Here is a 54732-nt window from a genome sequence, read left to right on the forward strand (position 1 = left end):
ACCTTTGAATAACAGGGGGGTTAGGGATGCACACTCCACATAGTAGAAAACCCACATATAACTTTTGACTCCACAGAAATTTAACTACTAATAGTCTACTGGTTTTTAAATGTTTGTTTATTTATTTATGTATTTATTTATTATATTTATTTATTTTTCAGAGACAGAGTGAGACAAAGTGAGAATGGGGGAGGGGCAGAGAGAGAGGGAGACACAGGATCCGAAGCAGGCTCCAGGCTCCAAGCTGTCAGCACAGAGCCCAATGCAGGGCTTGAACCCACAAACCATGAGATCATGACCTGAGCCGAAGTCGGACGCTCAAATGACTGAGCCACCGAGGGGCCCCTATTTATTTATTTTTAAATTTAATGTTTATTTATTTTTGAGAGAGAGAGAGGCAGAGCATGAGCAGGGAAGGGATAGAGAGAGAGGGAGACACAGAATCTGAAGCAGACTCCAGGCTCTGTACTGTCAGCACAGAGCCCTACACGGGGCTCAAACTTACAAATTGCAATGTCATGACCTGAGCTGAAGTTGGACGCTTAACTGACTGAGCCACCCAGGCCCCTAATATTTATTTATTTTTGAGAGAGAGAAAGAGACAGAATGTGCAGGGGGAGGGGCAGAGAGAGAGAGAGAGGGAGACACAGCATCCGAAGCAGGCTCCAGGCTCCAAGCTGTCAGCACAGAGCCTGATGCGGGGCTCCAACTCACGAACCGTGAGGTCATGACCTGAGCCGAAGTCGGATGCTCAACCAACTGAGCCACCCAGGTGCCCCTAGGGTTACCTGTTTAAATATTTGTTAGGGGTGTCGTAACAGAATATCACAGACTGGACAGCTTAAACAAGAGAAATTTATTTTCTCCCAGTTCTAGAGGCTGGAAGTCCATGATCAAGGTGTTGGCAGGGTTGGTTTGTTTGTTTTCTCTTGAGGCTTCTCTCCTTGACTTGCATCTGGCTGCTTCTCGCTGTAATCACATGGCCTTTTCTCTATGGCAGTACACCTGTGGTATCTCTCTGTGTACGTCTTAATCTCCTCTTCTTATAAGAACACCAGTCAGATTGGATTTGGAGTCACCCTAACCACCTCTTTTTAACTTCGTTGTTTTAAAGGCTCTATTTCCAAATAGTCAGACTCTAAGGTACTGGGGATTAGGGTTTTAACATATGAATTTGGGGGAGGGCACAATTCAGTCCCTACCAATGGATATGCATAAAGACAAACTGATAAAGCATGTGGCAAATGGAACATATTAACAACTGGGAAATGGGTGAAGAGCATACAAGCATTATCTGAACTTTTCCTGCAACCTTTTTCTGTGTCTAAAATTATTCCAGAATTAAAAAAAAGAAAAAGACCAGTAAGATTTCACACTCTCATGGTGCTTGGGGGTAAGGTAGACGTACAGTGAACAAGAAAAGAAGTAAGAAAAAAAAGTATGTGGTACCAAGAACACTCTAGACAGCAGATATGAACTGCTGTATGGGTCAGAGGACTCGCAGAACCTGTGCCCAGTCAGCTACAGTGAAGAGGCCCTTCCAGTCACCTGGATCTTACAGTGGTGGCTGTGAAGAGGGAAAGCAAACAGACATGCCCAGATGTCTGGACACCTAACCCTCTGAACAGATTTTGAAAATTCTCTTTTCCCCAACTGTGAACTCTCAAGAGTGAAACCATGAGAACATTATTATAATGTTTTTAATGTTTATTTATTTTTGAGAGAGGGAGAGAAAGCACGAGCAGGGAGGGGCAGAGAGAGAGGGAGACAGAGGATCCGAAACGGGCTCTGCACTGCCAGCACAGAGCCCAATGTGGGGTTGGAACTCACGAAAAGCGAGATCGTGACCTGAGCCGAAGTTGGACACTCAACCGAGTGAGCCACCAGGTGCCCCCATAATATTTTTAATATGTTCAACACAAGGATTTACTTCTATGCTCCCCCATATTGAAATATCATTTATTTAACAACAATACTTTACACTTTGATTTTTAGTCCAAATCCTGTGGGGTGCAGGTTTCTCAAGCCCTTCTGTAGTCAGGCTCACCTAGCCTTTCTGCTCTCCTCTTCCTTTGCTCTGCCCTCCACTCAGTGCTTCACTTCTACCTGGCGTTTGGCTGGCCTCCTCTCTCTGCTCCCAAGAACCAGTGCTGTTCATCCCTCAAGGCTGCACCCCCAGTTTGCCTGACTTAAAAGCTTTGCCTGTGTCTTTGTCTTCACTTTTTTTTGAGAGAGAGAGTGAGAGTGTGTGAGCAAGGGAGGGGCAGAAGGAGAGGGATAGAGAGATCTTTCTTTCTTTCTTTCTTTCTTTCTTTCTTTTTTTTTTTAGAGACAGCACAGGTGTTTGGGGGGTGGGCGGCAGGGGCAGAGGGAGAGAGAGGATCCCAAGCTGACTCTGCACTGACTCGGGGCTTGATCTCATGGCCCTGGGATCATGACCTAAGCCCAAATCGGATGCTCAACCCACATAGTCACCCTGGCACGTCTGGTCTTCACTTTGAGTGGCCCCAAATGTTTCACCGACACATAAGGAAGAATCGGGACCACACATAGGCAAAATCAAAACTTTTTTAAAGTTTATTTTATTTTGAGAGAGAGAGAGTGGGGGAGGAGCAGAGAGAGAGGGAGAGGAGAGAATCCCAAGCAGGTTCCACACTGTCAGCACAAGAGCCCAGTGCAGGGCTCAAACCCATGAACCATGAGATCATGACCTGAGGCTGAAACCAAGAGTCGGACGCTCAACTGACTGAACCACCCAGGTGCCCCAACAAATCTTTGCTCCAACACAACTTGGACTGGCAGTATGAACTGCCCTCTCCTCTGGACTGTCACAAAATGTAGGACTATCTTCTTTCAGCCCTCAGAATGACATCTTGAGATTATTTTGCACCTGTCTATCTCCTCCAATACAGTGTGGCCTTATTTATAAGAGAATTCATATCTCATGACTCATCTCATTCATGCAAGCACAAAGCATAGGAATGACCAAACATCTATTAATAATCATTCTAGTCATAGCTAACCTTTACTGAACACTGACTATGTGTCAGACACTGTTTTAAGCATTTTGTGTATATTATCCTATGTAATTCTCACATTTACCCCATGAAATAAGTGCTATTACTATCTCCATCATACAGATAGAGGAAATGAGGCACAGGAGGTTTAAGGAATGTGTCCAAGTTCACAGAGCTAGTAAGGGAAGGGGCAGGGGCTGAACAGGCTGGCTCCAGAGCCCCTGCTCTAATATCACCTACCATTTATTGAGCATTTATTTGTTCTGTGCCAGGAGAATCCCAACTTCATGGTTCGTGAGTTCAAGTCCCACATGGGGTGAACACGAGCTCCGCTTCAGGTGAACAAGAGCCCCATTTCTCTCTCTCTCTCTCTCTGCCCCTCACTCACTTGCACCCCCACCCCCCAAAAAAAGAATAGAGGTGAGGGGCGCCTGAGTGGCTCAGTTGGTTAAGCGTCTGACTTGATTTTGGCTCAGGTCATGTTTTCGCAGTTTGTGGGATCAAGCCCCGAGTCCGTGGTGTCGGCTTGAGATTTACTCTCTCCCTCTCTCTCTCTGCTCCTCCCCTTCTCACTCTCTCTCTTTCTCCCTCAAAATAAAGAAATAAACATTAAAAAAAAAAGAATACAGAGATGATGCTTTACCAAAGTGGTTAAAAATACATGATTCTGAGAGCAGCACCAATCAAGAATTGTTATGTAAAATGCTGTTGGTCTTCCAAACATCAGTACTTAGATGCCAGTCCATCATGTTCTTGCTTATTATTTCCTTATGATTAATTATAAATCAATTACCTCTTGTATTTTATCGTGAACATAATTCAACACATTTTTTATTTGTCCTGATTTTATTCCATTCAAGATTAAAGGTGGTAGTAATATTGAGGGGAGTGATTTGCTGCAGAGAACAACATAACTAACACTGTGTGCCAGGCTTTATGTTCTAAATGCTTTATGCTTAGGGGCGCCTGGGTGGCTCAGTTGGTTAAGCATCCGACTTCAGCTCAGGTCATGATCTCACAGTTTGTGAGTTCGAGCTCTGCATTGGGCTCTATGTTGACAGCTCAGAGCCTGGAGCCTGCTTCAGATTCTGTGTCTCCCTCTCTCTCTGCCCCTCCCCTGCTCACATTCTTTCTGTCTCTTTGTCTCAAAAATAAATACTAAAAAAGATAAATAAACTAAATGCTTTATGCTTAATAACTCGTTTAATCCTCATAATAACCCTATAAAGTAGTATGCTACAATATTCCCATTTTCTAGTCAAGAAACTGAGGCACAGAGAGGCTAGTAACTTTGCCAAAATCACATGGCTAGTAACTAGCAGACTATTTTTCAAATTCCTTTCCTTTCTTTTTTCAAGACACAAGAAAATTAGTTTTTGAAAATTAAGAGAATAGGAAAGAAGTCAGCAACCCAAACTTTGGTTTCTGAGACTAATAATAGCAGCATATACTAGGCACAGTTGTGTTTTACATGTATTATCCAATCCTCATACCTATCCTATTATTGCCCTTATTTTACAGATGAGAAAAGTAAGACACAAAGAGGTGAAATAACTTGGCCTAGGTGCACAGCTGGTCAGTGGCAGAGCAAAGTAAAATGCTGAAAAAAATGTAAGAGAAGAGGCATTATAAACTTTAGGGTCACTGGGATCTCTCCATGACAGAAAGCAACTTGACCTGAATTTTGTCACTATTGCTCACTCAAGAAAGAGTACGCTTTCAGAGAAAGCTACTACTCTTCGGTGAGTACTGCAAGCCATGCCTGGGTGACAGAAGTTTTCATCAGTACATCTGGTTCCTGCCCCGGTCCCTTCCCGAACATGTAGGCAGTTACAAGGCCTCTGTCCTGAATCACTGTGGTGGAACCTGAAGGCGAGAATCAGATTTCCCCATAGTCGCTGCTTTCATAGACTTTCCCTTTAGTCTTCATCTTACCGGAACCTTCAAGATCACTCGACAGGGTTGACCCCCTCTCTTATTCTTCAACACTCTTTTCTTGCTTTCATAGCATCGCCTCCTAGTTTCCCTTCTACTTCTCTGGCTTCTTCCTCTCAAAGTCCTTTGCCGGTTTCTTCTCCTCTATGTGGCCTTTAAATATCAGGTTCTATCCTGGCATTCTCTACTCTCCCCTCGGCTATTTTATTCTCAGCCATGGCTGTGACTATCTCTATGCTGCTAACCCCCAAGTTTATCTCCATCCTGGTCTCTTCTGTGAGCTCCACATCTGTGTCTATCCGTATCATCAACATTTCAGAGTTAATACATTCAAAATACAACTCCTCATCTACCCCCAAAGCTGATTTTCCTCCTAGTCTTTTCTATCTTAGTCATTGGGAAAAACCAGCTACCAGCTAGTTGTTTGTGCCAGAAACACAGGACTCAGCCTTGAGTCACACCCAGCTCTTCACTGAGACCTGTATATTCTTTCTCCAGGATAGGCCTCAGTTCCATCCACCTCTCTCCATCGCTCCAGTCTGGGTCAACTCCATCTCCTGCCCAGACAACAGCACTAGCCTCTTAAGTGATTCAGTATTTCACAGTGTAGCTGGCACCATCCTTCTCCTGAAAACCTCTCGATGGCTGGCCACCTTACTTCAAATAAGATCCAAGATTCTTGTGGCTGCCTTTAGCCCCCTTCACCTTTCTTCTTGCCTGCCACACTCTCATCACACTGGTTTCTTTCACAGCCTTGATCACAGCAAACTCTTACCTGCTTCAAAGCCTTTGTGAATGCTGCTGGCTCAGAGCAGATCCTCTTCTCTGGCTCTTCAGTTGGCCAACTCATCTTCTGGGGGCTCGGCTTCAATAGCATCTCCCAAGACTCTCCGGTCTCTCTTACATGTCTCTTATTAGACTCTCTGAATGCTCTTGATGCATTCTGTGCTTTTCTTCCTAATAGTAGTTATGTGATTATTTGATCAATATCTATCTTCTCCAACCAAATGTATGCTCCAGGAGGACCAGGACTATGTATTTTATTTATTTATTTTTAAATGTTTATTTATTTTTGGGGGGGAGGGGCAGAGGCGGGGACGGAAGATCCGAAGTGGGTTCCATGAACCCACAAACCACGAGATCATGACCTGAGCAGAAGTCAGATGCTTAACCGACTAAGCCATGTGGGCCCTGCCCATGTATTTTATTCACCAGTCTATGTGACTGACAGAGGTCTGGCCATAGACTTAAGATATTTTCAAAGTGCAAACTTTCACCCAGCTTCTTTGCTGAGTGTTTTCGGTGTCTGCTCAGTTGGGATTTCTCTGTCACAATCTGCCACCTGAGTCCTGAGATAATGGCCAGGGGCAGCTTAGCAACTTGACTGCCTGTCTTTTCCCACTCACTTGTGAGTGGGAAGCTGCTGCTGACTAGCATCACTGGGAAGGGCAGGAACTTTGCTGTGGGCCATGTAGGAAGAGGCCCCACGTGTGGGTGAGGTTGTCACTGCAAAGTTGGAGTTTTGCAAATGATGAGACAGGACACTTACACAGAATGAAAATGCAAGGTTGCAAATTCTGTTCGAGGGAGCTGGAAAGGGGAACTGCATGATGAATGGGGTTGGGGGGGGTTGGGAGAGGTTCAGAAAAGGCAATACTGGCTACTTTATAATTTACTGCTTATAGCTTCTGCTTTCAGCATCTGCTGTGAACAGATGGTGGGCTAGGATCTCTTTAGCCAACTGAGCCAAGGATGGAGTGAATCTCCCCTTGTCTTTGTAAACTATAGGCTGTGGGTGTCGGCTGGGGGGGTGGGGGGCGATTGCCCTGTAGCAACTGGCAATTAGCTCGAGATCTCCCTCCCCCAACTCAGAAATCTTATCTCTGATTCCTAAGTGAACTATATTGATATCCTGGTCTCATATTGACCTATGTGTGTTTTTGTTTTTTCCCAAATCCCTGAGACTCCTCGCTTCTCTCATCCCCAAATCTAGTTATCCTGAAAGGTTTTCTAATAAATAGGTAGCTTTTCATATCATCAGGGGTTAGGCCCAACTTAAAGAACAAACCATTAAGAGGGAGAAGAACTTTCATGGATTCCTTTCTCCCCATGCTGTTTAGAAATATTTTCAGGGTAATTACATTACTTAATAATATAAAAGTATAAATACAGAAGTATTTTTATATTTATAGCTTTTTACAGCTATCAAATCACACAGTTTTAAATTAAACACCAACAAAACTACTAAAGTTAATAAAATCAAAATACCATCATTACTTAATGTGACAGATTACACTTGGATGAAATGGAATCACCTGCAACATGAGTGTGGTCGTGCCAGGTACAGGGCGCTGGGCGTCCTGCACCACCATTTCCTGAGCTATGACTCTTTTCTCCCACAATTTCCCTTTCCCTTGGTTTCTTCATTCCGCCATGGCATCAGGGAGCTGTCACTTGGTGCTAATGTGTTGTTTTCATATCATTTGCTCCTGTTAATGTTTCATCAGCTCCTAACAACTTGGCACTTTGGTACCAGCAAGAGCAAGCACAAATGGACCCATGGTACTGAAATTGTATTGTTGGGGGATCATACAGATGATCTAGAATTGCACTGTCCCATATGGCAGCCACTACCCACCTGTGGCTGCTGAGCACTTGAAATATGGATAGTCTGAATCGCGCTGTGTGTAGATGTAAAATAAACTCATATCATATTTTGATGACTTAGAATGAAAAAGAGCAAAATATCTCATTCAAAATTTAAAAATTGATTCCATATCAAAATCACATTATTTGGGGTATATTGGGTTAAGTAAAATATATTGTCAAGATTAATTCCACCTGGGTTTTTTGTTTGTGTTTATTTTTGCTTTTTAAAAGATGTATACTAGAGGGGACCCTGGGTGGCTCAGTCAGTTGAGCATCCAACTCTTGATTTAGGCTCAGGTCATGATCTCACAGTTTCATGAGTTCGAGCCCCAAGTCAGGCTCTGTGCTGACATCGTGGAGACTACTTGAGATTCTCCCTCTTTCTGCCCCTCCCCCACTCACATTCTCTCAGTCTCTCTCAAAATAAATAAACTTTAAAAAATGTATATATATATATATATATATATATATATATATATATATATATACTAGAAAGTTTTAAATTGCACATGTGGCTTACATTGTATTTCTATGAGACTACATGGTCTAGAATAATTGTGTGTGTGTGTGTGTGTGTGTGTGTGTGTGTGTGTCTGAGAGAGAGAGAGAGAGAGAGAACATGTGTACAACTTTCTGAAAATACTGTATAAAAATTCTCATAGAAAACACATGGGTATCCAAAACACATAGACCTAGCAGTTAACCACTGCTCTAGCATTTAAAGGCTACATTCTTTCTCAGAAGCCAAGGATACAGAACCAGCATAGGACTTTCCTTGGCTTTCACTCCAGTATCCTAGTGATATATTTCTGTGGTTTTCCCACACGGTTTCCTTGTAAAAGTAGCTGGGGGAAGAATCCAGGCACTTCCATCCCTCCCAGAATATATGTACTGCCATATATGGTCATTTCACAGTCATTTGATCAAAAGTGTTCTCCACTGGGGAAACCCATGGTAGAGAAAGACAAAAAACAAAAACAAAAAACAGTGAGCATGTACTTTCTAGGCCAACTACTTCCCAAGCACACAAAAACTACTGAAATTCAAGGACTGCATCAGTTAAAGGATTGGCCTAAAATGATGTATAGCCAGATATCCAATTGCATTCATTTCGCAAATATTTTCTGAATATCTACATTGACACAAGGCCCCACGGTAGACACGATTAAAATAAAAAGATAAATAAATCAGGAATTTGCTGTCCAGAGGTGATAATGATACAGTCTGGGAGATTCTGAAAGGAAAACAGCATGAGTCTGGTCTCTGCTTGGGGCCTGGGGTTTTTATTAGCGATTGTGGTCTGGTGCAGTACGAGTATCCTCTTCGGCAACCAAGAACTGGTGAGAACAAGGACAGGATACAAGTGTCCTTCATAAGTCACTCATTTCCTGAAGCCAGGGGTCTTGGCATCAAGGTGTTTGGAGTCGTGGTCTTGGAGAACATTTATAGGGACACTGCCTGGTCCCTCCTTAGATGTTATCTGTTGTGATGGAAGACTCCAAACATATCATTATTTCTTTGTCTATTACAAGGCATATGTGGAGTGAGGTGGGGGTGCAGGTCCTAGCAAGAATAGAAGCTGGCAAAGAAGCAAAGGGAAAAAAGCCAGCTTTTTTTTTTTTATGGGGGTCCCTTCATTTTCCTGTCTCAATAAGCCATGTCAAAATTTCTTCCTTTTTAAATAGCAAAAGTTGCAGTGCATGGGTGGCTCAGTCAGTTGAGCATCCAACTTCAGCTCAGGTCATGATCTCATGGTTCATGAGTTCAAGCCCCTCATTGGGTTCTCTGCTATCAGGGCAGAGCCTGCTTCGGATCCTCTGTTTCTCGGCTCTCTGCCCTTCTCCCACTTGCAAGCACATGTGCGTTCTCTCTCTCAAAATTAAATAAACCTTAAATAAGTAACTAACTAAATAAATAGCAAAAGTGAATCCAGTATATGTTCTAAGAATAGTCTAAGTGAGCTCTATATCTGAACTCATTTAATCCTCACAGCCATATGAGGTTGTCCCCCATTTTATAGGTGAGAAGATTAAGGCAAAGGATTATGAAAATACTTAAGGTCGTATGATTATTAAGTAGCACTGGCAGGTTTCAAACACAGAAATCAGCTGCAAAATCTGAGCTTTTTAGTCACTATTCGGTCTTGCTTCACTTTATTATTTTTTTAAGATTTTATTTTTAAGTAATCTCTACCCCCAATGTGGGGCTCACAACCCCGAGATCAAGAGTCACATGCTGTTCCGACTGAGCCTGCCAGGCAGGCCTATCTTGTCTCACTTAAAAAAAAATAAATTAAAAAAATAATATTAGTATTTGCTTATTGGAAAAAAAACTGAATATACAGAAAAGTAGAAAAGAGCATAAACCCTCAAATTCCTACCCCCAACACGACAGTTGTTTAATATGTAAATACTACTTTTTTTTAAAGTTTATTCATTTTGAGAGAAAGAGAGAGTGGGAAGGGGCAGAGAGAGAGGGAGAGAGAGAATCCTAAGCAAGCTCTGCACTGTCAGTGTAGAGCCCATCACAGGGCTCGAACTCTCAAGCTGTAAGATCGTGACCTGAGCCAAAATAGAGTTGGACGCTTAACCAACTGAGTCACCCAGTCTCCCTATAAATACTACTTTTAATTTGAACCATAATTATGTATTGTAAGAAGGATATACATAAAGGGCTACAAAAGTTCAGAGGAGGGAAAGAGGACTTCTGGATGGATCTTGAAGAACAGGGTATGATGTAGATGTTGGGGCATTCCAGACAAAAAATTGCAAGAACAGGGGTGAGGATTCAAGTCAAGGAGGTCCAGGGCTTATTGGGGAAACAGCAAGGAATTGTTGGGGAACGGCGTTAATCTTGAACAATGAAGCTAGAAAACGAAATTAAGGACAAGTCCTAAAAAGTCTAGAATTCCTCCACCTTACATCTTATCAGTACAGGTAATACCGCACTGATTATCATTTATTCCTGTGTCAATCTCCCCAATGAAAGTAGGAATTCCAGTTTATATCCCCATTCATCTGATGAGTGCCTAGTTTCTGTGTGCTAGGCACTTATATATATATATATGAAAGAAAATAAATATATATATATATATATATTTTTTTTTTTAAGGAATCACTGTGATCAAATGAGAAGTCTGGTAGAATAGGCCAGATAGAACTAAATGACAAGTAAGATAAGGACTAAAAAATGTTCATGGACTTTAAAAACTAAGACACTGGAGAGCTTGATGAGAAGAATTTCTGCAGTTTCAAGCAGTGTGCAGAATCCAGGTGGGTGGGTGTTGAGGAACAAAGGGATGGTGATGTCCTGGAGAAGGTGAGCTACACTGTTATTGAAATGGAACCCCTTTTGGGTTGTTGTATTGTCCTTTGAGGGGCTGAGATAACTTTAAAGGAAGGTGAAAATAAATTTGTTTCAAATGACCAATGAGCACATGAAAATGTTCTCAACAGTAGCTGGCAGGGAAATGCAAATCAAAATCTACAATGAGATATCACTTCACACCCACTATTATGATGGCTATAATAAAAAAGACAATAGTAAATGTCTAGGAAATAGTAAAGGATATGGAAATATTAGAACCCTTAGACAGGTGCCAGTGTGAATGTAAAATGGTGCTGCCAATTCGGAAAACAGTTTGGGAATTCCTCAAAAAGTTAAACATATATTTAGTTAGCATACTATCCAGCCCCTCCTGGATATAATACCCAAGAGGAATGCACACATTTATCCATACAAGAACCAGTACAGGAATGTTGGTAGTAGCACTACTTATAATAGTCAAAAAGTAGAAACAACTCAAATGTCCATCAGCTGATGAATGGATAAACAAAATAGGTACACTCCTACAGTGGAATACTATTCAGCCATAAAAAGGAGTTAAGTACTGATATATAGGAATTAAGTACTACAATGTGGATGAACCTTGAAAATATTATGCTAAGTGAGAGAAGCCAGTCACAAGACCATATTTGTATAATTCCATTTATGTGAAATGTCCAGGTGCAAGACCATATAAAAAAATGTAGACCAGTTGTTGCCAGGGGTTGCCAGAAGGAAGAAAGAGAAATGATGGGTTTCTTTTTGGGGAAAAATGTTCTAGAATTAGAGGTGATGGTTGTGCAACTCTAAATAGAGGAAAAATACCACTAGAGTGTATATTTTTAAAGGGCCAATTTCATATTATGTGAATTATATTTCCATTTAAAAATAAAACTAAATTTTTAAAAATTGCAGCGCTTTTAGAGACTCCTTGCCATAAGGAGAAGATGGGACTGAACCCAACAGCAACAACGCAGACCAAGCACAAGGTGAGCCACTCCTCCAGGTCAAGGAGAGCTACCTGACCACGCCTTCAGGAGAAGGCAGTCCCGGCTCGGAGGCCGCTGATTGGCTGAGCTTTAGGAGTGGGCGGGGCGCAAAGGGGCGCGCCCAGTCCCTCTCGCAGGGGCGGGGCGAGCCGAAGCCTTCGCTCGCGAGATTTTGCTGGTTCCGCATTTCGGGTCGGCAAGGTGGGGGTGGCGAGCGTAGCAGCTAGCACCGGCAAGACCCCCGGCTCGGAGCAGCGGCTCTCGGTGTTTCCGCTGGCGGAGAGCTGAGGGCTGTCCGCTTCCTCGTGGTTCCCGCGCGGGTTACGAGTCCAGACCGCGGCGGGGGCCAACGGCCCCTCCCCTCCGAGGATAGAAGATGAGCTTCCTCTTGTGAGTGTGGCCGAGCCGAGGGCCCCAGGGCTGAAGGCCGAGGGCAAGGGCGAGGAAGGGGGCAAGGAGGTGCCTGAGGCTAGGGCCGGGCCCCGGGGTTGGGGTCGAAGTGACTGACGTTTGCTTTGCCACCCCTCCCCCCACTCCTGCGGGCCACGGGGGAGGCCCGGACGTGGGCCCAGGCAGATGGAGGTGAAGGTCGAGGCAAAGGAAGCGGAGAGGGTTGCGGAGTAGTGAGGCTCCGAGGCCGGCAGTGCCTCCAAACTTTTCCGCCCGAGCGCCCCTGAGGGCGGCGGGACGACCCAGGGGCGGAACCCCGAACCCTGTCTCTGGGCTTCCCATTCCTTTCAAGTCTGGAGCCGTCTAGTCTAATGATCCATTCTGACTTAGCGTTTTACTCCACCGTTTGTCAAGTTTTATTACCTTCAGTATTAAATTACCCCCGTGGAAAAACACTGCCCCCGGAAAACGGGTAGTGCTGCAGTTTGGGAAGCTTGAAGTTAAGCTGCGGCCTTGCATGCAGACTTCTGTCCAGTGCGAATTCAGCCACATTGTGAATTTGTGTAGATTTTATTTATTCATGTTTAAGTAATCTCTACACCCGGTGTGGGGCTCAAACTTACAACTCCGAGATCAAGAGTGGCATGCTCTCCTGATTGAGCCAGCCAGGCTGGCCCTGTGACTTTGTGTGATTAACTTTTCCTGGGTAGAATCATATTTTAGAGATAAGGCCTGGGGCCCAAATGAGTCTTAAATGGAAACTTTTGTAAATTATCTGACGATTTTTGAAAAATGCTTATTTTGAGAGAGAAGGAGAATCCCAAGCGGGCTCCGCACGGCTCCCTGCAGAGCCCTGCTCAGCTCCACCTTACCAACTCTGAGATATGACCTGAGCCAGAATGAGAGTCTGATGCTTAACCAAGTGAGCCACCCAGGCGCTCCTCTGATGATTCTTAAACATTTTTAGGTTTGGGAAGCATTGCTCCAACACATTATTTTCAGGTGGCTCTCTCTACCTGGTACATTACTTGAATGTGTGTTGTGTGATTGAGTAAACATCCATCGTCCACATGTTTGATATTTTCATTAAATTTATTATTCAGTTGTATAGTATTCTGTAACCAGAGTTTATCCAGTTTCTTACTGTGAGAATGTTTTGCTTTGGGAAGCAAATTACACTCAGAGACTGAGTTGGTCTTTGCCAGCAATTTATTTAACCTAGGTTTGCTGTAGGAATTTCATAAGCCAAGTGCATACAGGATAAGTTTCTTAATAAGCTAGTGAAATATTTCAAATCAGTGATAGATTATTTACACTATTGTTCCAGGCAAGGGGACATGAAAGAAATAAAGTCCAAATTTAGTTGAGGTGTATCTTTATACGAGTCAGTACTGAGGAGAGGAGTTGGGCTTACCCAACCAACCCAGAGCTGAGGTCCAGCTGCCAGCACGAAAGTAAAAGTTCCTTGTTGCCAGGGAACCATGGTGCTGGTGTTGACCGGCAGGTGGATTTTCCTTCTGGGGCTGGGCATTTGCGTGGCAGGGGCTAATTGTCCCAAGGTTTACAGAGAACTGTTCAGATCATCAGAGTGTCACCTTGCCCATACCCAACACTCTTGAGGACTCTTCACAAATTCTTGGTATTTGTAGTCAAAATGTCTCCTTGCCGTAGTTCCTTCTTAATAAGTTTTCATTGTTAAGCCCCAGCAGGGTCCCTGAGCAGCTGAACTACTGAGTTATGGGTGAGAACAGATGAGAGGATGATGTCTTGACACAATTTACTTTATTCTTATATGAAAACTTTTTTTTGTCTTTGTCATAAACAAGCGAATTAAAACAAACTTAAGTCATAAACAAATGGATTAAAACAAGTCATAAATGGATTTGAAATCTTATCAAACCAATACAGAGCAGAGAAGTTTGGATTCTGTCTAGTATTTTGCTGTTATAAAATAGCACTATGGAGAATATCTGTTCAAATTATTTTTTCCTACCTGTCGATTATTTTTTAGGAGTATGGTCTACACAGTATGATTACCATGTCTAAAAGTTTGTATGACTTAGATTATAATTGTAAATTTCCATATTACTGGAACAGTCTCTCCCTTCTCCCCCAAAGTCTTTCTCTTATGAGTTCATGTTAAATTAGTGGTTTGATTGTGGATGCTCAGTTGCTTAGTTACTTTTTGGATCTAAATGTGAGGCCCTTTTTTTCTTTTAAACTGTGTTTTGTTGACAGGCATTTGAGTTTCCACTTTTTGACTGTTACGAATAATGCAGCCATTATTCATCTGTAACTTTTATATACATCTCTAACTTTTGTGTACAGATTTTTGTATTGGATGTACACGTTCATTTCTCATTCTGTCTGAGTAGAATGAGAAGTTATATAGTAACTGTGTTTAACCTTTTGAGGAACTGCCAAACTTTTTCAAAACACTGCACCATTTTGCATTCCCACCAGCACTGCATGAGAGTTTCAATTTACCTACATCCTAAGTAGCACTTGTTAATTGTCTTTTTGATTATAGTCATCCTGAATGAATGTGAAATGTTCTCTCATGATTTTAATTTGCATTTTCCTAATGACTAATGATGGTCAGCATATTTTTGTATGCTATTGGCCATTTGTTTTTTTTTTTATTTTTTTAAAAATTTTTTTTTCAACGTTTATTTATTTTGGGACAGAGAGAGACAGAGCATGAACGGGGGAGGGGCAGAGAGAGAGGGAGACACAGAATCGGAAACAGGCTCCAGGCTCTGAGCCATCAGCCCAGAGCCCGATGCGGGGCTTGAACTCACGGACCGCGAGATCGTGACCTGGCTGAAGTCGGACGCTTAACCGACTGCGCCACCCAGGCGCCCTGCTATTGGCCATTTGTATATCTTCTTTGGAGTAATGTGTTTGAATCTTGTGATCATTTTTATTTATTTATTTATTTATTTATTTATTTATTTATTATTATTATTTTTAACATTTGTTTATTTTTGAGAGAGACAGAGACAGAATGTGAGTGGGTTAGGGGCAGAGAGAGAGGGAGACACAGAAGCAGAAATAGGCTCTGGGCTCTGAGCTGTCAGCACAGAGCCCGACGCGGGGCTCGAACTCATGAGCTGTGAGATCATGACCTGAGCTGATGTCGACGCTCAACTGACTGAGCCACCCAGGCACCCCTCTTGTGATCATTTTTAAATTGGGTTGTTTTTTTGTTTTTAAGTTGGAAGAATTCTTTATCCTGGATACAGGTCCTTTATCACCTCTATGAATTGCAAATACTTTCTCCCGTTTTGTGGATTGTTTACACTGTTTTGATGGTACCATTGGAAGCATAAAGGTATTAATTTAGATGAAGATCATAGTGAATCTTGAGATATCATTTCATGTTAGTTTTCTTTTTCTTAAGATTTTATTTTTAAGTAATCTCTACACCCAATGTGGGCCTCAAACTCAACCCTGATATTAAGAGTCGCATGCTCTTCCTCTGGTGCCCCCTTTCTAACGTTATCTATGCATTTACAGAATGGACTTCCACTGTACATTTTGTCTTTTAATATGTTAAACTAGGTCTTGAGATCTTTCCGTGTGAATACATGTAGCTCTATCTTATTCTTAACTACTGTATAGTATTCCATGTTATGGATGTATTGTGATTTATTTATTCCTCTACTAATAAGCTTTAGGATTGTTTCCACATTTTTCACTGTTAAAACCAATCTTGGGAAGCACATCCTTATCCATATCTAGGAGAAATACCTAGAAGTAGAAGGGATGGGTTGAAAGTACTTCCCGTGTCTGTAGATCTTGTTATATTGCCTTCCCAAAATATTATACACTTTACCCTTTCACCAAGTGTATTAAAATACTAATTTCTCTTTTACCCTAGCTGACACTTAATGTAATTATTTTAACTTTTGGCACTCAGATTAGGATCATAACACCCTCCCCATCCTGGCACTTTTCAGGGAGTATTTTTTATTTTCAGAACAATTTATATGCCTAAAATTATGCCATGCTGCTTTCAGTCCTAAAAATTGATAATACTTTTACTTTCAACCTAACAGCAGCAGCCGCTCTTCCAAAACGTTCAAACCAAAGAAGAATATCCCTGAGGGCTCTCATCAGTATGAACTCTTAAAACATGCAGAAGCAACTCTGGGAAGTGGGAATCTGAGACAAGCTGTTATGTTACCAGAGGGAGAGGACCTCAATGAATGGATTGCTGTTAACAGTAAGTTTTCAATAGCATTCAGCTTTGCTGATTTATAAGAACATTTTGCCAACATTTTTTTGTTAATGAATTTCCTTTTACAGGTATAACTGTTGTAGTATAATGCTGTACCTGTAAAGAAATCAGAAGTACAAATACATTAGAAACTGTGTTCTTTTCAGAGTACTTGGTTGTAGCCAGTGTGGTTGAGTAGACAGACTGGAGGAGAAACGTTGAGTGCTTTGGGTTAATTTCTGAGGATAGAATGGATGAATTGCTGAGTAAGGTCAAATAAAAGATTGGAATGCAAAATTCTATGACTTTGCAGGGAACGCATCCTCACAGTTGCACCCCCACTCCCAGCAGCTCTCATCTGCCTGCGTATACACAAAAGTCCGTTGCAGTTCATATGGGCAGTCACTTGATTGTTGTGACTTAGAAGTGGTCAGAAGGAAATTAAGAAATTGGGAGAAAACAGGAGGGACCCATGAGCTGAAAATCACTCTGAGTTCAAGAAAGCTAGCATTACATGGAAGGTTATATGTACTGAAGTTAGAGATTTGAATATTTGAGCCTGTCATTTCTTTTTTTTCTTTTTTCTTTTAATTTTAGAGAGTCCGTGCACGCGAGTCGGGGAGAGGGGTGGTGGGGGAGAGAAAGAGAATCTTAAGCAGGCTTCACCTCAGTGCAGAGCCCAATGCGGAGCTTGATCCCAGGACTCTGGGATTGTGACCTGAGCCCAAATCAAGATTGATACTCAACCAACTGAGCCACCCAGGTGCCCCAAGCCCGTCATTTCTGAGATCAGTGCTGGGTGATAAGGTTTAAATCTGTTAGGAAATTTAGATGTTACAGGAATTTTTAAACTTCTTAATGGAAAATTTCAAACATACAGAAGTAGAGAAACTAGTATAGTGAATTCCCAGGCATCCATTATCCACTTTCAACAACTGTCAATTCATGGCCAGTTCATGCTTCTGTATCTCACCCTGATTGTTTTTTTTCTTTCTATATTTTCATTCCTCCCTCTCCACCTTCCTCCCCTCCCCACCTCTCCCCACTTCTCTTTGTTCCTCATTTGCAGGCCGACCCACCTCTCCCTGATTGATTTGAAGTGAATCCCAAATATATTTCATTTATAAATATTCCCTATCTCTAAAAGACAAGAACACCCCCTTTTAAAGATAATGACAATACTGTCATTCCTTTGTTAGCAAATATCCAGTCAGTGTTCACATTTTCCCTGATTGTCTTATAAATGTTTCTCTTTTTTTTATTTTAATTTTTAAAAATGTTCTATTATTTATTTTTGAGAGAGAGAGAGAGAGAGACAGAGCATGAGTGAGGGAGGGACAGAGAGAGAGTGACACACAGAATCTGAAGCAGGCTCCAGGCTCCAAGCCGTCAGCACAGAGCCCGATGTGGGGTTCGAATTCACGAACTGTGAGATCATGATCTGAGCAGAAGTCGGACACTCAACCAACTGAGCCACCCAGGTGCCCCTAAATGTTTCTTTTTAAAAAAATTTATGGTTGTTTTAAATCAGGACTAATAAGGCCTGTGTGTAATGTTTCTTGAATCTCTTAATCCACAGGTTTCCCCTCATTGCAGTCTATTTTTCTTGCTATTTTGTTATTGTTGAAGAAACCAGTTCATTTGTTTACCACAGTATGAATTCTGTTGATTATACCCTCAGGGCATCCATTATGTTCTCTTCTTCCTTTTATTTCCTGTAAATGTTAGATCTAGAGCAACACTTTCCAGTATAATTTCTTGCAATGATGCATATGTTCTATATCTGTACTGTGGCCATTTAGCTCTAGAAATGTGGCTAGAGTGACTGGAACTAAATTTTAAATTTATTTTTAATTTAAGTAGCGTATGTGGCTAGCGGCACCCATGTTTGCACAGATTTGGAGCTTTGTTCAAATTCAAGTTTGATTTTGTTTGTTTGTAAGACTACTTCAGTGGTGGCATATACTCCCAACCGTGTGTATACTTCCATGGTGTCTAGCTATCTTTTTATGTGGAGTTAATTCAGCTAATGCTAATCACTCCTTTGACCAGCACTGTCTGATAGAAATATAATGTGCACTGCAAATGTAATTTAAAACTCTAGTAGCCATATTGAGAAAAAATTTTGTTTTCCTCACACATTAAAAAGCCATTATTCATATTACTAAGAGGAAAAAACAAGGTACAGAACTATGTACAGATATATTTTGTGTAACACAGGATAAAGGTACTTAGGAGGCAGGAGACAAAAAAAAAAAAATAATGTAGTGGTTATCTGTAAGAGGAAGTTGGAGTGACTGGGATTAAGATTTATCATTTATAAGGGTGCCTGGGTGGCTCAGTTGGTTAAGTGTCTGACTTTGGCTCAGGTCATGATTTCACAGTTTGTGAGTTTGAGCCCCGTGTCAGGCTCTGTGCTGACATCTCAGAGCCTGGCAACTGCTTTGGATTCTGTTGTCCCCTTCTCTCTGCCCCTCCCCACTCATGCTCTGTTTCTCGCTCTCTCTTTCTCTCTCTCTCTCTCAAAAATAAAACATTAAAAAAAAATCACTATATATTTTTATGTATCTTTTTATTTGTGAGCCATGTGAAGCATAATATATTCAAAAAAGACCCTCCCCTGTTCTTTTATTTTTAATCTTTTTAATGTTTATTTTTAATTAAAAAAATTTTTTTTAATGTTTATTTTTGAGGGAGGCGCCTAGGGTGGCTCAGTCGGTTAAGCGTCCGACTTCAGCTCAGATCATGATCTCATGGTTCGTGAGTTCGAGCCCCGCGTCAGGCTCTGTGCTGACAGCTCGGAGCCTGGAGCCTGCTTCCTATTCTGTCTCCCTCTCTCTCTGCTCCTCCCCTGCTCACATGCTGTCTCTCAAAAATAAATAAACATTAAAAAAATTTAAATGTTTATTTTTGAGAGAGAGCATGTGAACAGGGGATGGGCAGAAAGAGAGGGAGACACAGAATCCAAAGGAGGCTCCAGACTCTGAGCTGTCAGCACAGAGCCCGACGTGGGGCTCGAACTCAGGAGCTGTGAGATCATGACCTGAGCCAAAGTCGGGCATTTAACCACTCAACCTACTGAGCCACCCAGACACCCCTCTCCCCTGTTCTTTTAAACCTTAACTCAAATTATCATCTGTTATTTTGAAGGCATCTGTTGGCCTTCTTCAGCCTTCAGTTTTTGAGACTTTTTCTTTAGGTTAGCTGTTCTCAAAACTTTCAGTCTCGAGATCCCTTTATTCTCTAAAAAATTATCAAGAACCCCAAAGAGCTTTTAATTATGTAGGTTATATCTAGTGACACTTACTGTGTTAGAAATTAAAATTGAGACATTTAAAATACTTTTTAATTTTTTTATTAAAAATTTTTTTAACATTTATAATAAATAATAAATTATATATTATATCATTAATAATAAATTGAGAGACAAAGAGAGACAGAGCATGAGCATGGGAGGGGCAGAGAGAGGAGGAGACACAGAATCCAAAGCAGTCTTCAGGCTCCGAGCTGTCAGCACAGAGCCTGACACGGGGCTTGAACTCAGAAACCACGAGATCATGACCCGAGCTGAAGTCGGACACTTAACCGACTGAGCCACCCAGGCGCCCCATAAATACTTTTTAATTTTTTAAAAATAACTCACTGCATGTTGACCTAAATATATTTTTATGAAAAATGATTGTTTTCCAAATTGAGTTTTAGTGATGAGTATGGCATTGCTTTACATGTTTGGAAATCTCTTTTCATGTTTGGCTTAATAGGAGACAACCGAGTCGTCCTGTCCACTTCTGCATTCATTCTGTTGTGATGCCTCACATCAGGAGCCTCTGGACAACTCCACTGTGCCTTCTGAGAGGATGAGTGTGAAAAGAGCCATTGAAATGCTCTGACCTCACAGATGCCCCTTGAAACTAGGAGGGATCCCCGGACCACATTTTGAGAACAGCTGCTTTAGACCAATAAGCCAGCACACCATCTGGGCATACTGTTTGTTTTGAATGAATATTGAATGCCTATTACTTTCTTAGAAACATGACTCATTAAGAGGAAGGTTTATAAGTGAGGGAGTTTTGTATAAAAATCCTTTTGACAAAGTAGAACTTTTTTGTCTACTTGATTTTTAAGAAACTTGGAAAAGCCCTAGTTGGTTTTTAGGTAGGTACTCCTTTAGACAGGGAACTGAAACATTTTTTTCAAACTTTCCAAAGCTTATGTGGGTGTCTTTGCAGAGGAACACTTTACTCAGATAAGTTCATTACTTACCCCCTTCCTCCTCCATTGTCTTCCATACCTAGCTGAAGCTCCTGAAGGAAGTGCTCTCTGACTACCTCAGCCCTTCAAGATGTTGTCTTTCTCTGAACCCTTAACATGTTGTACTCTTTGTTTCAATTTTGTCCCTTCTCTTAGCTGGAGTCTCAGAGGCAAGGGATATTATCCCATGTCCTTTTTATGTCCTCAGCATGAGTTAGGCTTCAGGTTGTTTTTTTGTTTGTTTTGTTTTTTTAACTATTTACTTATTTTGGGGAGAGTGCAAGCGGGGGAGGGGTAGAGAAAAGGGGACAGAGGATCGGAAGCAAGCTTTATGCTGACAGGCTGACAGCAGCAAGCCCAGTTTGAGGCTCAAACTCACAAACCGTGAGATCATGATCTGAGCCGAAGTCAGATGCTCAACCGACTGAGCCACTCAGGTGTCCCTAGGCTTCAGGTTTTTTATAAGATTTTTCAAATGCTTATTAATATAGCTGCTACACCTTCTCCTTCACAGTATATTCCACAACAGTTTCTCCTAACACAAATGGTATTGTCTGGTCCAGATTGATAGCAAGCAATAGATTTTTTTTTTTTATTCCTTTGGATATAATCAAATTATATATTCTAATGATCCAATAGTCACCATTAAGTTAGAATTGCCGCTAATGTTTTATCTTCCTGCTCTTCTATGCTGGGTAAAAGCTTAGTATATTAAAGTGAGTATATATTAAAAGTTAATTTTAAAGTTAAGTAAACAACTTGAGAAGAAGCAACTTAGAAGAGAATTTGCAGTGCCTCTGGATTGTTGAATCTCCTGGGGATTTATTCAAGAACTTGAAGGCATTGTCCATTTTTCTTCAACTGAGAGGTCTGATATTTTACTGTGTTGGCACAGACATTTTAACACAATTTTCCTTTTATCTTTCCAGCTGTGGATTTCTTCAACCAGATCAACATGTTATATGGGACTATTACAGAATTCTGCACTGAAGCAAGCTGTCCAGTCATGTCTGCAGGTCCAAGGTACATATACTGCCTATTATATAGGTACTTGAAGTACTAAATAAAGCTAACTGCTAATTGATGCAAATCGAATTATAAAGCTTTTTTGTTTTTCTTATCTGTTTGCTTGTGTAAAAGTAGTTCAGTTTTATGAGTTCCCGAATACTTCCCTATAAGCTTTTTGTTATTAAATATTTTAGTATGTGGTATTTAGTATTTAATTGCATTATAGTAAGTAATGTTCAATTTTTTCTTGTGTGTAATTTATGTTAATTACTTGCAAATTGTGCTGCTTTAATCTGGCTCAAAGATGCTAGGTTTTAAAAGTCTGACTATAGAGGCACGTGGGTGGCTCAGTTGGTTAAGCATCCGACTCTTGATCTCGGCTCAGGGTTTGTGAGATCAAGCCCTGCCTTGGGCTGTGTACTGTCAGCTTGGAGTCTGCTTGGGATTGTCTCGCTCCTTCTCTGCCTCTCCCTAGCTTGTGAGTGGGTGTGTGCGTGTGCGCGCTCGCTCGCTCTCTCTCTCTCAAAATAAATAAATAAACTTTAAAAATAAAAAATAGAAAATTTGACTATAATAAATTTCAAGAAATATTAAGAAACATGGAACTCTTTATCACCCATAATGTTAAGTCAAGGTGTGGTGGGATTAATGTTTTAGTGTGTTTCTTTCCAGTCTTTTTGCCAATAATTGGCCATTTTATGTGAGGATAGATGGTATTGAGTGAGATATTTACCCCTTGGGAAAAAACTGTCCTTCCTGAATTTGCTACAGGTATAAAGGAAAAAAGTGTCCAATGAGTTTATGGTCCTATTTTTAATTACAGTATTTTGGAGGAATGTTTTTATTTTGTGTTAAGTTTTATTAATTAAACTTCTCTATGGCTTAAATGCCTCACACAGTGAAGTTTTGCAGAAGTCTTAATCATTCTAGCTCAGCAAAGGGAGAGAGGAAAAGATGCATGCCTCAGGATGTTTCTTTACTTACCCTCTCCAAGAAACAGTCTTACTGTCTTGACTCTGATGTTGATACTTTCATGGCCAACTGTTGTAGAATGGGGTGGATGCATCAGTCTCTTACCCAGTCCTCAGCACCCTCTGCCTGGAATGCGTAGTTCCTTTATCTTTCCTAGGGCTGTGTTAAAAAAAAAATCCATTCTGGCACTGTCAGCTGCCACATTATCCTCCTTTTCTCTTTCAATTATAGCTCATATTTCAGGATAATTCTGTAGGGAACTTTGAGTAATCTTCAGCAGAACTTGAGAGGTAATTTAATAAAGTTGTGTGTAACGTCTACTGAGAAATTGTGGGCCTACTTTGATTACAAGTTGTAGATTTGTTAATGTTTTTGAAAACTCATATCAATAAAATCTTTTTCTCCCCAGATATGAATATCATTGGGCAGATGGTACCAATATTAAAAAGCCAATCAAATGTTCTGCTCCAAAATACATTGACTATTTGATGACTTGGGTTCAGGATCAGCTTGATGATGAAACTCTTTTTCCTTCCAAGATTGGTAAGTTATAATGTTGAACTGTTTTTCTTTTTAACTGATAAATGTGTTGTGTTCTTTTTAATACTCTGTTGCTTAAAAAAAAAAAAAAAATTAATAAAGACTGCTAAATTCCTCTCCAAAAAGATTGTACATGCAAAATCCCTTCTGTTGTGTTTGTGTCTGCCTGTGTTTTTTCACTATTACTTGTTGGCCACTCAGTTTTTATTCTTTTCAATTTGGGTAAATTTGTCTTAATGTACTTAATGTATTTAAAAAAATACTGATTTGGATTATTGATCATTATTTTCTGTTTCTATCCTTTGTCCATTTCTTTGTGTGGTAAGGATATTAGCTCGTTGTATGTGTTATATGTATTTTTCCCCAGGTTGCCTTTTTCTTATTTTGTTCATGAGGTATTCTTGCTGTATGTAACTTTCTTATTTTGTCCTGCTGATCTTTTCCTTTATGATGTATGGATTTTAGTACAATGATTAGAAAGGGTTTCCCTATTTCAAGATTATAAAAATATTTGTCCACTTTTTCATTTAGTACTTTTGTGGTTTTGTTTTTATGTTTAAATCTTTGTTCTTGCCAGAAATTTTTTTCTCAAGGCTCCCTCCATTTTTTTCCAGTTATAAATGCTAATCAGTTTGTCCAACACCATTTATCAAATACACGTGTCGTTTCTCCCCAGATTATTTATGTGTACACCAGATTGCCATATAATTTGGAGTCTTTCATTCTCTTTATCTGTTCCTACAGGGATTCCACACTGTTTTAATAACCATGGCCATATATCTTTGAGCATCTTGTAGGGCTAGTCTCTCTTCCTTCCTCTCCTTTTTCAGAATATTCACCGCTATTCTGGGATATTTGTTCTTCCAAAGAACTTAGAATATTTTTGCAAGGTAAAATAAAAATATTCATGAGATTTTGATTATTATTTCATTCAAGTTGTAGATTAATATAGGCAGTCTTATTCTCTTGACAATACTGAGTCTTTCTACCCAAGAACAAGATATATTTCTTCATTTCTTCATGTCTTTTATTTCTTCCTCTTATGCAGTTCTATAGTTTACTTTGTTAATTTTTCAAGTGTCTTAAGTTTATCCCTAGACATTTTGTGTTTTTTTCATTGATACCTGCCTTCCACATGGTTATTGTTTAATATATATGAAAGCTATTGATTTTCATATACATTTTTATATAAGTTGACCATCAGATTCTGATTATTTTAGTTGTTTTGGTTGGTTTTCTTGAGTTTTTGAAGTATGCAATCACATTAAGATAATATTAATTTTGCCTCTTCCTTTCTGATATGGGTGTTTCTTGTATAAGTCTTATCTAGTTGCCCCAGAGTAGTGCTGAGTAATGGTGATGATGGCAGACATCCTTTTGTTTCCTTACTTTGATGCAAGTGCTTCTAGTACTTCAGCATTAAGCAGGAATCGTGCTTTTGGTTAGAGGTGTGTGAATTTTTAAAACTCAGGTATGGTTGTTGAGTTTTGTGATATTTTCCCAGTGTCTGTTGTTGGTCACCATAAGGTTTTCTCCAGTATATGTAGATTTTTAATGTTTTACTGGAATCGTATTTTTTATTTGCTAATATTTTGATTAAGATTTTGGCTTCACTATTCATGAGATCACTCCTTGTCATTTTCAGTTTAAGAGTGTCTTATGAGCAACAGGTTGGATTCTGTCTTATCTGTTCTGGCTGCTAATAATAAAAATGCCAGAGATCAGATAACTTATGAATAACAAAAAGTTACTTTTCAGTTCTAAAGGCTGGAAGTCTAAGATCAGGGTGCCAGCATAGTTGGGTCCTTGCGAAGGCCCACTTTTGGGTCTCAGGCTGCTGACTTCTTACCTAGTCTTCATATAGTGGAAGGTGTCAGCAAAAGTTCTCTGGGGCCTCTTTTACAAGGGCACGATCCCACTCCTGAGGGCTATGCGCTTGTGACCTAATCACTTCCCAGAGTCCTGCCTCCTAATAACATCATCTGGGCGTTAGGATTTCAACATAGGAGTTTTGAGGAGATACACACATTCAGACCCTGGCAGATTCCTTACTGCAATCTAATCAGTGGCTCTTTCAGGGGAAAGCATGTATCACATTACACCTGGTCTGTTTGCCATTGGTCAACTTTTCCATTTTATTATTAAACCTTTTATTTCCTCTCTCGCTGATTCTTTTTTTTGTTTTGTTTTTTAATTTTATTTTTTATTTTTAAAAATTTACATCCAAATTAGTTAGCATATAGTGCAACAATGATTTCAGGAGTAGATTCCTTAGTGCCCCTCCCCATTTAGCCCATCCCCTCTCCCACAACCCCTCCAGTAACCCTCAGTTTGTTCTCCATATTTATGAGTCTCTTCTGTTTTGTCCCCCTCCCTGTTTTTATATTATTTTTGCTTCCCTTTCCTTACGTTCATCTGTGTTCTGTGTCTCATACGAGTGAGTCCTCGTATGAGTGAAGTCATATGATGTTTGTCTTTCTCTGACTAATTTCGCATAGCGTAATACCCTCTGGTTCCATCCACGTAGTTGCAAATGGCAAGATTTCATTCTTTTTGATTGCCGAGTAATACTCCATTGTATATATATACCACATCTTTATCCATTCATCCATCGATGGACATTTGGGCTCTTTCCATACTTTGGCTATTGTTGATAGTGCTGCTATAAACATGGGGGTGCATGTGTCCCTTCGAAACAGCACACCTGTATCCCTTGGATAAATGCCTAGTAGTGCAATTGCTGGGTCGTAGGGTAGTTCTATTTTTAGTTTTTTGAGGAACCTCCATACTGTTTTCCAGAGTGGCTGCACCAGTTTGCATTCCCATCTCACTGATTCTTTATTGTGTATTGACTGTGCTTGAATGTTTCTGTTAAATTCAGTTTGGAAAGGGCTTGGTTTGAAACAAATTACTTACAGTTCTTTATTCATTAAAGAATATCTTCCCATTTATGGAAGATAAAGAATAGTTACAACTTTATTCTCTTTTTTCAGCTTTCCATTCTTCAGTAATTCGGCCTAATGTTCTGGAATCTTTTCCCCCCTCGGTTAGGCTGTTATCCACATTTTCTGCCGATTATTTATTCTTATTGGATAGAATTGTTTATTACTCATTTTGAACTAATACATCCAATTGTTAACTATTCCTTTTATTAGCAAGATGCATATTTGTAAATTCTCAGAAAGGAGTTTGACTTAAAAATTCATCTCTTCAATACGGGAGTACAAGACCCAGTCCAGAAAAACATGCCCACAAGCTCCAGGATTATGTTTGAAAATGCAAGTTGTTAGTGGCACCTGGCTGGCTCCATCAGTAGAGTGTGTGACTCTTGATTTCAGGGTTGTGAGTTCAAGCCCCATGTTGGGTGCAGAGCTTACCTTGAAAAAAATTAATAAAATTTAAAACGAAATGAAAATGCAAGTTGTTAGCCAAGACTGATGTGGGAGAAATGAAAATTAGCTTGAAAGAGTAAAAGACATTAAATTTCAGGCTATTAAATGGACTGGTTGAGAAAATGCATGAAAGGAGAAAGTGTTTTAACCTTTGTTTTCTGAAAGATTGAAGAAAGGAAAATGTTTCTTGAGTGGTGCTGTGGAATAGCTTATTAAGGCTGCCTAATCTAGGTTATTTTGGAAGCTGATGACTTATATGTTTATATAGTGTTCTCCGTGCCACTGTATTGTCCTTCTGTCCCTGTTTTCTAAGACTTTGATCTTATCAGCTGGAATTCTCAGGAATTGAGACACATCCCCACCTACACTGCTTGGAGGGAGATTACCAAACCATCTCTCAGTTCATTTCTAAGGAAGTGTTCATTTTCTTTGCAAAATGGTGAGGTGCCCTTCCTCTCCTTTTCAGGAAGTGTATCTCTGTCTTGTACTGTAGGAAAATGAAAATAGCACTTTGAAAAGATAAGATAAACAGTTGGGGACTCCTAATTTAAGGAAGAAAAACTAGTCTTTCAGAGTAACTCAGAAGATAAAATATTTGTAGACCATAGATTATAATGCCTTTTTCTCTTGGAATTTTCATTCCTAATTGAGTGCATGTGTGAGTGTAAAAATTTTTTAGAGTTACAAATTACAAAAATAGAAGTTTTTATTTATAGTCAAAATACTTATTCTTGTTGCATTGAATCTTGGGAAGAAACTCTAGTGTTAAATAGCTAAAATTATGTTTATTTTAACTTTGATTCAACGGCACATCATAGGTTGATGTCTGTGCCTATTAGTCTAAGGCAGTCAGAACAAGCATGCTATGTGAGGATACCTCATATATTTGTTTGAGATTTTTTTTCCCTTTGCCCTTTAAAAAAATATCTGGAAAATAGACTTGTATTTGTGAATGTGTGTGTTTGTGTGTTGGAGTTGCATATGGCAGTTTCTAAACTTTCTACTGTTAGCTAAAAGACCAATTGATATGTGTATAAATGTACGTATATATTTGCTTACAGGTGTCCCGTTTCCCAAAAACTTTATGTCTGTGGCGAAGACCATTCTAAAGCGTCTGTTCCGGGTTTATGCCCATATTTATCACCAGCACTTTGATTCTGTGATGCAGCTGCAAGAGGAGGCCCACCTCAACACCTCTTTTAAGCACTTTATCTTCTTTGTTCAGGTAAGTTGAACTGTGTTGACTTCTTTGTCCTTTGTCTTGAACTCATTTGATTGGTAATTTTAATAAAGAGCAATTTACTGAGTTGTCTAATTTATAGACATAGAGTGAAAGTATAAGCAGAATTCTCTCTTTTCTCCTTTCCGTGTTGTTTACTTCATTGGTGTGCAGAGCGACATAGAAAGCTTCCCCCCCATTTTGGGCCTTCTGCCTCTGGCTGTCCCCACCGGGTCTCTGGTTAGGATGTGACAAAGAGCACCGGAAACCCAGGATAGCTTTCCGTACCCCCCTGTTCCATCGCCACTGCCGAGTGAAGGGATACTATGAGGAAACGTCGGCAGTTGGGTTGTTTCATGAGATGGCTGTATCTGAAAGAGAGACTTTTGGAAGAACGTGTTAGTCGCTGTCTTGGTTTAACCTTCCAGAAGTACCATTTCAGGCCAAATCTTATGAAGTCATCAGCTAGAAACTTCAAGGACCATCCCCTTCAGAGATGTGGCCTATTATTTATGGGCCCTTAATTGGAAGTGGAATTTTTAAAAATCAAAAGAGGGGCACCTGGGTGGCTCAGTTGTGTAACCTTCTGACTCTTGATCTAGGCTCAGGTCATGATGTCACAGTCCGTGGGGTTGAGCCCCATATCAGGCGCTGTCAGTGGGATTTTCTCTTCCTTGTTCTCTGCCCCTCTCCCACTCGCTCTCAAAATACATAAAAAAAGAACATTTAAAAAATAACAATTCATTGTTTGAAAAAGATATTAAAGCAGCTTCAGAGATAGATAATTCTATATGCAAAATGTAACTACATCTGTCTAGACACTGTTTTTTGGTAGAAAAGTCAGTAGTTTTATAGTAGATCCTGTGTATTTCAGTTATATGTGCCACACAAAGGAGAATGTACTGTGCTTTTCTCTGTCTTCCTTCTGAGATTGTTGCACAGCATAGTTATAGGTATAGTGTAGGTGCTGATACAGATGTATAGGTACAGATAGAGGGTGGGGGTGTAGTATAGCTATAGAATAGACAGACACCAGATAGATGTAGGTATAGATCTATGAAAGCAACAGATCCACTTCCCCTATCAAAAGCTCCTGGCCACTATCAAAAGCTCATTGTATAGTTTTAAGATCATTTCCATGTAAATGCAAAAATATATATAGTTTTGATTTTAATGTTTTACTCAGTGAAGATCATGCTGATATATACAGTTGTTTTTTTAGTCAGTCCCCCTATATTTCAAAAAAATGAATAAAAATGATCCCATTTTAAAATGTTTACAGGGGTGCCTGGGTGGCTCAGTCGGTTGGCTCAGGTCATGATCTCAGGTTCATTGGGATGGAGCCCCGCATCCGGTTCCGCGCTGAGTATGGAACCCTGGTTGGGATTCTCTCTTTTTCCCTCTGCCCCTCTTCCCTGCTCAGGTGTGAGTACATTCTCTCTCTCTCTAAAAAAAAAAAAAAAAAGTTTACAGAGATGATTTCATCATTTTTTGGATTTCAGAAAACTAGGGTTAGGAATCCCTTGTCTGATATTTGCAGAGTTTTAATATTAGATCTGTTTTTAAATTTTACTTTTCTTCTCTTTTTTTAGGAGTTTAATCTGATTGATAGGCGTGAGTTGGCACCTCTTCAGGAATTAATTGAGAAGCTTGGATCGAAAGACAGATAAATGTTTCTTCTAGAACACAGTTACCCTCTTGCTTCATCTGCTAGAACTCTCTCATTGCTCTCTGTTATAGACTAGTGATACAGACTTTAAAAGAACAGGATTAAAAAGACACCTGTTGTTTGTGTCTACTGATAAAATTGTCCCAAAGGTAGGTTGGCCTAATCCTTCAGTGAGAAATTCAAGACACAGCTGAATCTGAGGCACTGTGTGACCACTCCTGTTATTGTCAGAGTCATTCTTGGTTGTAATATGTGATGACTAACATAAAGTCTATTAGTTTACTTACGCTTTCACTGAAGAAAATGTGCTTCGGGTAGCAGCATAATGACTATTGAGAATTTCCACCAATAATTTATTAACAGGTTTCCAGAGCAAATTACCTAATAATGCATTCAGATCTGTTTTATTCTGCTTTTATTTACACATAGAAGAGATATTTTTAAGTTTCCTTAAGATTTAGAACATTTGTGTGTTACTTTGGATAACCTTTTAGTTTGAAGTTTGTATGCTAGTGTTTTTATAGATAAGAATATATATATATATATATATATGTTTATTTTTTCAAAATTCATGATTGCATTTTAAATCCTCATATGACCTGTGTGGTTGGTATGGGAGTAACCAGAGTTATTTCTAAAATGACTTTATTTTTTAATCTTTATTTGGGATTTTATTCACATAAACCTATCTAAATTTTTAGGAGTGTGTATATCACAAATAATTTTCTTAAGGCATGTAAGGGTAGTCTTTTACATTTTTATTTTGAAATGCTTCATTCAGATTAATTTGAATAGGTAGCTTTTGGCTGAGAAAAAGACTGCAAAAAATTATAACAAATTTAGGTCTCAGAACCACTATTTTCATTCATGTTGTTTTTCAGAGGCCTTGAAATTCTGGATAGGAGAATGGAAGAAAGTACTCAGAGTACTTGATTATTTTCTTTTGAGTGTCCTTTTAAAAAAAAAAAAGAATTCTATATGTTTTTGTTGTGACTTGAGACTTAATTAAGAGTAGTGTAGAAATACTTAATCTTTATCCCAATAAGGATAAAACTTAAGGAAGACCATAATAAAAAGCCTTGAAGGTGTACACATCTTATTTTATAACACAGCTTAGTTTGGTGTGCTGTGTGTGTGTGTGTGTGTGTGTGTGTGTTTAAGGGAAACAAAATGGGAGGAATAAGTAAAAAATCTTACTTCATTCTGTTCGTAGTCCAAGGATGGATTGAGTCCCCATAGGTTTAATCCTGTTTTAATTGTTTTTGTATCAAAACTTGAAATTCTTCTATTGGGATAAAAAGAATCTTCCTCTTTAGTGAAATAAAAGCCGTTAGGTTTCTAGGATGTAGTAAACTCCAGCTGCCTGTTGAGAATGTACCGGGCACGGGTATACTAAAGACTGCCAGACTGGCGCTGCTTTAAGTTTGTCTGCATTCTGGGTTTCAGAGCCGTGATTTTTGCAGAGTACTCACCAACTCCCTTGATGGTTTTGATAAAACGTTAGATTTGTTAGGGTTTTTTTTTTTTTGCTGTTGTTATTTATTTTTATTGTTCTACTAAAGTATAAAGAATTGCTTAGCTACTCCATTTTTATAGTAATTCAACTTCATATCCAGATATCCAGAATTTTAATTTTTGTTTTTTGTTTTTTTTTTTTAAATTTTTTTTTTTCAACATTTATTTTATTTTTGGGACAGAGAGAGACAGAGCATGAACGGGGGAGGGGCAGAGAGAGAGGGAGACACAGAATTGGAAACAGGCTCCAGGCTCTGAGCCATCAGCCCAGAGCCCGATGCGGGGCTCGAACTCACGGAGCGCGAGATCGTGACCTGGCTGAAGTCGGACGCTTAACCGACTGCGCCACCCAGGCGCCCCAATTTTTGTTTTTTAATGTTTATTCATTATTGAAAGATAGAGACAGAGCATGAGCAGGGGTGGGGGAGACACAGAATCCAAAGCAGGCTCCAGGCTCCAAGCTGTCAGCACAGAGCCCGACGAGGGTCTCGAACTCACAAACTGTGAGATCATGACCTGAGCCAAAGTCAGACGCCCAACGGACTGAGCCACCCAGGTGCCCCCACATATCCAGAATTTTAAAGGAAACAAAACATCTTATCTATTTTAGGCTGAAACCATATATCGTTTCAGGAGTTTAAAAGTGGGATAATTAGTCCCTTATGAAAAAAAGAGAAAAGCCGTCTGAAACATTCCACAATCCATGTTTAAAGCTTATCCAAAGGTCCCTGTCAGAAGTTCAGTGTGTTTATGTTGATCATTTATGAACAAGAAAGCAGGTTTCTAGATGCTGCCTAGAACGTTACTGCCTCTCAACTTTGGCTTTGATTAAGTCTTCAAGGAATGAAATTATGTTTCTCAGCTGGGGTTGTACTTTGCATCATTTCTAATATTTCATGATTCTTAAACAAAAGAGTTCTCACTTTTCTCCATTTATTTTCAGTGCTAGGAATCCCCCCCTCTCGTCATGACTCACTCCCAAAACAAACCAAAGATGGTCACATGCTAGACATAAATAAAAAATTTGTTGGTAATTTAAGACTCAGAACGTCCTTTTTAAAAAAAAAACACAACAAAAACCATTATCAGGTTCCCAAGCTAATCAGGCTTAACCAACAATGCACCTAACCATTAAGTTAACGCTATTTTGTTTACATCTAAAGTCAGGGAATGGAGGGCAAGAGGACCTGAGAATGGGGAGAGGATGATGCCCTCCTGATTGGCCTAGAGGGCCAGCCTTTGAGAAGAGTTGGAAGAGATCAGTCTGTCTCGGACCCTTCTCTCTTGTGATTTATCTCCCTGTGCCCAGTGTCTGCCTGTTCCACAGCGTACCCCCTGCCCCCCCAAATCAGGGGTCACCTCCTGTCAGTGTCTTCTGCTCCTCACCCCTGGGTACAGTCATGGGGTGGAGAGTGCTTGCTAAATTATGCAGGTAGTCCTATGGCGCTTTAGTTTCTGGGCCTTTAAAAAAACTTTTGGACAATGATATGCAGGTTTTTGTTTCAATATTGAAACTTCCTCATTACTACAGTTTTTGTTTTGATAGCCAAATGTATCCTTTATGCTCCAGACTGTGAATAGAGTGATTTTTAGAGGGCTACCAGCTAACAAAGTATTTCCTTCATCTTAAGACTTGTAGAGCCCTAGCTTCTGTAGCTGTGTGCTTGAGAAATGCAAATCTGTACTTATTCACCATGACTTTGATAACAAAGCAAAAGCTTTGCTAGTAGTGCAGAGGCATGAGAAGCAGTCTGCTGGTGCTTTTTAACTTTTGCAAACATTGTTGAGGTTTTCTGATTATACCGTTGACTTTCTCTGAGTGGTGGGGTTATACTAGAAGTGGAGCTTCTAAACATAACATCATTACCTCATCAGCATAAACAAATCAGCCCTGAAGAGTACAAGTCTTAGAAATTTGTTTCTGAGCGGCAGCAGCCCAGGTGCTGGTGTTAGCGCCTGGCTACAGGAGGCTGTCTCCTGGCGGCACGACTCTGGCCTGAGAAATGCTGGCTGAGACCCCAAACACTGAGCACCTTCAAGAGGGACATTGTTTCTTCCTGGAATCAGTTCAGTAAGTGGATTTGGTTTTTACTATCGTAGAATCCTGTGAGAGAGGGAAAGTAGTTGTCCCTCAGTCTTCCTTGTGTGTTTGCATTAGATTTTGGTATTTCAGACTATGAAAGGCTTTTGGGGATGATATTATATGTGATAGCAGTGACTTTATTGAAGCAACTGCATTGAAATTCACTTGGGTTTTCTCTCATTCTCAGATTCTATTCCAAACAAGTGTTCTGTAAATCCAAATGGATTACCAGCATGCTATATAGGTTTTTTATAGAACGTTCTATGTTTGGTCTACTTCAAAAATAGTTTGCATAAGTTAGTCTTGGTTACCATCTAAAATATTTTTGGATGTTCTTTACATGAAAATTTATGTTGTATTTTTAAACCTTTAGGGGCTTTATCTATTTTTCTAAGTCAGTTAATTGTACTTTTAAAGAAAGTATTTTGTATCTACTTTTGTAACTTCATCAGAATAAAATATATTAAAAGAAAGAAATGACTGATTAAAGTATGTCTTAACACACATTTCTACTTAAATGTGAAACTTGAGATTTTTGCTTCTATGGAAGATTGTCTTCTGCTTATCGTTCAGTAGCTAAATTGTTGCCTTAACTCTTAGAGGAAAAGGAAGTCCCTAAATAAATATTCTGTAACACCAGGGCCCCACCCCAAGAAACAAACTAAGCCTACGATTACAGTGGCTGAAACCTGTCCCAGACAAAAAATTAGTAGTCTCCTTTCTCCTGAACTAGCCCAAGCTTGGGACCTCTTTTGCATATTCCTGGTTGTGAGATTGAGAAAAGGGAAGAGGAGGCAATGGAGTGCTGATTTTCTGAACTTGAACTGAGTGCTCAGCATATCTGTAAGACACTGCCCACTCCAGACAGTCAGTTTTTGTTATTGTAGGAGAACTGTTAGAGTTCTTTTTAGAGGTCCGAATTACGGGTGCCTAATTTTAATTCAAAACAGCACTGCTATAATTGTTTTGATTTTTTTATTAGAGTTAAAATTTGGGAGTTAATGTGGCTAAATAATATGGGTTTTTTTTTAATTAAAAAAAATTTTTTTTTCAACGTTTATTTATTTTTGGGACAGAGAGAGACAGAGCATGAATGGGGGAGGGGCAGAGAGAGAGGGAGACACAGAATCGGAAACAAGCTCCAGGCTCTGAGCCATCAGCCCAGAGCCCGACGCGGGGCTCGAACTCACGGACCGTGAGATCGTGACCTGGCTGAAGTCGGACGCTTAACCGACTGCGCCACCCAGGCGCCCCAACACTCCTATTTTGTATGAGATATGGAGAAGCTATCAATCAGTTTTGGATTTTTTTTGATAGTTACATTTCAGTAGGATTAAAATCACTCACAAAAATGGAGGAGTGTCTAATAGCTAAGTTGGAAAGCTGTTTTAAACTTTATAAATGAGTAGTAGAATAACCCAAATAATCTTTGAGAGGGCCAGAGTTGGGCTTCAAAGCTACACAGCCAAGAACAATGTCTATATCATGCCTTGGGCCTCATTGCTAAAGGGCTTGGAATGGACACTATAGCCTACACCATTATTTCTGACCACTAGATGTCAGTCTCTGCCTCAGCACGTCCCAAAAGCTAGATTCAACAGCCCTGACCAAAATAAAGGATCTTACCTAAAACCATCTTCCTTTCGTGTGTCTTCCTAATAAAAAATGTACATGGGTGACAAAAAAAGCCTCAGATTGGCAGATCTTCGGTCACATATATCTGTCCTGGCTGCAAGAGAGGCTAGGGAAGTTTCTGGATTTTACTGGGAGGTTTAGGGCTCATAGTAAAATTGATGCTGGATGTTCCGAAAGCGTGGACTGGCTCCTGCTCTGAACTTTCTGTTCCTGCTCTGTGAAAAGATAAGGGAGTTTTCACTAGAATGTAAGGGTCTGGGTACACTGTTTAGCTCAACTGACATTTTTTGTAGCGTATTTGCTACGTGAAGGAAGTACAATATTGATTCAGAATTATGGCCAAGCTCTTTATCTCGTTAGCATTTTGAGTACCACTTTTTAGGGGAACCTACCTATTTAGGGGACTCCTTCAGCAGGTTATCTTATTTAATCCTTACAGCCACCCGGGAAGGGAGTTGTAACTGAGAGGTATGCTAAGAATTTTTCACTGTTTTTCATATGGTGGCACAAATGCTCTGACTTCAAATCGCTAGTTCATAATGAGACCAGTCTGTTTCTCTGGGGTGCATCTGTAAAAATTCTATTTGCTCATGAGTGCTAGGAGGCTCTATAAAACAAAGTGACTGCAATTTAAAACCATCTCTATGAGGTAAAAAAGATGTATTCAGAGAGATCCTCCTGAAGGAGTGTTTTACAGTTAGCTCAGATGTAACTAGAAGTATGAAAGCAGGGAGTAACCATGGACCAATATAAGTAAAGATTAGAGAGTCTCCAGTTCGGGGCAAAAAAGCAAGACAGAAAGGATACACCCATTTCCTGTGACTAAAGCTGTTAAACTTTATAGTAAGAGTAAAACTGGCCTTTTATTTGCTTCTATCATAAAAAGTTATACTTGAAATGTTAAATTGGAACTAATTTGGAAGCCCAAGATTTGTGAGGTTCTGCAAATCCTTTCCTGAAATGGTTCAAGTTCACACTGTGGAGCTAGAATGGCTAAGCCACTGTCAGCTCTGTTCAGTAATCAGCATGTGGACTTTTTGTCCCATGCCATGCTGGGTGACAGGTTGACAGGACTAAAGCAAGATCCTGTCATGGAGCTCAGGGATCATTTGGAAAAACAGACACCTACATAAATTGATAGTTCTCAAGGGCCACATGTGCAATAAAAGTTATGCACAAGTTGTGAGCCCTTAAGTGTAGTGTGTGGCAATCAGAGGTGGCTTCCTGGAGAAGACAAGGCTTGAACTGGCTTCCAAGATGGGTAACGGCATAACCAAGCTTACATGTAGCATGGCTTGTACAGAAAGGTACGAGCGGCCCAGTATTACTGCAGGGTGGATTTCAGGTAGTGGTTAAGTCATCCAAAAGACCTTGGGTTTTTGCCAGTAGGCGATAGAGAGTCTGAAGGATTTGAGATAAGCAAATAATGGACAGGTTTGCACTTCAGAGGACCCTGACAGCAGGGTGGAAATGCCAAGGGGAGGATACTGGGGCAGTGACAGTCCAAAATATAATGTGAGCAATTGTGAAATTATGAGGAAGAGGAAGGTTGGAGATAAGCAAAAGTACTGACTTTCAATAAAGGAAAGAGGAATTCAAATAGAAATCAGTGAGTTGAACGTGGTCTCTTACAAGTGACAAAGCCAACTAAAATTACTTCAGCGCTCCTTTCTGGCACTGCTTGACTCCCTCCGACTCTACTGTCCCTACTTCATTTCCAAAGTGGGCACTGCCCACATGATTACAAAGATGACAGCCAGCTGTTTAACAGTTTAGCAACTCAGTGGTAAATGACCATTTCTTAGTTCCAGACAAGTCTGTACACCAACTCTCACTGGTCTGGCTCAGGTCATGTGACCAACCCAAACAAATCTGTCTGATTGGCCAAATCTGGGTCATATGGCTACTCCCAGAGCTGGGGATAGTTCGGCCTCCTTTGAACCGCAAGGTTTGAGGAGCAAAGGCTTGTTCACTACCACACCGCTGGGAAAAATAGTTTTGGTAGTTTTTATTACACTAGCAAATTATCCCTAATCCCACCCACCATGATTTTTAAGGAATCAAGCAAAAAAATGTGAGAAAGGTTATTACAGTAATCCAAAGGAGAAATTATGAGACCCAAAGCATGGAAGACACTCAATACTGAAGTACCTATCTAGGTGATCATTTGAAAGAGCAACTGTAGGTCCGTCCAACTCATCCAAGTGCCAAGCTGAACATGATTGATTGCATAGACCAGAAGGCAATAGCAAAAAGAACTAGTAAAGCCTGCAGGGTATACGAGACCACATGTTGCAAACAATTACTGCTAGAGAGAGAAAGCTCTTGGTTGAATTTTGACCTTGACATCAGTCTGAATTACTCCAGAGGTGGGGCAGGTTTGCTGGGTAACTTTACCCATCCTCACTGGAGACAGCTTCCACTACATTCTCAGGAGCCCGCGGTCTGTGGTTCCAGCCTACTTCTCTGCAGGGCCGTGTCCTGCGGGCACCTTGAAGTCAGGCAAATTCAAAACTGTGTTTGTCGGCACTCTTCACCCCAAACCTAGCCCTTCTCCACCCACTGCACTCTCCACGCCAGACGCCTCCCTCACCCCCGCTGCCTAATCCAGTCACTCCATTCCCTTCCCTTCCCAAGTGACCTTCATCTCTGCTGCCCCAGCTCCCGTTGAGACCTCAAATCTCACCTGGATCATCGCGGTAGCCTCAGAATTTCTGTCCTCGCCTCCAAAGTCCGCCCCCTACAGCCCCTCCTCTTCGCGGACCCAGAGCGATCTTTCTAAAACGCAAATCTAAAAACGACTCCCCTGCTTAAAGCCCCTCCACGCCCCCCTGTTCTGGAGGGAGAAACCCACACTCCCCAGTTTGGAAGCCAGGTTGCGGTGGGGACACAGGGAGGTGTCCCACCTAGGGCGCGAGGGGCATAGGCGTAAGGGCAGCTCAGAACCAAGGGTCGAGAACACCGGGCGTCTCCAGGCTGGGCAAGAAGGGCCCGCCGGTGGTGGAACGGGCCCGGGAGGCTGGAGCAGCACGGGGCGGACCCGGCCGGGGAGGGGCGCGAGCGCGCCGAACGGCTGGTTCCGGGGAGGTGTCCCCGGGACGCGCACGGGGCCGGACTGGGGCGGCTCGCGGCCTCCGGGCGGCAGGGGGCGGCGTCGCCCGCGGCGGCGACTCCCGGTCCGGGGCTCCGCGCCTTTCAAGGGACGCGGCGACCTCCGGCGGCGGGCCGTGTCGGCCGGGCATGGCGGCGTGGAGCCCGGCCGCGACAGCGTCTCTGCTCCGCGGGATCCGCGGGGTGAGCGCGGGCGGGGCCGGGCTGCTCTTCACGGGTGGGAGCTGCGGAGGGGCCGCAGGGCTGTCCGGGGCCGGAGCTCGAGGACGGGCTCAGGGAGATCGCGGCGCTGGGCCCTGGGGCCTCCCCCCTTCCTTTCTCTCATTCATTCCTAGTTGTTTCGGTCACACAGTGGATCCGGGCGGCCGGCTTTCGGAGAAATGTCAGACCCTGGCGCACGCTGGCGGAGCTTGAAAGCCGGTGGAGGTTGGGGGCGAGGGGAACAGACACATAAACAATGGTAATCTGGTGGGCACCGAGAGAGCGGTGTTGACGTACTGAGCCAGAGACATAGCAGTCACAGCTATGCCACAGCCGGGAGTCCTGGAGTGGGTGCCGGAGAGTGTGAGGTGTCTGGACTTTGGGCAAGTCCTCCCAGCCTCTGTGACCTTAATCCTCTCCAAAATCCTACTTGTCCGGAGTAGAAGCCCAGCAGAGGGCACTCACTACGCGCTCTATAGTTTTCTCGTTTCTGATTCTTTCCTCACTTCATCCACTTTGCTCTCCTATTCCTTCTCTCCTGCTGCCTTTGAACCCGCCTCCACCAAGTATAAAAAGCTGGTGACTTTCAGCGTGGACAGTCAGAATTCTAGGGATTTCATCAGATTGCTCGTTTAAAGGCCGCTGCCGAAAGATTAGCTAAAATGGAGGAAAGACTTATCCCAAAAAAATCAGCAATGCTAACCACCTACACCCCTTAGCGATTATTGGTTCTGCCTGCCACCTCTGCCTTTGCCCCCCAAGGCTCTGTCCTCAGAAAAGTCTCCTTCTCTCTGTTCCTTCCTCCACCCCAACCTTAGCCTGGCCTGCAACACCAAGTTTCTGTCCCTCCACTCAGTCTCACTCCAGATCTTTCTTCTGACCTGTATTTCAACTGCCTGCTAGAATTGAGACTTCTTTGCAGGTGCGAGTAGGCATGCCCTGAATGGTGTGCACATTCCACTAATCCATTTGTTCATTCATCCTCCCATCCATACCCAAGTCCTCCTGAGAGCCTGCCCTGGCCCAGGTTTGGAAGGCTGCAGTAACAGGACAGACTCAGTCTTGGCCTTTGAAATGAGCTGATGAAAACCAGTGCACAGGTCATTTTAAGGAAGGTGCTTCCAGATTCTCTAACACAGGACCCTGCTCTGGGCCATCAGGAAAGGCCTGAGGGTGGGCAGGACTGACAGGTGAAGGGATGGCACCTTCAGCACCAGCACTGGATGAACAGCACTCACGTATCCCACCTGCCATCCCCCTCCAATCCCAGGCCCTTTGTAATGCCTCTTATCTGGGCACCTTTCCAGACTAGCTTCAAAAGGCACTGTTTTGTGCAGGTTACTTTGGCCGCCATGCTGTATTTTCAGTCTCCCTTTCAGCATGTACTCAACCCAGCCAAAGGGGTGCAGACCTGGCTTTTTGCTCCTTCTCCCCTTAGGGTTGAGACATGTTCCCATCAGATGCATCAGATGCACTGGCTCCCTATGGTAGCCATCCGGGGGGTAGGGAGAGTGTTGCTGCCAATAGTAAATAATGGAAAAATGTTTTTCCTTCAGATCACTTAATAGAATTCTGCTCCTTCTTTCCAGTAAGAATTAGTATGTGTCACAAAGTGTGGTTGGCTTAGTGAGCAAGGCCACATCCCACAGGAGGGTGTGGAATGTTGACCGGGCCTATGGGATAGGTGGCGTTTGGTCTCACCAGTGCATGGTCAGTGGCATGCTGGCATAGTGAGGCACATCTGAGGCCTGCTGCCTGGCCTCTCCAGGCTCTGGATCTAATAGATCCAACCGTGGCACTCTTTCCTTAGTGCCTCAGTTTCCTCACCTCTAAAACTGAAATCATGACAGTGTCTCTCTCACAGCAGTATCATGAAGAGTTTAGTATCTATTGAGTTTGGTCTCTGGAGTCGAAGCGAGTTATTTACAATTCCACTCCCCACCTCCCTTTACTCCCCTTGAAGTTTATTCTGTGTTCTGGGGAGCTTATGCGGACATCTGACACCATGCAGCCCCTCTGATGTAGCCCGGGGCCCTGGCTGGCAGGGCAATGGTGGGTGGGGCCTGCATAGTGGCCTGGGCCGAACTGGGGGTGGCATCATCTTGCTCAGCCATGACTCCTTTGTTGTGTGGCAGCTTCCTCTTCTCCACTGCGCCCAGCGGATGTTTGCCTCGCAGACTGAGGGGGAGCTCAAAGTAACCCAAATTCTCAAAGAAAAGTTTCCTCGAGCTACAGCTATCAAGGTGACCGACATTTCAGGCAAGATTTTCTCTCATCTTTCCCACAGGGTTTGGTAGGATTTTGCCCTCTGGAGGGGTAGAGGGCAGGGGGCTTGGCAGAGTGAACTTGTCATCAGTGGCTTTTCAATATGTGTGGCTGTTGGAGAGATAGAATTCTGGCTCTCCCAGCTGAAGGGGTGGAGGTGGGGCTGTGGAAGCGTCAGAGGGAAACTGTGTGAGGGGATAAGGCCCAGCTGGGAGAACTCCTGGTTGCCAGCCTGGCCCGGCTCAGATGTGGTCCCTCTCCGTCACCCTGGGACTCCGGTCCACAGTCTTTTTTTTTTTTTTTTTTTAAAGTTTATTTTTATTTATTTTGAGAGAGATAGAGAGCAAGCAGGGGAGGGACAGAGAAAGAGAGAGGCAGAATCCCAAGCAGGCTTGGCACCATCAGGGCAGAGCCCAATGCAGGGCTTGAACTCATGAACGGTGAGATCGTGACCTGAGCCGAAATCGAGAGTCAGATGCCCAACCGACTGAGCCACCCAGGCACCCCCTCAGGTCCACAGTCTTTAATTTGACTTTGAGAAGGACATGACTTTAATTTCTCTGCATTCTTCTGACACCCTAGCATGTCAGGTCTGGAGAGGACCCCAGAAGGATTTTATCCTTTTGACAATAACTTCCTCACTTTCCCCACGAGGAGCCGAGCCTGGAAAGGCCAAAGACCCCGCCCAGCCCCTCGCAGGGAGGAGGTGGCAGAGCTGGAACCAGCACCAGGACACGGGTAGACTCTGTCCTGAGCCCAGTTACCAGCCCCAGCCAGGCCCTTTCTCAGATGCCACTGGCACCTGAGAAGTTCAGGCTGGCTGCGCGTTAGGAGGAGGCTGGGGAGGCGACTTGCGCACAAAAGGAAGATGGGGCCTTTCTCCAGACACTTGTGGAGCAGCCTAGTGGAGGTAGTAAGGTGGGCGTGGACCTGCGTCTCCCCACACCCAGACATGTCTTTGCCGCCCAGCATTGCTGTGAGGCCGCTGGCTTCTCTGAGAACGTAACATCTGCAAGGATTGGGCGAAAGTTTAGAAAATAGTTTTTATTCAGAAGTGTAGAAAAATCAATCAATCCAAAGATCCGTTGGTGAGCTCTCTGCAGTGTCCCAGGGCATCGCCGAGGCCTTGACGTCACCGGTCCTATACCTGCCCCAGGCCCAGGTCAGGCAGAGCTGGAACCTGACCTTCAGTCTGGCTCTGCCTAGCCCTGAACAGAGTGGGGAAGGCTGGGAAGCTAGGTTAACCAAAGCTTGGACTCCTAGTACACATAAAGCCCATTGAGTAAATTGCACTTCTCATAAAACGGCCGGGTGTTAACAGCACGGGACGTTTTCCTTCCTGCGCATGTTGTTTCCTGCTCGGGCAGCATGTTGCCATTAGTCCCTGTCTCTCTCATGCTTCCACTCCTTTCTTTTCTTTTGGTTAGTATTACACAGGTTTCAAGCCAAACTTTAGTGTATTTTTTGCATTTTTAAAAATATTTTTTTGCTGGTGCTTAGGAAGGTTGAACACTGAACTTCGGTCTCTCCCATCCTCTTCCCTGGGGATTATTGGCCTGTTAAAAAGAAATGCAAGGCAAACCTACACTTCCTAGGTTTTCCATGCTTTGTGCCTTATCTTTCGCACCCCACAAGTAATCATCCTGGGCAGTGCAACTGCCTTGAAAAAGGAACAGCGCGTTTTGGATCGAGGCAGCCTGCGGGGAGGGTGTGGTCAGGTTAGAAGCCATGATGTTTTCCTAACAGTCTTCGCAACTTTCTGCTGAACAATAACATTTCAGACCTTCTTTGGATTGTACGGTACTCTAAGGACATATGGGACTGTGGCTACCGTAAGTTAATAATTGAAACACTTTTGAGTCATGTTTATTTCAGGAGGCTGTGGGGCTATGTATGAAATCCAGATCGAGTCAGAAGAATTTAAGGAGAAGAGAACTGTCCAGCAGCACCAGATGGTAAATCAGGTCAGTACAAGCAACAAGGCTCCTTTGCCGTTGATCTCCAGCATCTTGAGAGGGCCTGACGAGTGGGGATGGTATTTAACTGTTAGTCCTAGGAACAAATACTACAATACAGCACTCATGCAAACAGCATTCAGGACCTGAGCAAAACATAATCTGGAACTACCTGGAATCAGACTGTGGGCAAATAGGAATTTTACTCAGAATTGAAAACAAGCCTCCTGATAGTTTCCTTGTATATTTCCTTGGATAATGCTACAGGTGTTTACTGTTATTGACACATAGTAAATGTATTTTGTAAAAATAGATGTTTTTGTAGATTTGAAGATTTTTTTAGCACTTCTTTGGACTGCTTTACAGATGGGCAAATTGAGGCATGGCATGACTGAGAATTGCTCTAGCTGCCCCAGACCCAGTGACATAATGTTAGGGGTCTGGAACATCAGATTTAACCAGACCCAGGCCCGGTTTATTCATTCTCTGTGCTTCTTTTACTTGGAATCTATACCAGCCTTGACCCTGGGCCTGTATCTGTAAACTTGCCCCCTCCCCTGCATCAGGTGTGTTTGAATCATTCTGGAAGGTCTTGTACATTGTGAGCTGGTTTAATTTCTGTACAGCACAGCTCTGGTCATAAGAATCCCTCGGTGGCTCCTTGTATATCAAGTTCTGGTGTTCCAGACTGCTATTCCAGGCCTTTCCCCACCCTTCTCTGAATGAACCCTCCCCTGGCCCCTGCCTACCGTTCTGTCTTTGCATCTGGACCTTTGCCAAGATCAGACCTCCTGCCTGGGCTCCCTTCCTCCCCTCCTGCACCCGGCTCAAATGCTGCCTCCCCTACCTGCGTGGTAGGGAGCGAATGCCCTTGCGTCCTCTGACTCCAATATTTTCTGCATTGTGTCCTGGATACTTACATCCCTGCCGTCTGTCCCTTGGCCCTGTCAGCCCTTTGTAGGCTGTTCCCTTTGGGATCCATCTTTGGGTTCCTCACGGAGCCCAGCCTTTCCCTCGGATGTGGGCATCCATGACCATATGGTGCGCTGCTGGTCTGCCTGGGAAGTCTGGGGTGGAACAACTACTTTGCTCCCCCAGAAGTGCTTCTAGTCTCACATGATGTCAGGGGTTGGAGCCAAGACAAGACAGGGAGGACCTCAGTGACCCAAATCATCTCCAACCGGTTAGACTTTGGGTTTTGTCCCCAAAACTACTCAGGCTGCCTGGTGAGCCTGCACTCCTAGGGGCACTGTTCATTTGAGTGCATCCCCCGGTCGGGAGCCACTGTTACAAGTGGTCAAGGATGCAGGTTCTGGAGTCTGTCTGCCCACATTACAAATCTGGGCTCTGCTGCCTTCTAGCTGTGTGACCTTGAGCAACTTACTCAACCTCCCTATGCCTCAGTTTTTTAATCTGTCACTGGGGAGAGTAGTAGTACCTACCTCAAAGGACTGTTTTGAAAATTAGTGGTAAAGCACACGTAGAGCACTGAGAATACCGTCTGACACCTTACTAGTAAGCCCTCGGTAAACATCAATGGCCATCACCATTATCATCATTGTTGTCTACAACATTTTCATCTGTGAGCCCAGCACAATAGCAGGTGCTGAGAAATGTGTACCCAAACTACATTTTACAAACTGTGGGGCTTTGGCCAGGTCCCTTCCCTACCAGGGACTCAGTTCCCTCAACTGTGATGTGACCCAGGTGATCTCTAAGGCCCTCTGTAGCTGGGAGATACAGTGACCTACCTAGGTCACAGGTCCTTAGAAGCCTGCAAGAGAGTTGGTGGAAGGCATTCAGAGGGGTAAGTGCACAGGACATGAGGGGTCAGGGCCTTCCATGTGAAAATGTGGCTGGGCCCTCGCCTAGCCAAGGAGGCTTTTAGAATTGTGGCCCAGGTTGCAGCCCAAATATGGTCAGGGACAGCCTTTAAGGGGTACTCTGTGCCTACAGAAAGCAGAGAGCTTGTGACCCAGGGGTCTGTGTTCCCTTCCCCCAGTGATCACAGGAAGCTTTTTCCCCTGGGGACATTTCTGTTGTCTGCAGAGCTGAGGGGGTTGTGTGTGAATACGCAGGTGGTGGGGCAGTTCATTGGCTCCCAGCACAGACGAGCTTCCAGCATCAGGGCTGGCCAGGAGCCCCAGGGAAACCAGGAGTGGCCAGGACATCGGGCTCAGGTCCTAATTCCGTTACTTGCTTGCTGAATTTTGACAGGGGATAGATTCTATTTCTTTTTTATCAGAGAAAGGGACGGGACCAGATTCTCTCTAAGGATCCTTCTGACTATAAACCTGACTGCACATGTTAAGAATTTTTTTCCTGTAAACTAGCAAAAGCAAACAAAGGAAATTAATTGGCCCATGTAATTAATTTATCTGGTTTCTGACATATCTAAATTCAGGGTCTTAAACAAGTTCGTCTGCTTGTACTCTCTCTCCTCTGAGCTTTTGGCTTCTGTGTGTTGGCCTCATTTTCTCCTATTGGAGACAGGCTTGCTTGCTTGCTTGCTTTTTTTTTTTAATGTTTATTTATTTTTGAGAGAGAGACAGAGCGCGAGCAGGGGAGGGGCAGAGAGCAAGAGGGAGACACAGAATCCAAAGCAACCTCCAGGGTCCGAGCTCTCAGCCCATGGCCCAATGCGGGGATCAAACTCATGGACCCTAAGATCATGACCTGAGCTGAAGTCGGATGCCAACTGAGCCACCCAGGTGCCCCAGGCTTTCTCTTGTTGGAGAACATGGCCCCCAGCCACCTCCAATTGACGTTGTTCAAGTAGAGTGACTCAAAAGACTGGCTCCACACGGAAAAATCCCAGCAGAGATTCTGATTGGTTCAGTTCGGGTCACGTGTTGCCCCTGGACCTATCGGGCTGGGCCAGAGGCACATAGCCACCTAAATGGAAATTGGTAGGTCTACCAGCAGTACATAAATAAGATCTCTGGTGGCTAGTGGAGAAGGGGAAGTATAGAACAATGTGTTTGAAACGCTACCATTTGTGCTATTAAAAGGCAGCTGGGTGGATATATATTCATAGTAGCCTAAACATGCATTTTTCAATCGTTGCAAAGACACACAAGAAATTAATAAGGGTTCTCTATTTGGGGATGGAGGTGGGAATGGGGGGGTGTGTGGAGGACAGGTGTGGGGGAAACTTCACTGTATGCCTTCCATAACTTGATTTTTGAGCCTCATTGGATATTCAAAAAAATTTTAAAAACCCTTCTTTTAAAAAGGTAAAAACTGTTTAGACAAAGCCTCCTATAAACACAGAGCTATACGCAACTATTCTCACAGAGACTTAATGTATTCAATGTCAAATGCAAAACAAACAGTGATGCTTTTCTACTTACTTAGGCACTAAAAGAAGAAATCAAAGGGATGCATGGATTGCGGATATTTACCTCCGTTCCCAAACACTGACCACATCCTGACTGTGTAGATGCTGCTGCTTAAAACCTTGGATGAACTTGGCTGACACCATTCTTTCCTAGGCATTTGCCAAAAAAATTATCTATTTTGTTCATAGACATTTGCATATTATAATTATAGAAGAATATGTTCTCTATTTAGAGATTAATTAAAGGCAACAGACAACTGAAACTTTTGAAGAGTCATTGGTGATGCGTCTAGTTCCTTTGTTTCAGAAGCAATGTCCTTTTATCCAAAGTGGTCTCGTCCTTGGACAGTTCTGTCCAGCTGCTACAGAGGCGGAATGGAGTGCCAGCTAATTCTCTCGTGTCAAGAAACTTTCTTATTTCTTCTCTATGAAGCTGCTCCTCTAGGACACTGCTGTTAAGGCCTCTTAATCTTACCAAAAAGGAAAGAAAAAAAGGGAAGAAAAAAAATCCTTTGGTTTTGCTATTCCTTCAGTTTAGTGCTCTCTTTCCCTTCCCCTCCAAACTTCTTACGAGAATGATCTTAGGCCTTCCCTTTCTTACTCCCTGGAGTGGGCTCTGAGGAGTCCGGGATGCCAGGATCAAGGTCTTCTTCCTGTTTGAAGATTCCCCCACCCTTTGCATCCCGGAGGGAGGTGCAGCCCATCTCCCACAACAGAAGCGGAAAAGGTTTGGCTTCCTAGCTCCCTTGCAAATGGGCACAGGTCGGTGGTCTGGACTCAGCCCATCAGATAGATCTGGACTTTGAATTGGGAGCAAGTGAGCCAAGAAGCAGGGGTAGCGGCACATCCACTCCAGCCGCTGTGGCTGCCGTATCCGGTACTCTGGGTACTGGCAGCCACAGAGCGCTACAAGCTGCCGTCTCTCGAGTCCATGGTGGCGGGCACGGTGTCTGGGTCTGCAGCGGGATATGGGCCCTGGTAACGGAGCCTTCCTGTTCCTGCCCCTGCCCCTTTTCAAAAACTCGTTCACCAGCGTTCCCAGAATTTCTGTGATTGTCCCATGTCCTTTCACTAAATTCTTCACTGTCCACATCGGCCTGGTCAGTGTCTGTCACTTGCAACCGAGAGCCCTACTGTGTTCACCTGCCCTCACAGTGTGGCTCCTGTCTTCCCACCCCCACTTCCCTCCCGGGCGGCTTTCCGAGAGACTACGTCCACTGCCTCTCCCAGTCCTCGGCACCCCGGTCACCATGGTGATAGCAAGTTGACCATCTGCTCCTTCCTCAGCCACCTTCTTTCTCTTTCAGGGAGCTGCCCACCAGGGAAACCAGTGTTCACTGTCATTTCTGAAGATCCCTCAGAAATGAAAGTATGTAGTTAAAACAACCTTGGGCCTGAGTTTTGGAGCAGCACAAGTTTTAAATATTCTGTGCATATACCATGCCCCCATTTTCTGGTTTAAAAATACTCTCTTTCTCCACAGTATGGGGGAGGGATTGGTGTCCTGCCAAAGAAGAACCACCTTTTACACGGAATACATGTACTCAGTTGTATAATGGCTGAGAAGCCAGGATGAAACAGAACTGAGGACCAGAGGCACCTCTGAAAGAGGTGTTTTTAGGTAGTGTAATAAGGAAAAGCCTAAGAATGGAGTCCCACAGGGGCGCCTGGGTGGCTCAGTCGGTGAAGCATCCGACTTCGGCTCAGGTCGTGATCTCATGGTTGATGAGTTCGAGCCCTGCATTGGGCTCTGTGCTGACAGCTCAGAGCCTGGAGCCTGCTTCAGATTCTGGGTCTCCCTCTCTCTCTGCCCCTCCCCTGCTCATGCTCTGTCTCTCTGTCTCTCTCTCAAAAATAAACATGGAAAAAGAAAAAAGAATGGAGTCCCAGAGACCAGAAGAAGATAGTGCTTCTGTCTCTCTGTCTCTCTCTCTCTCAAAAATAAATAAACATGGGGGAAAAAAAAAAAAAAAAGAATGGAGTCCCAGAGACCAGAAGAAGATAGTGCTCAGGGAGAACTGAGAGATCACAGAATTAGATACATGTTGGTTACTTGTGTGGAGCCTGATTGAGGGTGGGCTGGACAAAGGGATCAGCTTCTAAAGAACAGAATAAAGCAGAAATGACAAGGTGCAGCTTCAGGGACTAGGTCATAAGAGGCACCGCGGCTTCCTCCTTGCTCTCTCTTCAGTTGCTCACTCTGGGGGAAGGGAGCCGCCATGTTGTGACAACACTCAAGCAGCCTGCGGGGAGGTCCACGTGAGGAACCGAGGCCTCTCACCAACAGCCAATGAAGCGGGCCTGCCAATAGCCAGCAGGGAACCAAACCTGCCAAAACAAGAGCCATTTGGGTAAGCCATCTTGGAAGTGGGTCCTTCCAAGTCACAGTCACAGTTAAGCCTTCAGACAACTGTCGCCCCAGCTGACATCTTGACTGCAGCTTGAGCCGGAACCACTCAGCTAAGCTACTCCCAATCCTTGACCAGCAGAAACTATGAGATAATAAATGTTGTCTGAAGTCACTGGGTTTTGGGGTAAGCTACAGGGCGATAGCTAACTGGTATGCTTTTGCACTGCTGGCTGGACACTGGGGCATTTCACATATTGAAGGAGAGGTTGAAGAGCCAGACTGCAGAAAGGATGGGGTCCAGCTAAATGTCAGGAACATACCACACCCCTGGGTCTCCACATCACCTGTTTGCTTCTCCCTGCAGATCAGCTTTATTACAGACACATATTTTATTTACTTTTTTTCTTTGAAAAAATTTTGAACTCACCGTGAGATCATGACCTGAGTTGAAGTCAGACATTTAACTGACTGAGCCAGCCAACCGCCCTTGTTTTATTTATTTTTAAGAGAGAGTGTGTGCACGAGTTGGGGAGGAGCAGAGAGAGAGGAAGAGAGTATCTGAGGCAGGTTCTGTGCTGACAGCAGAGAGCCCGATGAGGGACTTGAACTCACGAACCGTGAGATCATGACCTGAGCCAAAGTCGGATGCTTAACCGGCTGAGCCACTCAGGCGCCCCTAGATATGTTTATTGTCGATTGGTGTTCACCATATACTGCCAGTATATGACTCACTGCACTGCCTATACATAGCTCTTAATTTTTATACTTCACGTCCTAGCCGCAAGAAAGGCAGACTTTCCTTCCAAGTTCCCATTCAAAGAACGCCAGGGAATGCCTCTGATGGGCCCATCTTGAATCAGGAGCCACCCAGGAGTCATGTGACATGGCAGCCTCTCCCTGGACTCTGGTTTGGAGTGGGGAGAGGAGCAATCGCCGAAATAAGCGGGGTTCTGTTCTCCCAAGAAGAGGCTGAGGACAAACAACAGACATTCTTGACCAGAGGGAACGGTGATGTGGCCTAACAGGCCTGCTAGGAGGCTGGGGATACCAAGGAAACTTGGACTCTTCCCTGGCTTCACCCCAGGCAACTCTTCAGGCCCAGAGAAATGTGTCAGCCCTGCCTACCACTTCCACATGTCTGCTCCCAAACCTGGCAACAAGAACTTTTTTCAAGTAGCTCCCCTACCCTCCCTGTGGTTGTTCTTTCTCCAAAACTAAAAAGGAAGTTGGGAGGGGCGCCTGGGTGGCTTTAGTCAGCTAAGCTTCCCACTCTTGATTTCCGCTCGCGTCGTGATCTTACAGTTCATGAGTTTGAGCCTTGAGTCGGGCTCTGAGCTGAGTGTGGAGCCTACTTGGGATTCTCTCTCTCTCTCTCTCTGCCCCTCCCCTGCTCTCTCTCTCTCTCTTAAATAAATAAGCTTAAGAAAAAAGAAAAAAGGAAAGTTGGGAGAGGAATCTTTTTAGTCTCTTTTTAGCTGATTACACAAGGAGAAATTGTTTAATCTGAGTGAGTGGCCAGAGTACGACATTGCATCTGATACAGCCAACTCCTCGCTTTTTGATTAAGTGCTACTTATGGAAATTGCTGAATTGAGATAGTACATTTTCTGAGTCAAGTGTCCTTTTAAAAATAGTGTACATGGGTGCCTGGGTGGCTATGTCAGTTAAACGACCCACTCTTGATCTCAGCTCAGGTCTTGATCTCAGGGTCTGAGTTCAAGCCTCCTGTTGGGCCCCATCCTGGGTGTGGAGCCTACTTAAAAACAAACAAAAAACAAACAAACAAACAAACAAACAACCCACACCATGTGCAGTTTTCCAGTGGAAAAATCCAAAGCATCCTGAGATAGGTGTTTGCTGACCACGTAAATCAATCTAAGAGACATTGTCCCTCCCCCAGCCCTCCCCCAGGCCCATTCAGTCCCAAAGGCTCGAGTAGTGCCCCTCTCTCCCCCTATTACACTACCCAACTAGTAGTCTTGGGGTCGAGCTGGCCTGCAGCCTGGGAGGGGACCTGGGGCCACGAAGCCCCACCCATACTCTTGATGGTGGCAAAGAGCGAAGGAATCCCAATTCTCTTTCTTGGGAATCCAAATCGGAAAGGGTGAGTAAATACCAAAGAAAAGCTCATGGCTGGTGGAAAGCTCTGGACAAACAAATCTGGGCACTCAAATCAGGATATATGGAGAGAATCAATCTAGGAGAAACGGAAGTTGGAAACATGGCCTGGGAGATGCCACGCGGGGCATTGGCAAATCTGAGTGAAGAGGAAGCCTCCACTAGGGAATAAAGAAAACGGTGATTCTCAATCCTGCTGCGAATGAGAACCGCCTGTTTAAAAATACTCACACCTGGAGCGCTCTCAGGTCCATGAGGCAGAGACCAGGCAGTTAAATACAGAAGTGAACCGCCAGGCCCTCCTTAGAGCCGCGTGAATCAGGACCAGCCCCTTAACTCTGCCCCCAAACCTGGGTGAGGCCTGCCCTGCCCTCTCCTTGCAGGTTGCTGCTGCGCCTGCGGCAGTTTGCCAGCTCACCTCCAGCCGCTACCCGGCTGAGGTGGGTGGCTGCCCCGCCCCCTAATTCCAAGGGGTGAACAGTGGGAGAGCACCCATGCTTCCCCCCACACCGCCGGGCTCCCACCTGCCCCAGGCGGAATCCGGTCTTCGGATCAGAGGAAAAAGGAGCCAGGCCTCTGCCACCGGGGACCACCGCGCTCCACGATGCTACCCTGAGCTTCCTCCCGCCCAAAAGGTAAGCCGCCCCCCCCCCACCCCGCACGTGCCATGTGGGAATCAGAAACCTTTGGCTTGAGTCAGCAAAGTTGGTTTCTTACTTGCAACGCAAAGTAAGAGCCTTAAGCCACACCATCCATATCTTACAATTCTCCCCGTGCGGAATGAGCCCGACTTTTGACATCTTTTATCCATGGATTTGCTCTAATAATGTTGGTAGGATTAAGTCGATCACTAGGCATCTCCTTTCAGGAAATTAATCTCATTTCTCAGGTCCTAGTAAGATACCCTGACACTGAATTTAAAAGAACATGTCTGCACTTTAATTTTGTTTTGTTTTGTTTTGTTTTAGAAAAGTGTAATGCTTATTAAAGAGAGGCAGATAAGAGGGTACAACTAAAAGATGCCAGTTTCTTCAATCATGTTGACCTTTATTCAAACACGATTTATTCAGAACCCAAGTGTCTGTAACCTTCTCTTGCCTCAGGGAGCAGGGGCACCTCCCAGCAGTTATAAAAACACAAAGTTCCTCCCGGGAGCCAAATAACCAGCAAATGGATGAAAGAGTAAAAAGTGAGAACAAGTGAAGTTCAAGTAATAATCTTAGCTTTTTAAAAAATAAACTTTTTTTTTTCAACATTTTTTAATTTATTTTTGGGACAGAGAGAGACAGAGCATGAACGGGGGAGGGGCAGAGAGAGAGGGAAGACACAGAATCGGAAACAGGCTCCAGGCTCTGAGCCATCAGCCCAGAGCCCGACGCGGGGCTCGAACTCACGGACCGCGAGATCGTGACCTGGCTGAAGTCGGACGCTTAACCGACTGCGCCACCCAGGCGCCCCAAAATAAACTTTTAAATAAAGTTTTTAGGACAGTTTACATAACTTTTTAGAACTATCTTAGATTTACAGAAAAATTGAGTTTCTGTATATCCTACACGTTTCCCCTACTGTTAACAGTTTAATGTGGTGTATTTGTTACAGTTAATGAACCAATACTGATATGGTGTTACAAATTAAAACTCACAGTTATTCAATAACTCTGTACATTACCTTCAACTATTTCTTGATTCTCTCCTCTGTCCCACCTCCAGTGTGATAACCATCAGCTTGTTCTTTATAGTTAAGAGTCTGTTTTTTGGTTTGTCTCTTTTTTTCTTTGTTTTATTTCTTAAATTCCATGTATGAGTGAAATCATATGGTATTGGTTTCTCTGACTAATTTCACTTAGCATTGTATTCTCTAGATTCACCCACATTGTTGCAAATGGCAAGAATTCATTCTTTTTTGTGGCTGAATAATATTCCATTGCGTGTGTGTATCACCTTTTTAAAATTTTATTTTTTATTTTTTAAAATTTGCATCCAAATTAGTTAGCATATAGTGAAACAGTGATTTCAGGAGTAGATTCCTTAATGCCCCTTACCCATTTAGCCCATCCCCCCCCACAACCCCTCCAGCAACCCTCAGTTTGTTCTCCATATTTATGAGTCTCTTCTGTTTTGTCCCCCCTTTGTTTTTATATTATTTTTGTTTCCCTTCCCTTATGTTCATCTGTTTTGTCTCTTAAAGTCCTCATATGATTGAAGTCATATGATTTTTGTCTCTCTCTAATTTCACTTAGCATAATACCCTCCAGTTCCATCCACGTAGTTGCAAATGGCAAGATTTCATTCTTTTTGGTTGCCAAGTGACACTCCATTGTATATATATACACCACATCTTTATCCATTCATCCATCGAGAGACATATGGGCTCTTTCCATACTTCGGCTATTGTTGATAGTGCTGCTATAAACATGGGGGTGCATGTGTCGCTTTGAAACAGCACTTCTGTATCCCAATACTACCTCTTCTTTATTCATTCATCTATCGATAGACACTTGGGCTGCTTCCTTAATTTGGCTACTTTAAATAATTCTGAAGTCAGCACAGGTGTGCATACATCTTTTCAAATTAGTGTTTTCATATTCATTGGGTAAATACCCAGTAGCGGAATTACTGGGTCATATAGTGATTGTATTTAAAAAAAAATTTTTAAGTAAGCTCTAGGCCCAACATGGGGCTCAAATTCGTGACCCTGGGATCAAGTGTCATATGCCTCTACTGACTGAGCCAGCCAAGCATCCCCTATTTTTAATTAATTATTTAAAATCCATACTGTTTTCTACAGTGGCTACACCAGTTTGCATTCCCACCAACAGGGCACGCATGAGGGTTCTTTTTTCTCCACATCATCGCCAGCACTTGTTGTTTCTTGTGTTTTTGATTTGATCTATTCTGAGAGGTGTGAGGTGATATATCATTGTGGTTTTGATTTCTCTGATGATAAGTACCTTTTCATGTGTCTGTTGGCTTATTTGGAGAAATGTCTGTTCAGGTCTTCAGTTTTTTAATTGGATTATTTGGTTTTTTGGTATTAAGTTGTATCAGTTCTTTATATATTTTGGATACTAACCTCTTATGGGATATGTCATTTGCAAATACCTTCTCCCATTCCGTAGGCTGTCTTTTAGTTTTGCTGATTGTTTCCTTCACTGTGAAGAAGCTTTTTATTTCGATGTAGTCCCAATAGTTTATTTTTGCTTTTATTTTTTAATTTTTTAAAGACTTTATTCTTTTACGTTTATTTATTTTGAGACAGGCAGAGTGTGTGAGCAGGGGAGGGGCAGAGAGAGAGAGAGAATGAGAATCCCAAGCAGGTTCCACACTGTCAGCACAGAGCCTGATGCAGGGCTCGAACTTATGAACAGTGAGAGCATGACCTGAGCTGAAGTCAGATGCTTAGCCAACTGAGCCACCCAGATGCCCCTAATTTTGCTTTTATTTCCCTTGCCTCAGGAGACAAATCTAGAAAAATGTTGCTATGGCTGATGTCAGAAATTACTGCCTATACTCTCCAAGGATTTTTAGGGTTTCAGGTCTCACATTTAGGTCCTTAATCCGTGTTGAGGGTTTCTTTGTGTATGGTATAAGAAAGTGGTCCAGTTTCATTCTTTTGTAGGTGGCTATGCAGCTTTCCCAACACTATTTGTTGAAGAGGCTGCCTTTTTCCCACTGTATATTTTTCTGTCCTTTGTCAAAGACTAATCAACTATATAATTGTGGGTTTATTTCGGGGCTTCCTATGCTGTTCCATTGATCTATGTGTCTGTTTTTGTGCCAGTACCATACTATCTTGATCACTACAGCTTTGTAATACAGCTTGAAGTCCGGAATTGTGATGCCTCCACCTTTGTTTTTATTTTCCAAGATTGCTTTGGCTATCTGGGGTCTTTTGTGGTTCCATACAAACTTTAGGATTATTTGTTCTAGTTCTGTGAAAAATGCTGTTGGTATTTTGATAGAGATGGCATTAAATCTGTAGATTGCTTTATAACAATATGGCCATTTTAACAATATTTGTTCTCCCAATCCATGAGCATGGAATGTCTATTTCTTTTGTGCCCTATTCAGTTTCTTTCATCACCATTTTATAGTTTTCAGAGTACAGGTCTTTCACTTCTTTGGTTAAGTTTATTCCTAGCTATTTTATTATATTGAGTGCAGTTGTAAATGGAATTGTTTTCTTTCTTTTTAAAAAAATTTTTAATGTTTTTATTTATTTTTGAGAGAGAGAGAGAGAGCATGAGAAGGTGAGGAGCAGAGAGAGAGGGAGGCACAGAATCCGAATCAGGCTCCAGACTCTGAGCTGTCAGCACAGAGCCCAATGTGGGGCTCAAACTCATGAACCACAAGATCATAATGTAAGCCAAAGTCAGATGCTCAACCCACTGAGCTACCCAGGCACCTGGAATTGTTTTCTTAATTTCTCTTTCTGCTATTTCATTATAGTTTATAGAAATCACTAGATTTCTGTATATTGATTTTGTATCCTGTGACCTAACTGAATTCATTGATCAGTTCTAGTAGTTTTCTTTCTTTCTTTCTTTCTTTCTTTCTTTCTTTCTTTCTTTCTTTCTTTCTTT

General features: G+C 42.7%; 2 protein-coding genes across 4 annotated transcripts; both read left to right on the forward strand.

Moving 5' to 3' along the window:
- The first annotated feature begins 12084 nt into the window (after positions 1-12084).
- On the forward strand, positions 12085-30533 carry MOB1A (MOB kinase activator 1A). Of its 2 annotated transcripts, none has more exons than XM_040458493.1 (6): positions 12085-12304; positions 16369-16532; positions 21707-21800; positions 23167-23300; positions 27751-27914; positions 29501-30533. In XM_040458493.1, exons 1-6 carry the CDS (start codon positions 12291-12293, stop codon positions 29576-29578), a joined length of 648 nt encoding a protein of 215 aa, XP_040314427.1. In that variant the 5' UTR covers positions 12085-12290; the 3' UTR covers positions 29579-30533. The 2 variants fall into 2 exon arrangements, with proteins under 2 accessions (XP_040314427.1, XP_040314426.1); XM_040458492.1 differs by having other exon boundaries at positions 12086-12304; positions 16366-16532.
- Positions 30534-37972: 7439 nt separating this feature from the next.
- BOLA3 (bolA family member 3) lies at positions 37973-45950 on the forward strand. 2 transcript variants are annotated; one of them, XM_040458495.1, is made up of 5 exons: positions 38031-38104; positions 38274-38381; positions 40258-40381; positions 42263-42351; positions 45700-45950. In XM_040458495.1, exons 2-5 carry the CDS (start codon positions 38379-38381, stop codon positions 45763-45765), a joined length of 282 nt encoding a protein of 93 aa, XP_040314429.1. In that variant the 5' UTR covers positions 38031-38104; positions 38274-38378; the 3' UTR covers positions 45766-45950. The 2 variants fall into 2 exon arrangements, with proteins under 2 accessions (XP_040314428.1, XP_040314429.1); XM_040458494.1 differs by lacking the exon at positions 38274-38381 and having other exon boundaries at positions 37973-38104.
- Positions 45951-54732: the final 8782 nt, after the last annotated feature.

The sequence above is a fragment of the Herpailurus yagouaroundi genome, unplaced genomic scaffold, assembly GCF_014898765.1.
Source record: "Herpailurus yagouaroundi ecotype Mexico unplaced genomic scaffold, PumYag 221, whole genome shotgun sequence".
In the NCBI taxonomy this organism is placed as follows: Eukaryota; Metazoa; Chordata; class Mammalia; order Carnivora; family Felidae; genus Herpailurus; species Herpailurus yagouaroundi.

Coding starts and splice junctions, on each gene's coding strand:
- MOB1A (XM_040458492.1), top strand. Junction 21,801..23,166: donor GTCATGTCTGCAGGTCCAAG/GTACATATACTG, acceptor TTTTCTCCCCAG/ATATGAATATCATTGGGCAG. Junction 23,301..27,750: donor TCTTTTTCCTTCCAAGATTG/GTAAGTTATAAT, acceptor ATTTGCTTACAG/GTGTCCCGTTTCCCAAAAAC.
- BOLA3 (XM_040458494.1), top strand. CDS start 38,051: ATGGCGGCGTGGAGCCCGGCCGCGACAGCGTCTCTGCTCCGCGGGATC. Junction 40,382..42,262: donor CAAGGTGACCGACATTTCAG/GCAAGATTTTCT, acceptor TGTTTATTTCAG/GAGGCTGTGGGGCTATGTAT. Junction 42,352..45,699: donor AGCACCAGATGGTAAATCAG/GTCAGTACAAGC, acceptor CTACTTACTTAG/GCACTAAAAGAAGAAATCAA.